Source organism: Callithrix jacchus, chromosome 7 (assembly GCF_049354715.1).
Source record: "Callithrix jacchus isolate 240 chromosome 7, calJac240_pri, whole genome shotgun sequence".
NCBI classification, from domain to species: Eukaryota; Metazoa; Chordata; class Mammalia; order Primates; family Cebidae; genus Callithrix; species Callithrix jacchus.
In genome coordinates, this window is record NC_133508.1 from 46,931,677 (window position 1) to 47,003,101 (window position 71,425).

General features: G+C 48.4%; 1 protein-coding gene and 1 pseudogene across 2 annotated transcripts; one reads left to right on the plus strand and one right to left on the minus strand.

Moving 5' to 3' along the window:
- The first annotated feature begins 23,615 nt into the window (after positions 1–23,615).
- LOC100385828 (large ribosomal subunit protein eL32 pseudogene) lies at positions 23,616–24,072 on the plus strand (annotated as a pseudogene).
- A 6,487-nt stretch (positions 24,073–30,559) lies between these two features.
- GPR157 (G protein-coupled receptor 157) lies at positions 30,560–58,207 on the minus strand. 2 transcript variants are annotated; one of them, XM_009000381.5, is made up of 4 exons: positions 57,750–58,207; positions 41,446–41,659; positions 35,698–35,892; positions 30,560–34,902 (listed from the first exon to the last, which is right to left on the minus strand). In XM_009000381.5, the coding sequence occupies exons 1-4, from the start codon at positions 58,130–58,132 to the stop codon at positions 34,687–34,689; spliced, it is 1,008 nt and encodes a 335-aa protein (XP_008998629.3). In that variant the 5' UTR covers positions 58,133–58,207; the 3' UTR covers positions 30,560–34,686. The 2 variants fall into 2 exon arrangements, with proteins under 2 accessions (XP_008998629.3, XP_035163519.1); XM_035307628.3 differs by lacking the exon at positions 35,698–35,892.
- Between the last annotated feature and the right edge of the window lie 13,218 nt (positions 58,208–71,425).

The following is a 71,425-nucleotide window of genomic DNA, read 5'->3' on the forward strand; positions in this document are numbered from 1 at the left end:
GAAAGAAAGATCCCAAGAAAGACAGGATTACATTTTTTTTTAACAGAAAAAAAAAGAAAGGAAGGAAGGAAGGAGGAATGTTACCAGAAAAGGGTCCTCATCCATACCCCAAGAGAGGGTTTGAAAGTAAAGAAAAAGATGGCTACTCCACAGCGGAGCAGTGGGATGGGCTGCTCAACTGATGATCCTTATAATCACTTCTTGTTATCTGCTAAACAAAGGGAGGATTATTCACTAGTTTTCTGTGAAAGGGGTGGGCGATTCCCTGAAACTGAGAGCTCCTCTCCCTTTCAGTCCATATAGGGTAACTTCCTGAGGTTGCTGTGGCGTTTGTAAACTGTCATGGCACTGGTGCGAGTGTCTTTTAGCATGCTAATGTATTAAAATTAGCATATAATGAGCAGTGAAGACAACCAGAGGTCACTTTCATCACCATCTTGGTTTTGGTGGTTTTTCGTGGCTTCTTTACAACATCCTTTCATCAGCAAGGTTTTTGTAATCTTCTGCTGACTTCCTATTTCAAGCTGGGACTAAGAATGCCTTAACCTCCTGGGAATGTAGCCCAGTAGGTCTTGTTTGGAAAACTCTGCCCCTACCGCAAAAGCTCTCTCTCTCTTTCCCTCCCCCACAAAGAGGCTCCCTTATCTCTCACTTTACATACCGGCCATAGCCCTCCCGCCGCCCAGCTTCCCGCCGCCCAGCTTCCCGCCCAGCAGTTCAAACTGACCAACAGTTGCCCACCACCTCGGCTTTTGGCTTCCCCACCCCCAGCCCTTCAGCCCCCTATAAAACAACCCTGCCCCTTTGAGCGGCGCGGCCATTTTTCCTTTTCGTCCCGGCTGGCCTGCCCGGAGGCTCTTTCCTCTCAATAAAGCCTGAACTTAAGGAATTTCCTCTAGCCTGCGGTCCGGTTTTTTCCGAACGAGCTCAGTCTTCCCGCAGAGGGTAGGTCGGACAGGTCTCAGCCTCATTTTACCCAGTCCCTATTCAAGATGGTGTTGCTCTGGTTCCACTGTCTCTGACAGGAGGTGGGTAAGGGATAAGAGAGTACACCCTGGCTAGGCAAGGTGGCTCACGCCTGTAATCCCAACACTTTGGGAGGCCAAGGCGGGCACATCACGAGGTCAGAAGATTGGGACCATCCTGGCTAACATAGTGAAACCCCATCTCTACTAAAAATACAAAAAATTAGCCGGGAGTAGTGGCATGCACCTGTAGTCCCAGTTACTCAGGAGGCTGAGGCAGGAGAATCACTTGAACACAGGAAGTGGAGGTTGCAGTGAGCCGAGATTGCACCACTGCACTCCAGCCTGGGCAAGAAAGCAAGACTCCATCTCAAAAAACAAACAAACAAAAACCTACACATTGAGTACAGTGCAGAGTGCTTAGGTGACAGGTGCACCAAAATCCCAGAAACTAACGAATTTATCCATGTAACCAAAAACCACTTGTAGCCCCAAAACTTTTTTTTTTTAAGAAGATACCATTTCTAAATTGTTTACCAAGAATTTACATCAAAATCATGTAAACTGTATGTAGAGATTGGCTCTACATTGTTCTTTGTACCAGGAATTCCAAAGCCCTGAAGAAAATGGGCGAGGCAGCTATCAGGAACAAAGTGTCTTCAAATAACTGCCCTGGACATGGGTGGGGAAGTGACTCCCATTCACATCTCTCTAAGCCTAATACATTTTGCAAACCTCACAGAGCTCACACTGCTGGGGGCTGTTTTTCCATTCCCACATTCCAGGTTTAGATAAGGAAGGAATCATTAACAGGTTCAGAGTGGACCTGACCATCCCACGGTGCCCTTGCTTTTGGCATTGGCAGCGTTTCTTGTCCGGGGAAGCAGAGAGGGATGCATCCAGCCAGTTGACGTAGGGCGTCGCAAGCCCAGTGCCCACATATGCTGTCTCCCTCTTCCTCCTCTGTGAAAAGCCACACCCCACCATGGGCATGCCACTTGGCTTCCGGACCCCAAGTCTGCAAGGAGGGGCCTTCCAAGTTTATCTTTCTTCAGGAGCCAGTTCTGTGTTCTGTCCATACCTGATCTCAGCTGCAAGCTCCTATTAGATGTCCCCAAGGCAGAGAGGTTACTGATCATGCTCTGATATGCCTGGGGTGTAAACTTCAGAGAAATGACAAGGTGCCTACATTTTTTCTTACCAAGAACAGAATTTGACCTCGCCTATCAGAGAGTGCACGTGCACAGGAAAGGCGTGCTCCTGGAGAAGCACAGGCAGAAAGCGTGAAAGCCAGGCAGCAGAGGCTCACCAGGATGCAAGGGGCTTTGTAGATTACACATTAGCCTGGATAGACACTCCTCTTTTTATTTTTGATTGATTTATTTATTTTGTTGAGAAGGAGTCTTGCTCTGTCACCAGGCACGATCTTGGCTCCCTGCAACCTTTGCCTCCCGGGTTCAAGCAACTCTCCTGCCTCAGCCTCCCGAGTAGCTGGGATTACAGGGCAAGTGCCACCACGCTCAGCTAAGTTTTTGAATTTTTAGTAGAAACAGGGTTTCACCATGTTGGCCAGGCTGGTTCCAAACTCCCAACCTCAGGTGATCTGCCCACGTTGTTGTCCCAAAGTGCTGAGATTACAAGTGTGAGCCACTGTGCCTGACCCATACCCCTCTTTTTAAAAACCACGTAATGGCCAAGTGCAGTGGCTCAGGCCTATAATCCCAGAACTTTGGGAGGCCAAGGCGGCCTTGGCCTCATCCGCCCGCCTTGGCCTCATCACGAGGTCGGGAGATCAAGACAATCTTGGCCAACATGGTGAAACCCTGCCTCTACTAAAATACAAAAAATTAGCTGGGCGTGGTGGTGCACACCTGTAGTCCCAGCTACTCAGGAGGCTGAGGCAGGGGAATTGCTTGAACATGGGAGGCAGAGGTTGCAGTGAGCCGAGACCGCACCACTGCATTCCAGCCTGATGACAGAGCAAGACTCTGTCTAAAATAAATAAATAATAAAGAAAGAAAAACCACATAACATAAAACTTACCATTTTAACCATTTTAAAATGTACCGTTGAGTTGTGGTAAGTACATTCACCGCGTTGTGAAACAGATCTCCAGAACTTTTTCATCTTGCAAAAATGAAACTCTGTCCCCATTAAACAGCGACTCTCCATTTTCCCTCCCTGAAGCCCCTGGCAACCATCATTCTACTTTTCTGTTTCTACAAGTTTGGGCACTCAGGATAAAAGCAGAATCATGCCGGATTTGTCTTTTTGTAACTGATTTCCGAAGACTTCGAGCATGTCTTTGTGAGCCATTCATGCTGTAACATGTAAGAAGACTGCCTGCCTTTCCGAGGCTTGTGTACACACACCACATTTGGTTTACCCATTTATCTATCAGCAGTCACTTGGGTTGCTTCTATTAATGCCTTTGGCAATTGTGAGAAATGCAGCTTTGCTCATGGGTGTGCAAGTATCTGGTTGAGCTCCCGCTTTCCATTATTTTGGATATATACCCAGAAGTGGGATTGCTGGATCACATGGTGATTCTAATTTTTTTTTTTTTTGAGATGGAGTCTCGCTCTGTCGCCCAGGCTGGAATGCAGTAGTGCAATCTCAGCTCACTACAACCTCCATCTCCTGGGTTCAAGCGATTCTCCTGCCTCAGCCTTCTGAGTAGCTGGGACTACAGGCACATACCACTACACCCGGCTAATTTTTCTTGTATTTTTAGTAGAGACGGGGTTTCACTGTGTTAGCCAGGATGATCTCGATCTCCTGACCTCCTGACCTCTTGATCTGCCTGCCTTGGCCTCCCAAAGTGCTGGATTACAGGCGTGAACCACCCTGCCTGGCTGGCAATTCTACTTTTAATTTTTTTAGGAATCACCATTCTGTTTTCCACAGCAGCTTCACCATCTTACGTTCTCACCAACAGTATAGAAGAGTTCCAATTTCTCCACATCCTCAGCAACACTCGTTATTTTCTGAGTTGTTGCTGTTGTCGGTAGTAGCCATCCTAACAGGTGTGAGGTGATCTCTCATTGTGGTTTTGATTTGCATTTCCTTAATGATCAGTGACGAGCATCTTTTCACAGTCTGTACATTGTTGGCAGTCTGTACATCTTTGGAGAAATGTCTATTCAAGTTCTTTCCTAATGAGACCATGCTCTTTGATCACAGAAAATGAGACCAGGCAGGTCATAAATAATATCCAGTAGTGCGCAGGAGCTGGCTTATGTATAATGTGAAAATCAATAATTCAAAATCAAAACTGTTGGTACTTGTGGGGTCTTTAATCCCTCTCACCTGGGATTCTAGGTGAGTCACTGCACCTGGCCTTGAATAAATTCCTCTAACCTGGATTCTGATCCTTCCAATTATTTCAGGTTGACAATAACCTCATCAAAATGAAAAATTGGCAGGTGAGGTTGCTCACACCTGCAAACTCAGCACCTCAGAGACCGAGGTGGGCAGATCACTTCAGCCTGGGAGTTAAGGCCAGCCTAGGCAATGTGGTGAAACCCCATCTCTGCAAAAAATACAACAACAACAAATTAGCCTAGTGTTAGCACATGCCCTTGATCCCAACTACTCAGGAGGCTGAGGTGGGAGGATCACTTGAGCTGAGTGGTCAGGGCTGCAGTGAGCCATGATCATACCACTGCAGTCCAGGCTGGGCAAGAGCATGAGACCTTATTTCAGGGGAAAAAACCCACCGAAACAAAACCCACGCTCTTGTGCATCAAAACACATTATCAATAAAGCAGGCCAGATACGGTGGCTCATGCCTGTAATCCCAGCACTTTGGGAGGCTGAGGCAGATGGATCACAAGATCAGGAATTTGAGACCAGCCTGACTAAAATGGTGAAACCCTGTCTCTACTAAAAATATAAAAATTAGCAGGGTGTGGTGGTGGGTGCCTATAATTCCAGCTACTCAGGAGGCTGAGGCAGGAGAATCACTGAAACTTGGGAGGCAGAGTTGCAGGTAGCCAAGATTGCATCATCGCACTCCAGCCTGGGCGACAGAGCAAGACTCTGTTTTCAAAAAAAAAAGAAAAAGAAAAAAGAAAGTAAAAAGATGAGCTGAGTACAGTGGCATGTCCCTATATTCCCAGTGACCTGGGAGGCTGAGACAGGAGAGATCACTTGAGGCCAGGAGTTCAAGTCCAGCCTGGGCAATGGAGGTAGATTCCTTCTTTTAAGAAAGAAAAAAAAGTAAAAAGACAAGAGACCAGAAGAAAAAAGAAAAATTTTTGCAAATCATGTATCTTATAAGCGTCTGGTATCCAGAATATATAAAGAACTCTTACAATTCAACAACAAAAGATAAACAACCAAATTCAAAATGGACAAAGCTCTTGAATAGATTATTTGCTCCAAAGAGGATATGCAAATGACCAAGAAGCACATGAAAAGATGCTCAAATCATTACTCACGAGAGAAATGCAAATCAGAAACAAAATGAGGTATCACTTCACACATTAGGATGGCTATCATTTTCTTTTTCTTTTTCTTTTCTTTTTTTTTTTTAGAGATGGGGTCTCGCTATGTTGCCCAGGCCGGAGTACAGTGGCGATTCACAGGTGCGATCCCACTACTGATCAACACGGGAGTTTTGACCTGCTCCGTTTCCGACCTGGGCCGGTTAACCCCTACTTAGGCAACCTGGTGGTCCCTCGCTCCCGGGAGGTCACCATATTGATGCCGAACTTAGTGCGGACACCCGATCGGCATAGCGCACTACAGCCCAGAACTCCTGGGCTCAAGCGATCCTCCCCATTCAGCCTCTTGAGTAGCTGGGACTACAGGCACGCACCACGGCGCCCAGCAGCTATCATTCTTAAAAAAAAAAAAAAAGGAAATTAACTAGTGTTGGTGGTCAAGGAAGGTGGCTCACATCTATAATCCCAGCACTTAGGGAGGCTAAGGGAGGTGGATCGATTTAGCCCAGGAGTTCGAGACCAGTCTGGGCAACATGGCAAAACCCTGTCTTTACTAAAAATACAAAAATTAGCCAGGTGTGGTGGTGCACATCTGTAACCCCAGCTACTCGGGAGGCTGAAGCACGAGAATTGTTTGAACCCAGGAAGTGGAGGTTGCAGTGAGCCAAGATTGTGCCACTGCACTCCAGCCTGGAAGACAGAGCAAGACTCTGTCTCAAACAAACAAAACAAAAAACAAGCGGTCAGAATGTGGAGAAATTAGAACTCTTGTACCTTGCTGATGGGAATGTAAAATGGTTCAGCTGCTGGGGAAAACAGTTTGGTGGTTCCTCAAAAGGTTAAACATAGAATTACCATATGACCCAGCAATTCTCCTCTTAGATATATAACCAAAAAGAATGAAAAACATGTACTCAAGAAAATACATGCATGCATATGTTCATAGCAGCACTATTTACAATAGCCAAAAGGTAGAAATAGCCCAAACATCCATCAGTGGATAAACAGATGGACAAATTGTGGCACACACACAATGGAATACTATACAGCTATAAGAAGAAATGAGCCAGGCACAGCGGTGCATGCCTGTAGTCCCAGCTCCAAGGAAGCTGAGGTGGGAGGCTCGCTTGAGCCACGGAGTTCAAGTCTAGCCTTGGCAACATAGAGAGACCTTGTCTCTAAAAAGAAAAAGAAAAACAAAAACAGAAGTACTGCTATATGCTACGTGAGCTTTAAAAAAATGCTGAGTGGGTCGGGCGTGGTCTGTAATCCCAGCACTCTGGGAGGCCAAGGTGGGCAGATCACAGGTCAGGAGTTCAAGACCAGCCTGACCAATATGGTGAAACCCCATCTCTACTAAAAATAAAAAAATTAGCTGGGTGTAGTGGTACGTGCTTATAGTCCCAGCTACTCAGGAGGCTGAGGCAGGAGAATTGCTTGAACTTGGGAGGCAGAGGTTGCAATAAGCCGAGATCACGCCACTGCATGCCAGCCTGGGCCACAAGCATGAAACCCCATCTCAAAAAAAAAAAAAAAAAAAAAAGAAAAAAAGAAAAAAAATTACTTTGCTGGGACATCATGTATCTACAACTTACACAACTGTTAGCTCAAAGGCAATGTAACAGCAGGGCCTGCTGAATCGGGAAGAGTGTGGTTTAAGCAATGCAATTTTCCATGAAAGCGCACATTTTTCTCCTCAGTGGTTTGAAATCAGCCATGGTGCAAATGAGGCAGGAATAACACAGGGGTGGTCACAGGAGAATAAAACATTCCAGGCAGCAGTTCTGCATGACTAGCAAAAGGAAACCATTGAAACAGCTGCAGAAGTAGGGGCCCCGAGAAACAGGATGTGGCTAAGCTGGCTAAGGTGACTGGAACCAATATCGTGCTGGATTTGACCCAGGTTTCATGCAGGATCTCATTATACGTCATTAACATACTAAACCCTGCTGGGCATGGTGATGCACGCCTGTAATCCCAGCTACTCAGGAGGCTGAGGCAGGAGAATCGTTTGAACTCAGGAGGCGGGGGTTGCAGTGAGCTAGGATTGCACTCCAGCCTGAGCAACAAAAGCAAAATTCCATCTCAAAAACAAACAAAAAAAACCTATACTAAACCCACATCCACCAGGCCATTACAGTTCCAGAACATCCATATTTGGCATAAAAACGGGAAACACCACAATTTTGAGAAACCCTCACCTTTTTTCAGGCATCTTCATAAATATCCCACCCCTTGGTAAAAGAAACCCATAAAGGGGGCAGCCCCACAGGCCATTAGGTGCAACTCTCTCTCGAGTCAGCCGGAACTCTCCTTTCTTGAGTGTGTACTTTTTGCTTTACAACAAATCTCTGTACTTTCACTATTTTCTGACTTGTTTTTGAATTCCTTCTGGCAAAGGTGTCAAAAGCCTGGACACCACCTGGGGTTAAGTTCCCACTGGTGTTTGGGGACCTCCCCTAGCCCACAGGCATCAGAAACATTACACAAATTAGCTCAGGCTGTGAATCAGCACCTGGCCCTCCATCCCAGCCCGTTCATCATTTTCCAGCACGTCACGGACTCAGGCACTACATCGGGCACAAGGTCCAGATAACACATCTTGCACCTCACCTGGGATCTTGAGAAACATGTAATAGAAGCCAGAAGCCCCATAGGGGCAGCCACACCACGTGAGCATCCGCCACAGGCTTGGCAGCCCTGGAACCAGCCCATCCTCCAGTCCCCGTTGGTCTGGACACCTGCAACGGCCCCATCACCTGGGAGCTGGTTAGAAATACAAAATCCAGCCGGGTTCAGTGGCTCACGCCTGTAATCCCAGCACTTTGGGAGGCTGAGGTGGGCGGATCATGAGATCAGGAGATCAAGACCATCCTGGCTAACACGGTAAAACCCAGTCTCTACTAAAAATACAAAAACTTAGCTGGGCATGGTGGCGCTTGAGCCCGGGAAGCACAGGTTGCAGTGAGCTGAGATGGCACCATTGCACTCTATCCCAGGCGACAGAGTGAGACTCCGTCTCAAATAAAAAAAAAAAAAAAAAAGAGAAATACAAAGTTCACGCCACTCCAGACCTACTGAATCAGAAGCTGCATTTTAGCCAGATTCCTGCTGGTTCAAGCTCACGTTTAAGTTTGAGAAGCTCTGTTCTAGGCTTTTCCTGAATGCAGCACACCAGTGAGTCCTCCCAGCCCCAAGGCCTCTGTGCCCAACCAGAGCTGACTTACCCCTGGCCTTGCACAGCACCCCCAGGGCTCTCCTTGCTGTTTATCTGGGCACCAACCGATTGCCGACAGCACTCACACGTCTGCTTTTCCTCTTGAGATAATGTGGTGCTGGTGTTGATGAAAACAGTCAAACTGTATGCCAGGCGTGGTAGCTTATGCCTGTAATCCCAGCACTTTGGGAGGCCAAGGTGGGCAGATCACTGGCGGTCAGGAGTTCAAGACCAGCCTGGCCAAAATGGTGAAACCCCGCCTCTACTAAAAATACAAAAAGTAGCCAGGCGTGGTGGCAGGCACCTGTAATCCCAGCTACTCGGGAGCCTGAGGCAGGAGAATGACTTGAACCCAGGAGGCGGAGATTGCAGTGAGTTGAGACCATGCAGTTGCACTCAAGCCTGGGCAACAGAGCGAGACTCCACCTCAAAAAAAAAAAAAGAAGAAGAGTCAAACTGTAAAATATATGAAGAGATTTATTCTGAGCCAAATATGAATGACCATGGCCTGTAACACAGCCCTCTGGAAGTCCTGAGAACATGTGCCCAAGGTGGCCAGGGTACAGCTTGGTTCTCTGCATTTTAGGGAGGCATGAGACATCAATCAAATACATTTAAGAAATACATTAGTTTGGTCCAGAAAGGCGGGACAATTGGAAGGTGGGGGAGCGTTCTTCCAGGCTACAGGTAAATTTAAACACTTTCTGGTTGACAATTGGTAGAATTTGTCTAAAGACCTGGGATTAAACAGAAAGGAATGTCTGGGTTAAGATCAGAGGTTGTGAAGATCAAAATTTTCTCATGCAGGTGAAGCTTTTAGCTAGCAGTCTTCAGAGAAATGAAGTTGCACAATGTTTCTTATCAGCCTTGAAGCCTGTGTTGCTGTTCCTGCTGGAGAGCTTTGGTGAGGCATGTTCCAACCCCACTTCCATGACGTCCTGAAACAGTCTCTCAGGTTCAGTTTTGAGAGCCCTGGCTGAGAAGGAGGTTCATTCGATGGTTGAGCGGTATGGTGGGGCAGCGGGGCTTAGAATTTTATTTTTGATTTACACTGGGGTGACAGGGGTACAGGACAGGGCAGGTTTGCTCCCCTCCAGGCCAAGACAAGTGCTGGCTGCAGAGACGTTTTATCTGCTGGTATTTGAGAAGCTTTCCCTGATGCAACCGGCCCAGGCAAGTCTGGGGTTCTACTGTCTGCCAGGGAGAAAAGCTAAAGGGAGAGAAGGTCTGATCCCATCTCTGGCATCATGGTCCTAAGAAATTGCTGGAAATGCTTTCCTCATTAACAGTACTGCCCAACAAGAATAAGTCTTCCCTCCCTGGTCCTCTGTTGACTGCTGAGGCTGGGCATGGGACCCTGGAAACAAAGGAGGGGAACTAGCTAATGTGAGGCGGAACCGGGAGTTCAATCTTCATGATCACCTGGATAATGCAAGAAAGGCTAACGTGCAGGGATAATGACAGCTGGGCTTTCTAGAGCTCTTTCTACAGCTTAGTCATTGCCTAAAGTGTAATTGCCCGATGGGCTCTTCCTGCCCGCTACATGGACAAAGTGAATTGACCGAAACCATGGCATTGCAGTAAAGAAAGAGTTTAATTGCTGAGAGGCTGGCCACGCCCCAAGGGAGAGGGAGTTACCACTCAAATTAATCGTCCTGAAAGCTCAGAGGTTAGGAATTTTCTTTTTCTATTATTTTTTTTGAGATGAAGTCTCACTTTGTTGCCTAGGCTGAAGTGCAGTGGCACAATCTCAGGTCACTACAACCTCCACCTACCAGGTTCAAGCGATTCTCCTGCCTCAGCCGAGTAGCTGAGATTACAGGCATGCTGAGATAACAGGCATGTGCCACCATGCCTGTATTTTTTTTAAGTTGAGATGGGGTTACACCATGTTGGTCAGGTTGGTCTTGAACTCCTGACCTCAAGCAATCCACCCATCTCAGCCTCCCAAAGTGCTGGGATTACAGGTGTGAGCCACTGCGCCTGGCCAAGTTTAGGGATTTTCAAAGATAGTTTGGTGGGCAGCAGACTAGGGAATGGGTGTTATTGATTGGTTGGGGAATCCCATCATAGGGGTATGGAAAATGGTACTGGTGCTTGACAGAGCAAAAGCATGGCCATCTTGAACAAATGCCACCATCCTAAGTTCCCCTTAATTAAAAACTGCCTAAATCCAGCCCCAAAACATCAGCCTAATGACTAATGTCAGCATAACCAGAAATATTCCAACCCTAAGATAAACCCCTCTCTGACCAGAAACATGCCAACTCCAATATAGCCTCCCCTCTGACCACAGACATTCCAATCCTGCAATAAACTTTCACTCACATAGAAACATTCTGAACCTATGATAAGCCCCCACTTTCAAAACCCTTAAATATCCTTAGTCCATAAGAGAGAAGGGCTCTCTGACCTAACTTAGCCAGAAGCCCCTCTCATGTTTGTTTTTGCTAAAATAAACCTGTCTTAACTGTCAAGCCATATTTTGTGTTTCTTTCTTCTTTAAGTCAACATTTGGTGCCAAAACCCAGGATGAGTGTTGGGGGCAGAGGCTTACTTGCAACCCAGGAAGCAGTGGGCAGCAGCAGCTCTTGCCCTGAGTTAACTCCTGGATCTTGAGAGTCTCTGGCCACCTGCCCTGTCTTTTAACTTACTTCACTTTTCAAGCAATTTGTGTGAGGAGGACAATTAATCTGAAGGGGACTGCGAGGCTCAGGCTGGGGCTACTCTCTGGTGGGCTCTCAAAACCCTCAGGTCTCAGGAATCCAACACCAACTGGCAGTAACAGGTATTTTGCTCTCTAGCCCTCCCTCTTCCACCCTCTTTCTCCCTTTTCCTCCCTCTTCTCTCTGTCTTTCTTCCTTGCATGGCTCCAGTCCAGGAGGTCCTTCGCCAATTCCAACTGGAACATCCAACATCAGACACTAATCCAGCCAACTGGTAAAATCTGCCTTCCCCTGGCTTTCTTACAGTACCTGGGACAGTCAGGTCTGCCATCCCAGTCCTCAGTGGGCCAATGGGACTAAGCTAGTGGAAATCTTGGTGACACCCAGTTTCTTCTCAGCTTAACAGTCCTCGTTAGAAAGAGGATTCCAAGTCTCTGACTTCTGTCTGGGGATGCCTAGAACAAAAACAGACAGGCTTCCTCTTACCAGCCCACGTGGATGCCAAACAATTCCATATTCCTATGTCCTCCCCACTAGGCTGTCTCATTTGGAACCTTGCCAAACTCAGCTTATGGGGAACCTGGAGCCAAAGTGTTTCGCTTTTTATTGCAACACAGCCTGGTCCCAATACAAATTAGATAATGACTGTTGACGGCCTGAAAACAGCACCTTTGATTTTTAAATTCTCAGGGACCTTAACAACTTTATAACTAGGAATGGCAAATGGCAAGAAATTTCCTATATTCAGGCTTTCTTCTCCCTTAGATCCTGCCCCTCCCTATGTCAAGCTTGCACCCCTCATGAAATCCTTCTTCTTAATGAAAATCTTCCCTGGGTTTTTCCTTCCTCCAGAATCTGTTCCTCAAAACCACTTTTGACCTTGCAGACAAACCCTCTCCATATTCTCAACCCCCTGCATCTGCTCCTCATCTACCCAAACTCCACTCAGTTGGCCCCTCCTGCTCCCAAGCCTTTACCACCAAAGCTCCTCCCTCCTCCTTCTCCACCATTACTTGTTTAAAAACGACTCCAGCCCCTCAGGTCACTGCAGTTCACCACCCAACCCTGGGGGTGGGTGGTGGCTCAGCATCCAGCTGACTGCTGCTGCCCCCTCCCCAACCCCCTGCCCCCAGCATTCTTTGCCTGTTACCCATTCAAAAACGACTGCAGCCTCAAGCCACCTCTGCCATTCTTCCTCTCTGGGAAATGGCTGGGATTAAAGGCATTGCTTACATTCATGTCTCTTTCCTCCATGTCTGATTTGTCACAAATTGAACAACATCTGGGAACTTTCTCTGAAAATCCCTGTCATTAACGCAAGGAATTTTTGCACATAACTCAGTCCTTTAATTAAACTTGGCATGACATTTATATAAGTCTAACCTCCACCCTCACTCCTGATGAAAAAGAGTGCATCTGTTCAGCTGAAACACATGCAGATAAACTCCATAATCAAGCCCCTATACAAAATCCAGTGGCTAATGATGCAGTTCCCCGTAGAAACCCAAACTGAACTTCTCCTTGCTGCTTTGGCATTGTGAAGGATCTGTTTGCTTCCTCTTCTGCCATGATTTTAAGTTTCCGGAAGCATCTCCAGTCCTGTGAAACTATTCATGGAGACAGATCAGATCCAAGATGGCCATCTAGCAACAGCTCAGCGTTGCAGCTCCCAGTGAAGGTGCAGGGAGAGAGTGGATGCCAGACTTCCAGACAAATTTTTGTTGCTTACAGACCAGGAGATTCCCAGTGGAGGAATCCCACGGGTCGCCAGCATGACTATTTTGGCCAGAGCGGCTGTTTTGCCGGCATCCCGGCATGGCGGTTCTCAGTGCGGGAGTATGTGGGACTGGGTGCCCTTTTAGTTGGTGTTTGGAGCTCCGAGAAGGCAGAGTCACCCATTCAGCTGATTGGGAGGGGGACTGAAGCTGGGAGCCAGACCAGGAGATTCCCAGGTAGAAAAGCACCACAAATCTCAGCGCTGCTGTTTCAGCCAGTGCAGTCACTGCATGGGAAATTGCATAGATCCCTGCGCCTTTTTGGCAGGCGACTGGGGCACCTGGGAGAGAATTGATCGTTCAATTAGGAAAAGAAAAAAAGGGGGCTCTGAGGCGGGGAGCCAGGAGACCAGGCTTGGCTGGTCCCACCCCCACAAAAAAACAGCAATTGGAAATGCTGATGGTTGAGAGTTTCACAGCAAGCACAGCTGAACCTGGGAAGGTCCAGCTCTGTGTGGGAGGGGCATCCGCCAAAGGAAAACAAAGAAACAGAAATAACATCATCACCAACAAACTGGACGTCCACTCAGAGACCAAATCTGAAAGTCAGCAATTACAAAGATGACAGGTGGATAAATCCACAAAGATGGGAAGAAACCAGCACAAAAAGGCTAAAAACATCCAAAATCAGAATACCTCTCCTCCTTCAGGGGATCGTAGCTCCTCATCAGCAAGGGAACAAGACCTGATGGAGAATGAGTGTGATGAATTGTCAGAATCACGCTTCAGATGGTGGATAAGAAAATCCTGTGAGCTAAAAGAACATGTTCTAACCCAATGCAAAGAAATGAAGAACCTTGAAAAAAGGTTTGACGAAATGCTAATGAGAATAGACAATTTAGAGAGGAATATAAGTGAATTAATGGAGCTGAAAAACACAACATGAGAACTTTGCAAAGTATGCACAAGTTTTAACAGTCGAATTGATCAAGCAGAAGAAAGGATACCAGAGGTCGAAGACCAACTCAATGAAATAAAACGAGAAGACAAGATTAGAGAAAAAAGGATACAAAGGAATGAGCTAAGTCTCCAAGAAATATGGGACTACGTGAAAAGACCTAATCTACGTTTGATAGGTGTACCTGAATGTGATAAAGAGAATGAATCCAACCTGGAAAATTCTCTTCAGGATATTATTCAGGAAAACTTTTCCAACCTAGCAAGGCAGGACTGTAAGGCTGGTTGCCTTGTGGGGAGCTCGGCCACGCCCATCCCTCTCCCCACCTGAAAATTGGATCACCAGAATATGCCCATCATCTAGCTCCGCCTTGGAAATCTTCTCTGCACTTGGCACTCAACCCCTCCCTTGGAAATCCCCTCTGTACTTGGCACCTAGCCCGCCCTTGGAAAACCCCACCAAAATCTGCCCAATAGCACATTGCCCCATCCGGAAATCCTGCCTACCTACCTATAGCAGCTTGCCATGTCCACATCCTGTTTCTCCACAGCCAATCAAATGCCTTCACTCCCTATAAAACCCCATGCCCAGAGGAGTCGGGTGTGACTTCCCTGGTCTCTTTCTCTGGGACCATAAAACCTCGCCCAAGAGCTGAGTAAATTGGCATTTAATCTTTTTGTGCTGGCCTCAGTTTCCTCATTTCTAACTCAGCAATGAACCTTGCAAGACAATAACACTTACAAGGACAATATTCAACTAATACAGAGAACACCACAAAGATATTTCTCAACAAGAGCAACCCCAAGGCACATAGTCATTAGATTCACCAGGGTTGAAATGAAGGAGAAAATGCTAAGGGCAGCCAGAGAGAAAGGTCAGGTTACCCACAAAGGGAAGCCTATCAGACTCACAGCAGATCTCTCAGCAGAAACCCTACAAGGCAGAAGAGAGTGGGGGCCAATACTCAATATCCATAAAGAAAAGAACTTTCAACCCAGAATTTCATATCCAGCCAAACTAAGATTCACAAGCAAAGGAAAAATAAAATATTTTGTGAACAAGCAAGTACTTAGAGAGTTCATCACTACCAAGCCTGCTTTACAAGAGCTTCTGAAAGAAGCACTACACACAGAAAGGAACAACCAGTATCAGCCTTTCCAAAAATATACCAAAAAGTAAAGAGCATCAACATAATGAAGAATTTACATCAACTAATGGGCAAAACAGCCAGCTAGCGTCAAATGGCAGTATTAAACTCACATATATTATTATTAATCCTAAATTTAAATTGACTAAATTCCCCAATCAAAAGACACAGACAGGCAAATTGGATAAAAAGCCAAAACCCATCATTATGCTGCATCCAGACCCATCTCAAATGCAAGGATACACAAAGACTCAAAACAAAGAGATGGAGGAAGATTTACCAACCAAATGGAGAGCAAAAATAAATAAATAAATAAATAAAAAGCAGGAGTTGCAATTCTTGCCTCTGATGAAACCGACTTTAAAGCAACAAAGATCAAAAGAGGCAAAGAAAGACATTACATAATGGTAAAAGGATCAATGCAACAAGAAGAGCTAATGATCCTAAATATATACACACCCAATACAGGAGCACCCAGATACATAAGACAAGTTCTTAATGACTTATAAAGAGACTTAGACTCCTACACAATAATAGTGGGAGACTTTCACATCACATTGTCAATATTAGACAGATCAACGAGACAGAAAATTAACAAGGATATCCAGGACTTGAACTCAGACCCGGAACAAGTAAACTTAATAAATATTTATAGAACTCTCCGCCCCAAATACACAAAACATACATTCTTATCAGTATCACATCACACTTACTCTAAAAGTGACTACATAACTGGAAGTAAATCACTCCTCAGTAATTGCATAGCATTTCACAGGTTTAAATGAAATACTGATTGGCTGCTTGTTTGTTATTTTCCTCCCTTATTCCTTCCTGTCTCCATTGTTAAGCACAATTATTGGTATAAAAGAGGTTTTCAATACCCATTTTTAGACTGCATTCTAGCCTGGGCAATAAAGCAACACTCCCGTTCTCTCTCCCTCTTTCTCTTCCTCTCTTTCTTTATTTCTTTTCTTTCTCTTTCTCTTTTTCTCTCTCTCTCAAAAAATTACCATCCCACTGCCTTTTTTGTTCTTATCCAATTAAAATCATCCAGCTCCAAAAAAAAAAAAAAAAAAAAACTAAAGAAACCCAAACTGAACTTACAACAGGGAGACACTGGCATCAGATGAAGAGATCACATGATTACCTGTCTCCTTGCAGGCATGGACAAAAATGCCCATAGGCAGCTAACTATGAAAACTTAGACAAATTACACAAGAGCCCCAGGAGGATCCTGCCCTTTTCTTATCACGCCTCACTGAAGTTATGCTAAAATATACCAATTTGGACCCAGAATCTAGAGAAGGTCAAACTTTTCTTGACCTCCAGTTTATTTCCCAATCTTGCCCAGACATCTGGAAAAAAAATTACAAAAATTAGAGGAGGATCTGCAGACATCTCGGTGGGAACTCTTAATTGCAGCCTTCCATGTCTTTAACAACAGAGATGAGGAACACAAAATTCAAAAAGATAAACATGTCTGTTTAAAATGCCAGATGCTCGCCTCTGCTGTCCAAAAGTCAATGTCACAAAAGCCTCCTGATAACCTGAAAGGAAACTCTGCCACCTCTCAGGAAGTCTGTTTCTGATGTGGCAAACCTGGACACTGGGCAAGGCTTGTCCTAACCCCTGCCACCCACCAAACCAGTGCCCAACTTGTGATCTTTGGAAAATGGACTGCCCCCAACAAGAAACCTTCCCCATTTGGGTGCAGCTCATAATGAAGCCCCCCTGCCATCACAGGAGGAAATCTCTTCACTGCTGGCGCTGACCACAGCGGACTGAGGGTGTCCAGGATTCTTCACCTCCACATAGAGTGAGTCCATGGAATCCAGGGTAATTCAGACAGTATCCAATGAGATTATTTCCTTTCTTTTGGATACTGGGGTAAGCCTATTGGTATTGACTGAATATCAAGGCCCATTAGAACGTTCAACCATTTCTGTTGTTGGCATGAGGGTGTGGGAAGTAGAAAAGTTACTTTTTAAAGTTTCCTTTCTTGTTAAAGAATAAGTGTGTTAACAACTTTGTTAGGCCCTATCCTATGTAGCTGTTTAGACATGTCACACTTATAGGCACGTAGTACAGTCTATGTCCTTGTACTTTAACCAAGATATATGTGCTGGACGTGCTCACAGGCATGTCCCAGCTTTCCATTGGTTTTACCTGTTTAGAAAAGTTTTAAGTTGTTAGCTAGTCAGACTTTAGTCTAGATTGTGAGGTCTGGCTCCAGCCAATGGAGATCAGACACAGCAGTAAGGACAAATCCAAATGCTTAAGGGATAAATATGTCTGTTTTCCTTTGTTCATTGTACTCTTATGGCAAGATAGCTAGCAAGAGTACCTTCCTGCAGTCTCGGAAGTAAAAATTGCATTGCTGAAAGGTCCTTTGTCTCAGTGCTGATTTTTCTTTGCAGCACCGAGCATCTATTTCTAACATCTATTTCCAACAAAGGGCACACAAGAAACCCCATACAAAACACCACCACTATACTGCTCGTTTCAGGGAGCCATCCTCACTCACTCTTTCTTGGTCATTCCTCATTGTCCCACTCCTTTATTAAGAGGGACATTCTATACACACTAGGAGGAATCATTTATTTATCAGCCCTACAGCAAAGCCACCCTTATGTATTATTATGTCAAGGACAGAACCCCTCCTCAGACACTCACCATCAAAGAGACTTAAATCCCAAATTCCTCAGCCACGTAAACTCCATAGTATGGAACACTATCTTCCCCATCATAGCTACCCACTATTCTCCAATCCAAATTTCACTGAAGAATCTAAGCAGTATATAGTGTTCCCACAATATTCTATCAATTCTGATTATGGGACTCAAGCCCGTCATCTCCCAACTTTGGCTGCCAATATTTTAATGCCCATCCAATCTCCCAACAATACTCCTATTCTCTCAATTAAAAAACTGAATGGCTCCTATAGATGGGTTCAGGATTTGTGACAAATCAACTCCACTATGGTTCCTGTTTGTCCTGTTGTCCCAAACCCCTCCACCCTCCTATCATAGATTCCTCCCAACACCAGCCATTTCTCTGTCTTAAGCCTTAAAGATGCCTTTAGCACTATCCCTTTACATCCCTCCTCTCAAAACCTTTTTGCTTTCACTTGGACTGATCCTGACACAGGCTGCTCCCAACAACTCACCTGGACTGTCCTCCCAGGGGTTTGGAGAGAGCCCGCACTATTTCGGTCAGGCTCTTCGATGAGACCTCTCCAAACCACCTCTACAACCTAGCATTTTGCTTCAATATGTGGATAATTTACTCCTTTGCAGCCCCTCCCTAAAATATTGTATTCAACACACCACCAAGACTTTAAATTTTTTTGGCTGAATGTGGGTACTGGGTATTCAAAAGAAAGGCCCAATTAACATCTCCAAAAGTTTCATACCTAGGACTAATTATAACTCCAAATACCCAGGAAATTCTGTCAGCATGAAAGCAAAGTGTTCAACAAATCCCATTTCCTAAAACAAAAAGGGACTTAACTCTCCTTCCTCCGATTAGTAGGATATTTCTGAATATGGATAGCAAATGTTGCCATTTATCACTAAACCCCTTCAGGAAAGCACAAAAGGAAATCTTGACCAACTACTCACTCCCACCCCAGACCTTTATCATGCTTTCTTACACCTAAAACATGTCTTGCTGGCCAGCCACAGTGGCTCAGGCCTGTAATCTCAGCACTTTGGGAGGCTAAGGTGGGTGGATCACCTGAGGTCAGCAGTTCAAGACCAGTCTGGCCAACATGGTGAAACCCCATCTCTACTAAAAATTCAAAAAAAACTAGCTGTATGTATGGTGGGCATCTATAATCCCAGCTACTCGGGAGGCTGAAGCATGAGAATCGCTTGAACCCGGGAGGCAGAGGTTGCAGTGAGCTGAGATCATGACACTGCACTCCAGCCTGGGCGACAGAGTGAGACTCCATCTCAAAAAAACAAAAAAAGAACAACAAAACAGTACCTTGTGACAGGCCCTGGCAATACACCTTCCAAACCCCCTAAGACCTTTTCATCCATATTTATAGTTCTCATAGTCAGGCCCTTGGATGACTAGCCAACGCATGGGAAACTCCCTCCAAGCAGTGGCATATTTTTTAAAACAACTAGACCCCATTTATAAAAGCTGGCCCCTTTGCTTAAAAAGTTTGGCCACAGCTTCAACAATGAGGCACAAAAGCTCACATTGTCCGAACTTCTTCAGGTATTTTCTTCTCACAGTCTGCAAGATATGCTCAGCCCTAAGGCGCTCACCTCCATCTCATCCTCTCGCATGCAAGCCCTACATTCAACCCTCTATCTCTCCTCATAGATGTCCCTGGCCAATCCCGCCACTCTTTTTATATTCCACACTGATTTAAAGCCCCGGCCAACACTCATGCTCTAATCTAATCTAATCTCACCATGTTTTACCACCTTACTTCCACTCCCATAAAAGGATCCCCAGATTGGTTTGTAGATGGAAGTGTATCAAAAAACCCTCCCCATGGCCAGGTGCAGTGGCTCACGCCTGTAGTCCCAGCACTTTGGGAGGCCGAGGCGGGTGGATCACGAGGTCAGGAGATCGAGACCATCCTGGCCAAAATGGTGAAACCCTGTCTCTATTTAAAAAAAAACCCTCCCCTCCAAGCAGGGTATGCCACCGTTGAAGGGTATCATGATAATATCCACTTTCTCCCATCTAGAGAAGTCGTAAAGGCTGCCCCCTTGCCTTTGGGCACATCCTCCCATCAAGCAGAATTAGTGTCCCTAATAAGAGCACTAGGTCAAAGCTAAAATAAATAAATAAATAAAAATAAAGTAAATTAAAACAAAAACAAAAAAAGAGCACTAACTCTAGCAAAAAACACACACAAATTAATATATACACCAATTCAAACTATGCCTATAACATTATTCATTCCAATGCCCAGATTTGGAGTGAGTAGGGCTGCCTCATGGCTGAAGGAACCCCTATCATTAATGGAAAAGTCATTTATCACCTTTCAAAGGCAGCTGTACTTCCGGAAAAGACATCAGTCAGACAAAAGCCATATTTCTTTAGGGAAACGTGAGGCTGACTATTGGGGAAAACATGCCTCCACCAATCACCCAGCTCCCAATATCTACTTCCTCTCATACAGCGTATCCCCTTTTTGTCCAGAACACCAAAGACAACACCTAATCCTGGCAGGGGCCCAGTTCAAACCCCCGACTGGTTTATACAAAACAAATTAGTCCTACCTGACCCTGAATGAACAACTCTCCTATGGGACATACACCAGCCACTCCCGCCTACAGCACTTCTTAAGTTCCCATATACACTTAACTCCAGATATTAGGGAACAGTTAAAAGCCATTTCCTATCGATGCTCTATTTGCCAAAAAGCTTCACCCACTCCAATACTAAACCACCTTCTTTCCCAACCCACCAAGCCAGGAGACACCTTCCAGGACAGGATTGGCAAACTGATTTTACCCATATGCCCCAGTAAAAAGGTTTGATTTCAGGCCGGGCATAGTGCTTATGCCTGTAAAATACCAGCACTTTGGGAGGCCAAGGTGGGTGGATCACCTGAGGTTGGGAGTTCGAGACCAACCTGATCAACATAGAGAAACCCTGTCTCTACTAAAAAAATACAAAATTAGCCAGGTGTGGTGGTGCATGCCTGTAATCCCAGCTACTCGGGAGGTTGAGGCAGGAGAATCTCTTGAATCTGGGAGGTGGAGGTTGTGTTGAGCCAAGATCGAAGCATTGCACTCCAGCCTGGGCAACAAGAGCAAGACTTCAACTCAAAAAAAAAAAAAAAGTTTGATTTCCTTTAGTTCTGGTTGATACCTTTTCAGGATGGGTTGAGGCCTTCCCCACAACCAACAAACGAGCTTCACCTCCAAATTAATAATTGAAATCATCCCCAGGTTCGGTGTGCCTCTTTCTTTTCAATTTGATGATGGTCCTGAATTGATTTCTCAAATTACTCAAACACTTGCAGAGGCCCTACAAATCAGCTGGCAGCTACACATCCTTGATTGACCTCAATCTTCAGGAAAGGTTGAGAAAATGAATGGCATTTAAAAAAAACACTCTCTTAGGCCGGGCGCAGTGGCTCATGCCTGTAATGCTAGGACTTTGGGAGGCCAAGGTGGGTGGATCACCTCAGGTCAGGAGTTCTAGACCAGCCTGGCTAACATGCGGAAACCCCAACTTCAAAAACAAAAATTAAAAAAAAAAAACCACTCTCACCAGGTACTCACTTCAAACACAGACAGACTGGGTTACACTTTTGCCCTTAGATCTTTTTTTTTCTCGAGATGGAGTCTCACTCTGTCACCCAGGCTGGAGTGCAGTGATGTGATTTCGGCTCACTGCAACCTCTGCCTCCTGGTTCAAAGCAATTTTCCTGCCTCAGCCTCCCGAGTAGCTGGGACTACAGACACGTGCCACCATGCCCAGCTAATTTTTGTATTTTTAGTAGAGACGGGGTTTCACCATGTTGGCCAGGATGGTGTTGATCTCCTGACCTTGTGATCTGCCCACCTCAGTCTCCCAAAGTGCTGGGATTACAGGCCTGTGCCACCACAACCGGCCAGCCTTTAGCCCTTCTAAAAATTCGGGTGCTCCTGTGTAAACCTCTAATGCTCAGCCCCTTTGAACTCATGTATAGGAGACCACTCGCCCCTTTTGCTCCACCTCAGGGACAAGCCCCACCTCTCCCAACCCCTCTGGTTTACCATCGTCTGCATGTGATCTGCCATTTCATTTGACAATATGCTAGCAAATACCTGCTACAACCCATCACCAACTCCTCTGATCCCTTCCTACAGCCAGGAGACCAGGTTCTGAAGATCCCAGTACTACCCCCAACCCCCCTCACATCTGGATGGAAGGGACCTTACCAGAGCGTCCTTACTACACCCATGGCAGCCAAGCTCCAGGGACTCCCCAACTGGATTCGTTACACTTCTCACAAGAAAACAGACTTCCCTTCACTACATACCCAAACAACCAGATCTAAAACCCTTCAGCCTTCTCTTGTGTTGCCTCAGGACCCACTTCCCTTCGCCTCACCTGAATCTGGGAGGAAAAGGAGGAGAAACCCACATAAGCCACTTGTGTCTCTTCCTCTTCCAAACTTTCATCACTTCCCAACCAACCTTACTGCAGACCTTCAGTGCCGCCCTTCCGAAACTCCCGTTGTAAGTCCTGATCAGCTCCTCACTATTCTATGGGACCTATGGCTTCAAGGAGCTTTCCAGGACTTTACTCCTACCCAAAGAACTTTTTTCTCTTTTTGTGTGTGTACCCTTTCTGCAGAAAGGAAAATTGCCTTGCTAAAATATCCTTCGTCTCTGCTGATTTTTCTTTACAGGGCCAAGCATCTGTTTCCAACACTTGTGTCTTTTAGTATAAATTCCCTAATGATATCAACCTTGCCAAGACAACCACTCCTCACTGCTCTCAAACTAGGATACTCCATAAACCTTACACAATCTCTCCTGCGGCAAGCTGACACTTCCTTTCGCTTTGGAATGCTGGATGTATTATGTCTTCCTCAGCTTATACAGCCCTTCCCACACTCCTTCATGACTTTTTTTTTTTTTTTTTTTGAGATGGAGTCTCACTCTGTCACCCCGGCTGGAGGGCAGTGGCATGATCTCAGCTCACTGCAATCTCCACCTCCCATGTTCAAGTGATTCTCCTGCCTCAGCCTCCTGAGTAGCTGGGATTACAGGTGTGTGCCACCATGCCCAGCTAATTTTTGTATTTTTAGTAGAGATGGGATTTCACCATGTTGGTTAGGCTGGTCTCGAACTCCTGACCACATGATCAGCCTGCCTTGGCCTCCCAAAGTGCTGGGATTACAGGCATGAGCTGCTGCGCCTGGCTTTCATGACCTTTTCACAGGAAACATAACCCTAATCTATAAACTCCAAAAAGGAACTTACTTTTTGGAAAAAGCTGACACCCTGGTTGGCAATTACCCAACTCCAGGGCCAATCAGGCCAACAAATTATTTCAAACCTATTACAACTCCCTACAATGCCTTAAACCCCAAGGCTCTCCCACTGAACGGCCCATAACTAAACACACCCCACCTTTTACAACAAGCTTTACTTCGCTTCTCAAACTCTGGGGGAAAATTTCCCTGTAGGGTCCTTAACATCTAACCAGTGCAGCCAATTGTCATTGTCAAACACCCCTCTGACCATCAGACTAACCAGGTTGACTACCAAGTATCACCTGAAGCCAAGAGAGCATTCCTGCAACCCGCTCATTTTACAGCCTCTCCCTTAACCAGTGCCTCCCACCTCCCTGCGCTGCCCCTAGTGCCCACCTTTTTCCATGACCCATTATCAATGGTGCAACATCTGACCGCATTAAATGGGTGAAAAATAACTCTTCCTATGCTTCTACTATAGTAGGTGTGTCCCTGGCCTCCTCCTTGTCCACCTGGAGTAATGAACCACAGGAAAGAAAACACACCCCATCTTGCTTCTCTCTTCCTCGGCGCTGCCTACGGAGGTGGCACCCATCTCCTCCCCAGCATCATGGCCGCTCTCAGACCTCCTGTGAAGCCCAAGATCATAAAAAAGAGAATCGAGAAGTTCATCAGGCACCAGTCTGACCGATATGTCAAAATTAATCGTAACTGGCAGAAACCCAGAGATACAACAGGGTTCGTAGAAGGTTCCAGGGCCAGATCTTGATGCCCAACATTGGTTATGGGAGCAACAAAAAAACAAAGCATGTGCTGCCCAGTGGCTTCCGGAAGTTCCTGGTCCGCAACGTGAAGGAGCTGGAAGTGCTGCTGATGTGTAACAAACCTTGGTGTGCTGAGATTGCTCACGATGTTTCCTCCGAGAACCACAAAGCCATCGTGGAAAGAGCTGCCCAGCTGGCCGTCATCGTCACCAATGCCAGTGCCAGGCTGTGCAGTGAAGAAAATCAGTAGACAGTTCATGTGCATGTTCTGTGTTTAGATAACACTATAGGCTGGGCACAGTGGCTCACACCTGTAATCCTAGCACTTTGGGGGTTGAGGTGGGAGGATCACGAGGACAGATGTTTGAGACCACCCTGGCCAACATGGTAAAATGCCATCTCTACTAAAAATACAAAAAAAAAAAAAAAAAAAAAGCTGGACGTGGTGGCAGGTGCCTGTAATCCCAGCTACTCAGGAGGCTGAGGCAGGAGAATCACTTGAACCCAGGAGGCAGAGGTTGCAATGAGCTGAGATTGTGCTGCTGCCCTCCAGCCTGGGCAATAGGGCAAGAGGAAAGAAAAGAAAGAAAGAAAAAGAGAGAGAGAGAGGAAGGAAGGAAGGAAGGAAGGAAGGAAGCCCATCTTTAACTCACTTATTTTCTTTCCACGTCTCTGCCTGTATTTATGACAAAGGCTTATTCTTTCTGTGTGGCACCAACACACATCTTTGTCTCCCCATGAACTGGACTGGAACCTGGATCCTAGTTTATCTTTCTCCCTCCATTGGCCTAGTTCCTCCTAGTCAGCCTTTACCCATCCCATCCATCCAGTATGTTAGAAAAACGAGGGCCATCCAAGTCATTTCTCTAATGGCCGCCTTAGGTATAACCTCTGGGATTGGGTTGGGAGCAGGAGGGTTAGCCACGTCCTTAATATACTTTAAAGCTCTTTCAACAAAACTGCAGGATCCATTAGAAGACATGGCCCAAAGCCCTGTAAGAGTCCAAGACCAATTAGACACCTTGGCTAAGTAGTCCTCCAATATAGATGGGGATTAAATCTTCTAACAGCTGAAAAAGGGGGCCTCTGCCTCTCATTGGGTGAAGAATGTTGCTTCTGTCTCAACCAATGGACCTTAGTAAGAGATGCTGCTAAAAAACTTAAGAGCTAAAAAATTAAGAGAATACCAAGACAACCAAATACATTCTTGGTTTAAAAACAAAATCCTAACATGGGCCATCCCATTCCTGGGCCCTTTCCTAATAATATGCCTAGGACTAACGTTCTTACCAGGCTTAATGAACATTTTTCACAGATTTTTAACCAACAGGATTATGGTCAGCTTACAGACAATTACCCAAAAACATCTACAAACAGCATTACTCCTACAATCAATCCAAAACCAAAGAACTCTCTGTACCCCGCCTCCCCTACCCGCACAACCCCCCACCAGGCCTCACCAGGAAGTAGCCAGAAAGAACACGATGCCCCTTGTCCTTCTTATAATTATAGGGACTGGATTGACAGAGCAGGAGCATCGCCATCTTGAACAAACACCACCATTCCAAGTTCCCCTTGATTAAAAACTGCCTAGATCCAGCCCCAAAACATCAGCCTAATGGCTAATGTCAGCATAACCAGAAATATTCCAAACCTAAGATAAACCCGTCTCCGACCAGAAACATGCCAACCCCGAGATAGCCTCCCCTCTGACCAGAGATGTTCCAACCCGGCAATAAACATAGAAACATTCCAAAACTATGATAAGCTCCCCCACTTTCCAAAACCCTGAAACATCCTTAGTCTGTAAGAGAGAAGGGCTCTCTGACCTAAGTCAGCCAGAATCCCCTCTCGGTTTTGTTTTCTCTAAGATAAACCTGTCCTTAACTGTCAAGCCACACTTAGTATTTCTTTCTTCTTTTTTTAATTCTTACAGTGTTGAGTCTTCCTCTGGGTGGGGACACAGGATGGGTTGAGTCATGAGTCCAGGTGGAGTTAGCCAGGAGGTGGAGGTTGCAGGGAGCCGAGATCGCATCATTGCACTCCAGCCTGGACAACAGAGTAAGACTCCGTCTCAAATAAATAAATAAACAAAGGATAAATGATGGAGTCCACTTCTCAGCCTTGTGGCTAAGATCAAGTATAATAAACAATGGAGCCATAGTTGGAAGCCAGTCTCTCTCCTTCCAGAGCCTCATCAGAAATATAAGTCTGAAATGACATCTCAAAAAGCCAATCTTAGGTTCTGTGATAGTGATGTTACTTACAGGAGTAACTGGGGAAGTTGTAGATCTTCTGACCTCTGGAACAATGGCTGGTCATCATTTACCTATGCCCACATCTTAGAAGAATTCAGGCCCCTCTCATAATCCTAACTTTGTGGGCCTTCATTAGTTTTATAAAGGTGGTTTCGTTTTGAGAAGTGCTATGATAATTCTGAAGATTAAACTCTAAACTAAATTTATCCCAAAGTTAGCTTGGCCCAGTTCAGGAATGACCAAGGACAGCCTGGAGTTTAGAAGCCAGACAGAATCAACGATGTCAGAATCTCTCACTGTCATAATTTTTGCAAAGGCAGTTTTGAAAGCATTGGATCTCATTTAAGCCTCAATATCACCCCATTTTAGACGAACCTGTGGCTGAATGAGGTCAACATTTTCTCAGAGTAATACAAGGATAAATGATGTACTGGGTGCGGTGGCTCATGCCCGTAATCCTAGCACTTTGGGAGGCCGAGGCAGGTGGATCACCTGAGGTCAGGAGTTTAAGACCAACCTGGCCAACATAGCAAAACCCCATCTTTACTAAAAATACAAAAAGTAACTGAATGAGGTGGCACGTGCCTGTAGTCTCAGCTACATGGAAGGCTAGGGCAGGAGAATAGCTTGAACTCAGGAGGTGGAGGTTGCAGTGAGCCAAGATCGCACCATTGCACTCCAGCCTGGGCAACAGAGTAAGACTCTGTCTCAAAAATAAATAAATAAATAAAGGATAAACGATGGAGTCCACTTCTCAGCCTTGTGGCTAAGATCAAGTATAATAAACAATGGAGCCATAGTTGGAAGCCAGTGTCTCTCCTTCCAGAGCCTCATCATCCAGAAACCTGGTCTTCAGGACCCACCTGCTTCTCCTTTCCTTGGAAAATCAAAGCCATCCCCTCAGCTTGTCTACTGTAAGATGACTTGATAAAGACAGAGTGCCTTCATCAATATCACTTCACTATACCCAGGAGATTCTTGCCCTGCAATACAAATGCTGCAAATAACTTTATGGTTCACTTCAGGAACTTCCTGGAAAGATTAATCAGCTCTTCAGTAGAAAGCATCCGATGACAGGTTAGACTCAAAACTTATTCAACTCGCCATCAGCAAATCCTCATCTTGCTGTGCTCATATATCTGAAAGGATTATATTATGACTTGCTAATCCCAAAGATGCCGAAAGACTCATCTGAAACTGTGTTTTCATTTCAAAAATATGGGTGTGGCGTGGTGGCTCACTCCTGTAATTCCAGCACTTTGGGAGGGCAAGGCAGGCAGATCACAAGGTCAGGAGTTCGAGACTAGCCTGGCCAACATGGTGAAACCCTGCTTCTACTAAAAATACAAAAATTAACCAGGTGTCGTGGCATGTGCTTGTAATCCCAGCTACTAGGGAGGCTGAGGCAGGAGAATTGCTTGAACACGGAAGGTGGAGGTTGCAGTGAGCTGAGATGGTGCCACTGCACTCCATAAGACTCTGTCTTGAAAAAAAAAAATAGAATAAATACCCAGTGTTTCTCTCTCCTACTCTGAGACTCTGCTAGTGAAACTGCCACTGCAAAATTATGACTGAGGCAGTGAAAGAGATCTGACCTAACCAACTCCATCTTCCTTCTGACCTCCAAGCTGTTCTTGTTTATTCCTGGGCATGGGCTGAACTAACCTGGGGAAGAACTTACAGTTTATAGTTTAGAGAAAGACGGTAACAGCCCTTTTCTCAAGGTAGACCTCCTTGTTAGTCAAAAGATTAGAAATTAAGATTTAGCAGTCATGCAGCTGGAGGCTGCTCCCCAGTTTGCTCCTAGGCATGGCATAACATCACTATTATAAAGCCTAAAGTCAGTGCCTGAGATTTTTGCAGATCCTGCACTTGATGAATCAGCTGGCACAACTCAGATCCATAAACTGGCTCATCTGATCTTGAGGTCCTCATCCAGGAACTGACTCAGCACAGGAGGACAGCTTCAGCTCCATGTGATTTCATCTGTGACCCAGCCAATCAGCACTCCTGACTCACTGGCCTCTCCCAACACACCAAGTTATCCTCAAAAACTCTGATCCCCTGGCTGGGCATGGTGGCTCATGGCTGTAATCCCAGCACTTTGGGAGGCTGAGGCAGGCAGATCACAAGGTCAAGACATTGAGACCATCCTGGCCAACATGGTGAAACTCGGTCTCTACTAAAAAAAAAATTACAAAAATTAGCTGGGAGTGGTGGCACATGCCTGTAGTCCTAGCTACTTGAGAGGCTGAGGTAGAAGAATCGCTTGAATCTGGGAGGCAGAGGTTGCAGTGAGTGGAGATCGCACCACTGCACTCCAGCCTGGTGATGGAGTGAGACTCTGTCTCAACAAACAAAACAAAAACAAAACTCTGACCCCTGAATGCTCGGGGAGACTGATTTTAGTATTAATAAAACTTTGGTCTCCTGCACAGCTGGCTCTGTGTGAATTACTCTCTCTCTATTGCAATTCCCCTGTCTTGGTAAGTCAGCTCTGTCTAGGCGGCCAGCAGGGTGAATGCACTGGGCAGTTACACTAGGGCCCTGCTGTAGGAGTGCCTTTCATTCCCCTAGGAAGCACCAGCTTTGCCTTGTCAACAGGCAGGGTGACTCCATGGACCTGTGACCCCTGCAGTTTCCAGGGTCCTGCCCACAGAAGGGCAACTTCATATCTGGCCTGGCACAGGGTAAGAGCTCAGGAAATGCCAGCTATTAGCTGGTGACAATGTCCTGACCCCACCACATCTGGCAAATCCTTTTCCTCGTGGAACCTGGATTCTGGACTCTCCTCCAGCAGCTGAGTAATTGTTTCTAGACCCATGTGCTTCCTTCAGAAAGTGGTCCACCTTTCCCCCAAAGCCTCCCCTGCTATAGCTTTTCCTATGAACAAGGCCGAAGCATCAGCTGCATGCTGGGCTAACCCTCGGATACAGCCTGGCTCTGTGCCAGGGGCTGGGCAGGCTCTGGGGGAAATGCCTGGTAGAGTGGTCCCTGGAACTTATGGTCTCTGCAGAGACGGTGACATCCCAAAGACCTGCCTAGAAGGCTATGGGAGCAGAAGGAGGTGATCCTGCAGGGTGTGGGCTGCATATGGGTAGAGGCAGGCCAGGTAAGAGGGAACAGTGTGGAACGGTATGGAACGTGGAGACTGGATTCTGAACGCATGCCACATTTGCTGGGGTTGGGAAGGTGAAGAGAACTCCAAGAAGAGGTGGGGGAAGAGGTGACAAAGGTCACTGAGGGGAGATGGATGGAAAGGGAAAGGTGCATGGCAGTTAATGAGTGCAGGGTCACAAGAGGCGGCCGAGAGGGGAATCTTTTTTTTTTTTTTTGAGATGGAGTCTCACTTTGTCACCCAGGCTGGAGTGCAGTAGTGGGATCTCGGCTCACTGCAACCTCTGCCCCCCAGGTTCAAGTGATTCTCCTGCCTCAGCCTCCTGAGTAGCTAGGATTATAGGCACCTGCCATTGCACCTGGCTAATTTTTGTAGTTTTAGTAGAGACAGGATTTCACCATCTTGGCTGAGCTGGTCTTGAACTCCTGACATCCTGATCTACCTGCCCCGGCCTCCCAAAGTGCTGGGCTTACAGGCGTGAGCCACCGCACCCGGCTGGGAGGGGATTCTTCCATTTTCTCCCATATAAGCAGGTAGCATCAAGTTTAGAGATATAAAGACAAAAGCAAGAGAGGATAGTGAACAAACCTCAGGGTTGTCGCCTGGAAGAAGCAGGACCAGGCACTGTAGTTTAGTATCACTAAAGTTCGTGTTTGTTTTACCTTAATAACCAAATTCAAGGTGCCACTTCTAGGAGCTATTCAATGCAGTTTTAACTGCACAAAGTCCAGAACGTGGAAGAAAGTTTAGGAGCTTCTGGCAGCAAAATTCCCAAGATGGAGTAGTTTAAAGAAATATATGACTGGAAGGTGGGGTTGCATGGCCCGTGCAGACCTGCAGGTCACAAAGCAAGGCAGTGGCTCCAATCATGGGTTTGGAAGGCTGTTCCCTTCCAAGAAGAGGCCCTGATGTCCCAGCAGTCCCGACCACCCAGAAGCCTGCAGACGCAGTTGCAGCGGGTCACCATGTGCCGTGATAGAATCACACATGAAGGGTGAGGGGTTGGCGGCTCTGCCCTGGAGCCTCTTATTCAAGTTCAGCACCAAGTCTTGGGTGCTTGGAACTTGGACCTGTTGACCCTCATTGTGGACCGAGCCCAGGAATCTGTATTCTAACACCCTCTCCCTATCTCTCCACCCCCATGATCTTTATTAGGCAAATCCAGGGGAAGCTGGCTATGCCAATGAGGTGGCTGCCTCTTTCACTACATTTGCCAAGAGAGAAGGGCAGAGCTGTCTTCTCCAGGTCTCGGCTTCACGGTAGGCGCTGGAGCTGCAGCAACACAGGCCAACGTGAGCCACCTGCCCAGCAACCCCTACCCGACCCCAACACATCAGCAGGCCGTCAGTTTACGGAGCACATAGGAGAAAAATAATTTATTTAATTTAAAACAGCAGGACTTCAGCTTCTGCCCGGTCAGGGCTTGCATTACAATTCTGCAGGTGCAAAAACTCACACTTTTGACTCGAAGTTTGTAAAAACAGCTTTTCTTGTTGTGGACACGTGAAGAATTCTGTTTATACCCTCGGCCTGGGCCAAATAATAATCTTTATTAAAAAACAAAACAGAACAAACAAACAAACAAAACCGTCAAAAAGCATAAAAAGGCAGAAAGCAGCTGGTAAACCTGGTTAAAAGACCAAAGTTCAGAAAGTGCATGGGAGAGGGACGCCGAGCCGAGGACACTGTTCCGGCTGCAGTACCTGTTGTGGCTGAGGTTACACTTGGGTGACTCGGGGATGAGGCAGATGAACATTAACCACACTAACAGAGGAGAAAGGAGCCCGCTGGGCTGGGCGAAGCGTGCAGGAGCACGGCCCGCTTTGCTCCGATCAGAAGTAACAGCCCCTTGCCTGAGCCCAGGAGTTCGAGACCAGACTGGGCAACATAGCAAAATCTTTTCCCTACAAAAAATCAACATTTAGCTGTAGTCCCAGCTACTCAGGGGGCTGAGGTGGGAGGATCGCCTGAGCCGGGGAGGTTGAGGCTGCAATGAGCCATGATGGAGCCACCGCACTCCAGCCTGGGGGTAGCGCTCTAGAGAGCAAAACCCTGCCTCAAAAAAAAATCAATAAAAAAGTAGTAACAGAAGTAACAGCCCCTCCTGCACTTGTTTTGTTTTATGAGATGGAGTCTCCCTCTGTCACCCAGGGTGGAGTACAGTGGTGCAATCTCGGCTCATTTCAACTTCTGCATCCTAGGTTCAAATGATTCCCCTGCCTCAGCCTCCTGAGTAGCTGGGACTACAGGCACACGCCACCAAGTCTGGCCATGTTTTTGGTATTTTTAGTAGAAACAGGATTTCACCATGTTGGGCAGACTGGTCTCGAACTCCTGACCTCAGGTGATCCGCCCATCTTGGCCTCCCAAAGTGCTGGGATTACAGGTGTAAGCCACTGTACCTAGCCCCCTCCTGGACTTTTAGGATGTGACTTCCTTCCCATCCAGTCTTTCTGACTGAGTGCTATCCATCCAGCTAGGCTGACTTGGTAACTGGTTCAGCCCCAAGTCATGGGTGCTTGGAAGAAAGTTTATCTGGATCTGAGCAGGAGGGATCTAAGGAAGGTTCTTAAGAAGGAGGATCTTAAGGAGGAGGCTGTTTTCGAGTCAGTGGGCCAGAGGCCTAGGCTAAGGCACGCAGACAAGCCCCTGCCCTACCCACCTGGTCACCACCACTGATGGTGATCATTCGTCTGCGGCAAGAGGTGGGGAGCAGAGGAAGCTGAAATGGAGACACCCGATGTGTAACCTTTTGGAGGTTTTTACAAAAGCAGACAGAGTGGCCAGTGGCATCAAAGAAATGGAATGAGAACCTGAGCTCGGGCACTCAGAGCAGGTGTTTTCTGAGCCCTCAGCTCCCTCTACAGGCCCTTCCTGACCACGGCCAGCTGATCCGGAAGTCCACATCTCAGCCTGGACACATGGTCTTGGGTAGAGCAGGGAGGGCTCCGGGGAGGCCTCTGCTGAGCAGGGCTGATTCTGATATTAATCCTCTTGATCTAGTATTGTCTTTTCTCTTTTGTCTGTAAATCAGGTTCTCTTTTGCAGCAAGCAAATCCCTGAATTTCTGTTCCCTTCTAGAAGCTCAAGTGAGGGTCTTTACAGAGACACACAAAGAGATTTGCTGTCATGTCTTTAGGGAAATCCATGGATTCACTTACAGAGGCTATTTCTGCCAAGCAGCTTTCCCTGGAGCAGCCCAGAGCTCACTTTCAAGCCTAAGGGGGTGTTTGCATCTCATTGATTTCCATTAAGAAATCTGTTTTCTTGGATGGGCACAGTGGCTCATTCCTGCAATCCCAGCATTTAGGGAGGCTGAGGTGGGTGGATCGCCTAAGGTCAGGAGTTCGAGACCAGCCTGGCCAACATAGTGAAAACCAGTCTCTACTAAAAATACAAAAAAAATTAGCTGGGTGTGGTGGCGGGTGCCTGTAATCCCAGCTGCTTGGGATTGGGAGGCAGAAGAATCGCTTGAACCTGGGAAGTGGTGGTTGCAGTGAGTCGAGATCACACCATTACTCCAGCTTGGGCAACAGATTGAGACTCCATCTAAAAATAAATAAATAAATAAAAGAAATCCGTTTTGAAAAGGACACAAAAAATGAGCATTTTGGAGTCTGTTAAATGACTATTCCTTTCCTGATACAGATTTGGGTTTTGAGAGTAAAACGGATCGGCAGCACGGCGTGCCTTTGGTTTTGATCCAGAACCACTTTACGAGGCTCAGAAAATCACGCTTCGTGGAGTTCTGATGGATTCCAAGGGAAAGCACCTCTCAGGTAAAGCCCTGCTTCCTCTCGCCAAGTCCCTGAGGGAGGATTTCCACTTCCCACTCTTTGCTGATGGCTCCTGTGATTGAACAGAGAAACTGTTTTCTGAAACAAGAGAAAAATGTTTGTGGAAGAGCCACAGAATAAAAATAGAGATGCCGGGTGCTCACTTTAAATCCTTTTCTTTTAAATGTAAAATAATCACGCCATGATCCTGCTGCCACAAATACCAGAACAGCTGAATCCTTTTTTTTTTTTGAGACAGGGTCCCGCTGCTGCCCAGGCTGGAATGCCAATGGTGCCATCACAGCTCACTGCAGCCTCAAGCTCCTGGGCTCAAGGGATTGTCCCACCTCAGCCTTCTGAGTACTGGGGACGACGGGCACACACCACCACACCAGCTCTGGGTGACAGAGTGAGGCTCCCTCTCAGAAAAAAAAAAAAAAAAAAAGCTGAATCTTAAAACTTTCACCCTTAGGGAGGAATTGTATTTGTTTGTTTGAGAGAGTTTCACTCTTGTTGTCCAGGCTGGAGTGCAACGGTGTGGTCTCGGGCCACTGCAACCTTCGCCTCCCAGGTTCAAGCAATTCTCCTGCCTCAGCCTCCCAAGTAGCTGGACAGGTGCTCACCACCACACTTGGCTAATTTTTCTATTTTCAGTAGAGACAGGGTTTCACCAGGTTGCCCAAGCTGGTCTCAAACTCCCAACCTCAGGTGATCCTCCCACCGTGGCCTCCCAAAGTGCTGGGTTACAGGCGTGGCCACTGCGCCCAGCCAAGGAATCATACTTGGATTACTCATCTCTCCAGCCACTTTACCTACAAAAAACTAAACTAAGAAATAAATAAGCCAGGCCCCCTCACCCTCTTTGGTCTCCGCAAGAGCAGGAGGACTGTAAGAAAGGAGCTGGAGAGACAGTGGGATCTTTGGGGGTTCCCTGAGATGCCTCTACCTGTCCTTGTTCCATCCCTGGAATTGGAAGGAGAAATCTGTGTCTGAAGTGATTGAGAGGTGGGGGCAGGTGTGTGGATTCTGGTCTGTGCTTGAAACTCAAACCCAAGTGATAGCAAGGGTTAGCAGTCCAGAGGGAGGGGCCAGAAGCGGGGTGGGGGAGAACACTGCTGTCCCTGAGCAGCTGTGCTGGGCTGTGCTCACCATGTAACCTCAGGGGAACCTTCCACCTGGTGAAAGGCAACTGGTTCCTCTGGTAAGCAAACTCTCCAAGGACAGCCGGGCTCTCCAAAGAAGCCCAACACCCTGACAAGCCAGGAATCTGCTCCGTGATGTCTGGGTTGGGACACATCTCTGGGGGCCCCCTGACAGCTTATATAATCACACAAAGGATAGCTGCACAGGTGTGGGTCCCTCAAACTGTAAACAGTGCTGTGTGGTCCTCAGGACACGAGGTCCACCGGGTGGAGGCACCGTGGCCGCAATCGTGGACCACTGGTTTCCCTGAATCTCATCGTTGCTACCCTTATGCAGATGAACGGCCGCTCCAGTGCACCAGGACACTGGTACGCGTGGAACTTGCTGCCCGAGGATCTAAGAGGTAGAAGAAGCTGAGTTGGCGGCTGTGCTTCCAATGGAGCCAAGAGCATCAACAGAGGGTCTTCCAGTGCAGCGGACATGCCCTCCTGCCCCTGCCGCAGGGACTCACAGAAGCGCCTGTCCCCAGGAAGACAGCACCTATGCAGGGAACTAGGCAGGACAAAAGCTTAGGTGCTTGGAAGTTCCCCTAGGGTCCCTTGGGATTTCTGAGATTCTCGTGGCTTGGAGGGTGCAGGAGCCTTGGGAGTGCCGGCTGGGCTCTCAGCGGGAGGCTGAGAAGAGCAGCAGCAACAACAGACAGAGAAGAGCCGGGTTCGGACGGCGCGGGTGCAGAGGACGAACATGATGCAGTTGGCACCTCCCTGAAACGTGTTCCCGATACCCTGTTGGGAAGAAAAGGGAGCTGTGAGCATGGGTCTCAGAAACGCATGTGCTGTTCCAACTAAGAGAAACGGCTAGGCTGAGGGTGGTGGCTCATGCCTATAATCCCAGCACTTTGGGAGGCTGACGCGGATGGATCACTTAAGGTCAGGAGTTGAAGACCAGCCTGGCCAAAATGGTGACACCCTGTCTCTACTGAAAATACAAAAATTAGTGGGGTGTGGTGGTGGGTGCCTATAGTCCTGGCTACACGGTAGGCTGAGGCAGGAGAATTGCTTGAACCTGGGAGGCAGAAGTTGCAGTGAGCACCACCACACTTCAACCTGGTTGACAGAGCCAGACTCTGTCTCAAAAAAAAAGAGAGAGAGAGAGAAATGGCTGAGAAACGCGCACACACACACATGCATACACACATGCATACATGCACACACATGGGGTAGCCGGGAAGTGCTGTGTACCCTGGAACCTTCCCCCATACTCCCCACCCCCATTGCTGATCTGGGATGAGCTTGGCATGGGCCTTCAGCAGGGCGCCAGGTCTTCTGGGCTGGGAAGGACCCAGGATCAGTCAACTCTCCAGGGGCTACTCCTAGGCCACTGACGAGCACCTCACCACCCTGAACCACACTGATCCCTGTCTCGGGTAGAGAAGAAGGCACAGCCAGTGGGGCCGACCTCCTTCCCTGCAGCTGTGCCTTGGCCAGCACTGGGGTGAGCCACTGTGCTGCAGGAAGGAATCAGGCTGTGCCTCCCCTGGGGGCAGGGATGACAACAAGGGCCAGGGAGGGCAGACCTACATGCAGGACGACCAGCACCGGCGTCTGCACCGCGGGGGAGCCACAGAGGGTCAGCACGAACCGCACGGTGCTCCAGACCCGGAGGCAGATGAAGATGAGTGGGATGAGCACCAGCTTCTTATCGGCCACGGAGGAGTGGCGTGGCAGTCGGTCCTCCCCGGAGAGGATGGGCCGGTACTCAGAGAGTGCCGTGTGCTGTGTGGGGACAGCGAGAGCAGACTTGAGTGTATGGGGACTTTCCCGCCACATCCACCCAGGCTTCCCAAGTCTTCCCAGGGACATGAATTAGCTCAGGGAGGTAAGGGAGATGTGCAGGGGAGCTCGGATCCTTCTCCTGAGCGCTGACTGCCAGGTCCCCTGCCCAGTCCCCATCCCACATGGAGGTCTCAAAGTCGTCTCAAACAGCTCATGTCCAAGAGAGGAGGCAGATCTTGACCCCTGAGGCCAGTGCTCCCTTCCGGGTCTCAGCTCATGGAAACAACAGCTTTCTGGTTGCCCAGGCCAAAGCCTTGGGCCTCTGCTTTGACCCCCTTCTTTGTCCCATAGCCCACATCTGATCTCCAGCAAGTCCCACGGCCTTCTTGTTTTGTTTAAAATAGATATGGGGTCTCACTATGTCGCCCAGGCTGATCTCAAACTCCTGAACTCAAGTAATCTTCCTGCCTCAGCCTCTCGAAGTGCTGGGATTACAGGCATGAGCCGCCACCGTGCCAACCTCCAACTTCAAAACAGGTACTTCTGCCACCTCCTGCCACCCCGCTTCTCTGGATGGGCTCCCTCCTCCGCCCCTGCCACCCCGTCCTACCCCGGACTGTAGTGCATCCTCAACACAGAAGAGGCAGGGATGCTTGAAGGCCCAAGCCTGCTCCAGCGAGTCCTCCTCCCGGAGCTCTTCAGCACTCCCCGTCCACACGCTCCATATGGGCACAGCGGGGCCAACTGTGCAGCCCCAGATACCAGCACCCTCGCCCCAGGGCTCTGCACTGGCTGCTCCTTGCTCTGGAATGCCCATCTCCATCCCTCCCTGGGCTCCCCCTTACCCTCTTCACAACTTTGCTCAAGCGGCACCTTCCAGATGAGCCCGCTGGCCCTATTTAAACTGCACAGAAGCCGGGTGCCAGGCTCATGCCTGGAATCCCAGCACTCTGGGAGGTCAAAGCAGGCAAATTGCTTCAAGCCAGGAGTTTAAGACCAGCCTGGCCAACATGGTGAAACCCCATCTGCACTAAAAATACAAAAATTAGCTGCGCATGGTGGTGCATGCCTGTCATCCCAGCTACTTGGGAGGCTGAAGCAGAAGAATCGCTTGAACCTGGGAGATGGAGATTTTAGTGAGCTGAGATCATGCCAGTGCACTCCAGCCTGGGCAATAGCAAAACTCCAGCTCAAAAATAAATAATATTGAATAAATAAATAAGTAAATGATTGCACAGGCATTTCATAGAGAGTCCCATCCTCACGTTCTACTCTCTTTATTTTAGTTTGATTCCCATAGCTTGTCTCATCCTCAATCCCAGGACGTCATTCACCCCTATTCCTCAGGCTTATTGCTAACCATCACCCTCCCCTCCAGAATGCAAGCCCCTCCCAGCACAGGGAGGGCCTGCTGTGTCCCCAGCCCAGCTGCCCCAGGAAGAGAACGAAAACGAAAACGTGAGGTTGAGCGGGCCTCGGCTTTTCTCCTCCTGGGGAATGTCTTTCATGACAGGAAGGAGGGGATTCCTTCCAGATCAAAGCTGAATTTGTAGAAACAGATGAAACAGCTCATAATAAAGATGTGCTTTTTTGGCCACGAGTGGTGGCTCATGCCTGAAACTGTAGCATTTTGGGAGGTCAAAGCGGGAGGATTGCTTGAGCCCAGGAATTTGAGAGTAACCTGGGTAACAGAGTGAGACACTGTCTCTACAAAAAATTTAAAAATTAGCTGGGCATTGGCTGGGAGCAGTGGCTCATGCCTGTAATCCCAGCACTTTGGGAGGCTGAGGCAGGCAGATCACTTGAGGGCAAGTGTTCAAGACCGGCCTGGGAAACATGGTGAAACCCCATTTCTACTAAAAATACAAAATTAGGCTGAGCGTGATGGCTCATACCTATAATCCCAGCACTTCGGGAAGCCAAGGCAAGTGGATCACTTGAGGCCAGGAATTCAAGACCAGGCTGGCCAAAATGGTGAAACCCATCTGTACTAAAAATACAAAACAATTAGCCAGACGTGGTGGCACACACCTGTGATTCCAGTTACTTGGGAGGCTGAGGCATGAGAATTGCTTGAACCCTAGAGGCAGAGGTTACAGTGAACTGAGGTTTGCCACTACAGTCCAACCTGGGCAACAAAGCAAAACTCTGCCTTAACCAAAACAGAAACAGAATTAGCCAGGTGTGGTGGCACACACCTGTAGTCCCAGCTACTCCAGAGGCTGAGGTGGAAAAACAGCTTGAACCCAGAGGAGGAGGTTGCAGTGAGCCAAAATGGCGCCACTGCACTCTTGAGGCAGGGCAAGAGTGAGACCCTACCTCAAAAACAATAAGACCTTTTTGAGCCACTTGCCTGGGACACTGAAGGCCCAGGTGAGGGGAGGAACCCAGGGTATTGTGCCAGCACCTGGTGTCCTGTGGAGTCACCAGTACACCTCGGCATCTCTGAGCCCCCAAGCTTCTGTAATGCACCTGTCAGAGCCTGCCTCCTCCTCCTCCTCCTCCTATGGCTTTTAGCAGCAGCCCCGGGAGCTGGGCATCCCACTCTGCCCCTCAGAAACCAGTAGGGGAGCGACAGGGTGGGGCAGCTGCAGGAACTGACCACCAGCCTGGCTGCTGTCTGCTCCTGGTGGTGCCTGGCTCTTTCCTAGCTAGAGGTAACTAGCACATTCTCACCTCCCTGCCCACTGCTATCCCATTTTTCTGAAACACTGAGTTGTAAAAAGGGACGCATTATCACCCGTAGGGGTCAGCCTCAGCCCCGCATGCTTCCTGCCCTGTCAAAGGAAGGGCAGAAAGACAGACACAAAGGGCATCTGTAGAGAAGAGTCCTGGGCAGGGCCTGGCGGAGCGCCTGGGAGCCTTCATCAGGGGTCCTGGAAACTTCCCAGGGCGGTGGAAAGGAAGAGGAGGTGAGAAGTGCATACATCACCCGGGCAGGAGGCCAGCGATTAATAAAAGGCCAGAACAAGGCAAAGAGGATTTCATTCGTTCTTTTCTTTGAGACACGGTGTCAACCAGTCTGGAATGCAGTGAACTCCCAGGCTCAAGTGATCCTCCTGCCTCACTACCTCAGCCTCTCAAGCAGCCGGGACTATAGGCATGCACCAGCACACCGGCTAATTTTTTTTTTTTTTTTTTTGAGATGGAGCCTCACTCTATTGCCCAGGCTGGAGTGCAGTGGCACGATCTCAGCTCACTGCAACCTCCGCCTCCTGGGTTCAAGTGATTCTCCTGCCTCAGCCTCCTGAGTAGCTGGGATTACAGGCACCCACCACTGCACCTACTAATTTTTGTATTTTTGTTAGAGATGGGGTTTCACCATATTGGCCAGGCTGGTCTCGAACTCCTCACCTCATGGTCTGTCCGCCTTGGCCTCCCAAAGTGCTGGGATTACAGGTGTCAGCCACCGCATCCAGCCTTAATTTTTATTTTTATTTCTTTTTTTGAGATATAGTCTTTCTCTGTTACCCAGGCTGCAGTGCAGTGGCATGATGTCCACTCACTGCAACCTCCACCAAATTGAGGCGATTCTCCTGCCTCGGCCTTCTGAGTAGCTGGGACTACACATCCGGCTCATTTTTGTATTTGGGGTAGAGATAGGGTTTCACCATGTTGGCCACGCTGGCCTGGAACTCCTGACCTTAAGTGATCCACCTGCCTCTGCCTCCCAAAGTGCTGGGATTACAGGTGTGAGCCACTGCACCCAGCCAATAAGAGGATTTCAGATCAACTGGGAAGTCCCAAAGCCATCTCCAGCAAGGACTCTAGTTGAGGCAGAAGAGGGTGTAGGGCGGGTGAGAACCGGGTAAATTTCCAAGTAAAAAGAAAAGAGAAAACTTGACACGAGAAGACACAATGGGAGTAGAGGGCAGGGATCAGGTGTCCAGATGGCCATCCTGACTCAGAAATGGCTGCTGGGTCGACAGAATGGCCTTATGGGTACACACCCTCCTACAATTTTGGCCCTGAAAACTCAGAGGGCAAAAAGAAACATGGGGACTCACACCAGCGAGCCTGCAGGATGAGGCTGGAAGTCTGAATTTAGAGCATTTCCTCTGGACTGCCCCAGCCACTCCTCACATTGCGTCTTTGCTCATAGTTACTTGCACTTCTGCCTCTCTCTCCAGGAGGGTGGGATCCATGTCTGAGTCTTCAAACCCCCATGCTATACAGCGCTTAGGTGCTAGTAGATGCTCAGTAAAAACATACTAAATGAGGCTGGCCACGGTGGCACACACCTGTAATCCCAGCACTTTGGGAGGCTGAGGAAGGTGGATCACTTGAGGCCAGGAGTTTGAGACCAGCCTGGCCAACATGGTGAAACCCTGCCTCTACTAAAAATAAAAAAATTAGCTGGGCATGGTGGTGTGCACCTATAATCCCAGATACTTGGGAGGCTGAGGCAGGAGCATCATTTGAACCTGGGAGGCAGAGGTTGCAGTGAGCTGAGATCATGCCACTGCACTCCAACCTGGGCAACAGAGTAAGACTATGTCTCAAAAAAATAAAATAGGTTGCTCACACCTGTAATCCCAGCACTTTGGGAGGTGAGGTGGGCGGATCACCTGAGGACAGGAGTTAGAAACGAGCCTGGCCAACATGGTGAAACCCCATCCCTACTAAAAATACAAAAATTAGCTGGGTGTGGTGGCGGGCGTCTGTAATCCCAGCTACTCAGGAGGCTGAGGCAGGAGAATTGCTTGAACCCGGGAGGTGGAGGTTGTAGTGAGCCGAGATGGCGCCACTGCACTCCAGCCTGGGGGACAGAGGGAGGCTTCCTCTCAAATAAATAAATAACAATTTAAAAAAATATTATAAAATAAAAACACATGAAATAAGTGATCGAGTGGATAAACAAATGGGTTAATCTGTGGGTAATCTTTTGAAGATGTTTGCCCGTGGCCAGGAGGAAGCCCCTGGTTCCCAGGCGCAGACTAGGAGGCAAGAGCAAGGAAGAAGTGGGCCAAGGTGTCAGGGGAAAACCATTCTTCCCTAGACTCTCAGGCCCGCCCAGGCTACCGATTTCTGAATTCCGAAAAAGCCTACCATTTAGGAAATGATAAATCACCAGGAAAAGGTAGATGAGTTATTTGCATCATTGATCGTAAAATTTCAGTCCTCCCTTCCCTGGGTAGTCTGGTCTCAGGTCCTTCCTCGATTGCCTTTTAGCTAAATTCAAGTTTAAGCAGCCACCACAGGCTGTCCACCAGGGGGCAGGAGAGGGCCGCTACTGAGGGCACAGCAGCCTGTCTGCAGGAGCCCTGTGCCCCCACAGGCCCTTACTGGGCTAAGCCTCCGTTTCCTTATTTACAAAGGGGTAACAGGACCCGACTCCTCATGGGGCAGTGGAAACCGATGCACCATCCGTGTAATACAGCGTGTTGCATGATGCCTGGTACATATAGTAAGTGCCTGGTCCCCTCTGGCCCGTCACTGGTTCTGTCCCCAGAGAGGCAGCCTGTCCCCTGGGGTGGCCCAACTCAACAACAGGCCCTGCACCTGGGCACAGCAGCCATGCAGAGGGCCCTGAGCTCTTCGGGCAGCACCTACCGCTCTGTTGATGTGCTTCCGGACCAGGACATAAAGCAGGGGCAGCAGGACATATGCCAGCATCTCCCACAGCTTCCCCGTCAGCAGCATCCACAGGAGGTGGTCCTCGGCCTCCAGGTCGATCCAGCACCAGCCCACAGACACATCCGAGGCATCATAGCCGATCTTCTTCAGGGCAACAGCTGCCACGGTGATGACCAGCGGGACTCCCCAGCTGAGGAAGGATGAGAGAAAGAGGCACCGGGGTCAGACCACGGCTCCCGGCAATGTCAGCCCTCACAAAAGACAAATGACACCCTTCAGAAAGGGGACACACTTCAGAAAGTGCTCTTCGGAGCCTGGATGGCAGTGTCCCTGGAAAATAAGAAGCAGTAGGTGTCGCCCCAAGAGCCTGGCTCTAATTTAGAATTCCATGGTTCTTCGGGAACTGGCACTAGAATGGAGTGAGCTCTACAATGGAGCCAGCTCCCAGTGTGTGCCCAGCTCCTTCTGCACCAGCCTTGGGCACCGGCATGTGAACATCTGTCCATGATCATGCAAATGTGCCACAAACGATCAGTGCCCCCCCGCCAGCCCTTGGGTCTAGGGGTGCACACATTGGGGGCTTAGGGTTGCCTGGGAGGAGAGTTCCAGGGTCCTGCTTAACTTCTATGGGCTCCAGAAGGGCGAACGTAGGCTTTGCACAGCGTGTCCCCTCAGCCCTGAGGACTTCTTGTGCAAAGGGTGGGGAATGGAACCTGGCAAGCATCAAAGGGGACCTTTGAAAGCATAAAGCTCAGGTAGCGGCCGCTCCGAGGGCAATGTTGGGCTGTTTTTCCTTTTTTTGAGATGGAGTCTCACTTTGCCACCCAGGCTGGAGTGCAATAGCGCAATCTCAGCTCACTGCAACCTCCACCTCCTAGAGGTTCAAGTGATTCTCCTGCCTCAGCCTCCCAGGGTGCTGGGATTACAGGCCTGAGCCACTGTGCCTGGCCTAATTTTTGTATTTTTAGTAGAGACGGGGTTTCATCATGTTGGCCAGGCTGGTCTCGAACTCCTGACCTCAAGTGATCCACCCACCTCAACCTCCCAAAGTGCTGGGATTACAGGCATGAGCCACCACACCCAGCCGGGGCTGTTTTCTAGAACACTCTCCCAGCCACACAGCCAGGAGTAGGCCCCTTCCCTGTGGTCCCGGAACCAGTCTGTTCCTTCCACAGCAGTGGGGCACACAAAGGCTACGGTGGCTCCTGAGAGAGGCCGCCAGTGGGGAGGTAAGAGCTTGGATTATAGTGTGTGGACTGGACTGGAGTCCCAGCTCTGCCCCTGCAAGTTATTTAGCTTCAATACGCCAGGTTCTCTGCAAAGCATGGATGATGACAGTGACTGCAGGGTGTCATTGTAGGGTCATTATGAGAATAAACAAATACATGTGTGTACCGGGTGCAAGGCCAGGCAGGCGTGTGAGTGTTCGCTGCCGTCAGGACTGTTGAGTCGCGTCCTGCTGTCCCAGGGTTCAGGCCTGTGGTGCAGACACTGGGGCTGCGTGGGGCCCATGTGGTTTCTGTCCCCAGGAAGAAGACACAAGTATCCCTGTCCTAGGTCACTTGCCTGGAGGGCAAAGCCTTAGGTAAACAGGAATGATATCAGCGGAGCTATCAGGAAACTGGTTCGGAAATTGATTATCTGCTGCGAGCTCTGTATCAGGGGTCCTGGCTCTTTCCAAAGGGAAGTCAGAGACCAACCATGAGATCAAAGTTCAATGTGAATCTGAGGCCAGGAGAACTGTGCTTCAAGGGGTTCTCCCAAATGCTGCAGGGCTGGCAGAGGAGGCCGGGCAGGGATGAGGCTGGGAGGGGAAACTCAGCTCCCCAGGACCGGGAAGGCCTCATGCTGGATGCTTCCAGAACAGAGGGCCCTGGCCGACCATCCCCTTTGCAGCGTTCTCCAGTCCCCACTGGCCTCTTTAGGGAGGGGCAGGAGTGCTGACGGCAGGGTCACGTCACGCTCAGTGGCCTCAATGGCAGGAGGTGGTGTGTCCTGTTTGAAGTCACAAAGACACAAAAAGACCATAAAAGCCCGGCCGAGGTGGCCCACACCTGTAATCTCAGCACTTTGGGAGGCCAAGGCAGGCAGATCACTTGAGGTCAGGAGTTTGAGACCAGCCTGGCCAACATGGTGAAACTCCATCTCTACTGAAAATATAAAAATTAGCCAGGTGTGGTGGCGCGTGCCTATAATTCCAGCTACTCAGCAGCCTGAGGCAAGAGAATTGCCTGAACCTCGGAGGCAGAGGTTGCATGAGTCGAGATCATGTCATTGCACTCCAGCCTGGGTGACAGAGCGAGACACTGTCTCAAAACACCCACAAAAGTTAAGAAAGGGTTGTTTTAAAACTCATGACGGCCTGGGTGAGGTGGCTCATGCCTGAATCCCAGCACTTTGGGAAGCCGAGATGGGTGGATCACCTGAGGTCAGAAGTTTGAGACCAACCTGACCAACATGGTAAAACTCCATCTCTACTAAAAATACAAAAATTAGCTGTGCATGGTGGCACATCCCTGTAATCCCAGCTACTCAGGAGGCTGAGGCAGGACAATCCCTTGAACATGAGAGGCAGAGGTTGCAGTGAGCCGAGATTACACCACTGCACTCCAGCCTGGATGACAAAGTGAGACTCTGTCTCAAAAAAAGGAGGTAAGCGGCTTTTAAAGTGCCATGATGCCAAAGATGCAGTCATAATGTGCTGTTTCTTGTTACTTTACAGTTGCAGGATTCTGCTAAGGAATTCTGGGAAAGGGGAGAGCACTGTCTGTAGGAACAGTCTCCCCGGAGGACGGTGGTCTGGAGCTGGGGCGCACTCACATTGGGGATTCCCCTCTGAGTTGGGCCTGGGAGGTCACGGTCTGCACAGCACTCCATTAGGCTCCCTCTGCATCCCAACAGCCTTACAGGAAACCGGGGGACCACACAGACCAGCAGTCTGTAACTGGAGGCTTGCAGTACTAAAGCTACACAGCAGATTTCCTCTGTGACACTGAATCTGTGCTGGGAAATAACCAAAGGAAAGGTCAAACAGATTTTGAAAGGGTTAAGAATGTGGGTTTAAATTAGCCAGGTGTGGGAGTGCACACCTTTAATCCCAGCTACTCAGGAGGCGGAGGGAGGAGAATCATTTGAACCTGGGAGGTGGAGGTTGCAGTGAGCCCAGATTGTGCCAGTGCACTCCAGCCTGAGTGACAGAGTGAGGCCTGTCTCAAAGCAAAGGGCTGGGGCGCAGTGGCTCAAGCCTGTAATCCCAGCACTTTGGGAGGCTGAGGCGGGTGGATCACAAGGTCAAGAGATCGAGACCATCCTGGTCAACATGGTGAAACCCCGTCTCTACTAAAAATACAAAAATTAGCTGGGTGTGGTGGTGCGTGCCTGTAATCCCAGCTACTCAGGAGGCTGAGGCAGTAGAATTGCCTGAACCCAGGAGGTGGAGGTTGCGGTGAGCCGAGATCCAGCCTGGGTAACAAGAGCGAAACTCCGTCTCAAAAAAAAAAAAAGTGGGCCTGATCAACAGGGAGAGGTTGTTTGAACACACAGAAGGAGCAGCTGTGTGAGGGCCAGAAGCTGCCAGGGAGATATTTAAGTGAGAGGAAGTAAGAGGTAGAATCAGGGAGCCGGTGGGAGTGGAGAGGGTCTGATGATCCTGCAAAGCAGGCTGGGACAGTTTCACTCACTTACAGGCACGGACATACACATGCATACACACACACATATAAATGTATAAATTTCACCCGCAGGATGTGAAGTGCACGTTATAAATAATAATAAAGTACACAATAATAATACTCCCTCTTTATTGTCCATTCCGTACTGCCAATTGATTGTCACAGAATGCTTTTGTTGATTTCAGCCCAACCCTGGATTTTGGCAACCTGTGGATGCAATCAGTGAATGACAGCCTCTCTATGGCATGAAGTTAATTGATGCTTTCATTTCCCTTAACAAGATGGAAATGAAATAAGGAAGAAATAGAAAACAAGACATATGTTGGTTGGTCGTGTCACAAGTTGCTGGTGACATGAGCAACTTCTTTGCTGAATCAGGTACGAGTTTTTCCCCCCAACACTGGGAGGGTGTTTCCTCAATTTTTTTCTGTTCCATGACACTGTCTCTTCTCCTTACCTCTTCTTTACATACTGGGTTTTTCTGGCTGCCCCAACACAGCTGCCATCTCTGCTGAAGCTCAGAGGTAAGTAACACTTAAGTTTAATCTATACCTTTAGTGTCTTCTCCATTACTTTCTTTTTTTTTTTTTTTGAGAGGGAGTTTCACTCTTGTTACCCAGGCTGGAGTGCAATGGTACAATCTCAGCTCACCGCAACCTCCGCCTCCTGGGTACAGGCAATTCTCCTGCCTCAGCCTCCTGAGTAGCTGAGATTACAGGCGCGCGCCACCATGCCCAGATAATTTTTTGTATTTTTAGTAGAGACGGGGTTTCACCATGTTGACCAGGATGGTCTCGATTTCTTGACCTCTTGATCCACCTGCCTCGGCGTCCCAAAGTGCTGGGATTACAGTCCATTACTTTCTTAAGTCTATATCAGGGTCCAGCAAACTATGGCTCTCAGACCAAATCTGGCTCACAGTTTCTTATAGATAAAGTTTTATTGCAACACAGCCAGACCCAGTCATTTACAGATTGTCTACTGCTGCTTTCAGGCAGAGTTGAGCAGTTACATACAACTGAGACTGCGTGGCCCACAAAACTGAAAACACTTACTTTAACAGGAAAACTTTGCTGACCTCGGCTCTACACAATCAATGAAGCAATAGAGTATTTTGCTTTATTTGTAGTCTTTGCCAACTTCCATCTACAAATTCTTCCACCACGGCCCATTCCAGCCACCAACACATGTAGCTGGGAACAGATGCACAGTAGCACACCATTATATAGTATTTCCACCACACAGATGCAACAACCTCACATGTGCAAAACAGCTACTCCACAACGAGCTTTGAGTATTTATGGTTTTTTTTTAAGTTTTTAAATTTTATTATTTTAGAGACAAGGTCTTGCTCTGTTGCCCAGACTGGAGTGCAGTGGTACACTCATGGCTCACTGAAGCCTCCAAATCATGGACTCAAGCAATCCTCTCACCTCAACCTCCAGAGTAGGGGGTACTACAGACACATGCTACCATGTCCGGCTTATTTTTTACTTTTTGTAGAGACAAGATCTTGCTTTATTGCCCAGGCTGGTCTTGGAACTCCTGGCTTCAAGTGATCTTCTCACTCTGGCCTCTCAAAGTGCTGGGATTATAGACATGAACCACCATGCCAGGTCTATTATTTTTTAAGATGGGATCTCACTGTATGTTCTCAAGTAATCCTCCTGTCTCAGTCTCCCAAGGAGCTGGGACTACAGGCATGTATCCCATGCCCAGCTCTGTTTTTTTTTTTTGAGACGGAGTTTTTCTCTTGTTACCCAGGCTGGAGTGCAATGGAGCTAACGCAGCTCACTGCAACCTCCGCCTCCTGGGTTCAGGCAATTCTCCTGCCTCAGCCTCCTGAGTAGCTGGGATTACAGGCACACGCCACCGTGCCCAGCTAATTTTTTGTATTTTTAGTAGAGACGGGGTTTCACCATGTTGACCAGGATGGTCTCGATCTCTTGACCTCGTGATCCGCCCGCCTCGGCCTCCCAAAGTGCTGGGACTACAGGCGTGAGCCACCACGCCCGGCCCCAGCTCTGTTTTTAATGTAATTTGTTTTTTAATAGAGGTCATATCTAACAATCAGCTCACGGAATTCCCTAAAATATAACAATCAGGTCTTTCAATCTGGCTCCAGGACACCACCGGACATAGGATAAAAACAATAGGAGCAGACGGTGCCCCAGGTTCCTGACTACAGGGTGAGGAGAAAGCTGGTGTGTCTGAAACTCTCAGAGGATAAACAGAGCAGTTCTCCAGCCGGGGGGCCACCCTGAGCTGCAGGTAGTCTAAATCTGATAGGTGCTCCACAGACACGTGTGGCGTAATTCCTGCCTTCTAGAAATGCATATTACCATTCTGACCTGTGGCAGGGTGCAATGGCTCATGCCTGTAAACCAGCACTTTGGGAGGCCAAGGTGGGCAGATCACCTGAGGTCAGAAGTTCGAGACAAGCTGGTCAACACAGTGAAACCCCGTCTCTACTAAAACTACAAAAAAAATTAGCCAGGTGTGGTGGCATGTCCTTGTAATCTCAGCTACTCAGGAGGCTGAAGCAGGAAAATTGCTTGAACCCGGAAGGTGGCGGTTGCAATAAGCTGAGATTGTGCCACTGCACTCCAGCCCAGGTGAGAGAGCGAGACTCCATCTCAAAAAAAAAAAAAAAAACATAGTTCTGACATGCAACACCTAACATTTTTCCCTGCGTCACAAGGGAAGCCACCACCCCCAAAAAATAAAAATAAAGCCAGAACAAGTAACACACAGCTTAATAACTGCACACATGAAAAAGACCAACGGATTTAGTTGATTACAACCTAGAAATTCATGTGGTTGGAGGGGTCATCTGATGCTCAGATGTGGATGGCACAGAACAGCCAATGGCTGGTGTTGTCTGCCTGTGAGTGGACATCTGCAGCCCACATTCTAAACCTGAGACTTGCAAGCTGGCCCCAGTGCCAGGTCAACTTGGGAGCATGTGAAGAGATCATGGGCCCTGAGCTATCCTCACATGGTTAAAAAGTCTTGAAGATAACCTGGTGGTGAAGTGGTTAGATGCTGGAGGAATGGGCGGGGCCCTGCCCAATCCTGAAACCAGGGGCTGAATGGGCAGCTTCCACCGAGAGAAGGTGAGTGACCATGTTCAGGGGATGCCATGACAGGTGCTGGGTGGGGGTGAAGGTGGGGACATGGGTTAGAGCAGGTGACTGATAAGGCCCCTCTTCTCTAACCCTGTGACTCTGAGGCTGGGAGGAGGCCCAGCTGGGCCTGCCTGGATGGAGGAAGCCCAAGGCAGGTACTCTGAGTGTAGCTCCTATTTGGGGGGGGCACCACAAGCTTCTCCCAGAGATGCCCAGGCCCCAGTTCCAACTTACATTTGCCTAGAAATCAAAGCCAGACTCCAAGTCAGCTTCCTCCCAACTTGGAGGCTGTTAAGGGCTCAATTGTGCCCCCCACAAATTTCATCTGTTGAAGTTCTAATCCCCAGAACCTCAGAATGTGACTGTATTTGTGACACAGGGTCTTTTCAAGGTGAATAAGTTAAAATGGGGTCATTAGAGTGGAACCTAACCCAATACAACTGCTGTCTTTACCGAAATGGAAAGGCCAGGCATGGTGGCTCACGCCTGTAATCCCAGCACTCTCTGAGGCCCAAGGGTCACTTGAGTCCGGGAGTATGAAACCAGCCTGGGCAACAAAGTGAGATCCTGTCTCTACAAAAAAATACAGAAATTAACCAGGCATGGTAGCACACCTGAAGTCCCAGCTACTCAGGAGGCTGAGGTGGATCACTTGAATCCAGGAGGCTGGGGCTGCAGTGAGCTGTGACTGTGCCACTGCACTCTATGCTGGGCAAGAGTGAGTCTTTTTTTTTTTTTTTTGAGATGGAGTCTCACTCTGTTGCCCAGGCTGGAGTGCACTGGCGTGATCTCAGCTCATTGCAACCTCCGCCTCCCAGGTTCAAGTGATTCTCCTGCCCTAGCCTCCTGCAGGCGACTACAGGCATGTGCCACCACATCCAGCTAATTTTTGTATTTTTAATAGAGATGGGGTTTCACCATGTTGGCCAGACTGGTCTCAAACTCCTGACTTCAGGTTACCTGCCCGCCTTGGCCTCCCAAAGTGCTGGGATTACAGGTGTGAGCCACCATGTCCAGCCAAGACCCTGTCTTAAAACAAAAAAACAACAGCAACAAAAAGAAGCAATGGGCACACAGACCTTTACAGAGGACAAGACCAAGTGAAGACACAGGGAGAAGATGGCCACATACATGCCAAGGAGAGAGGCCTCAGGAGGAACCAAACCTGCCCTCACCTTGACCTTGGACTTCAGCCTCCAAAACTGTGAGAGAGTAAATTTCTGTTGTCTAAGCCCCCAGGCTGTGGTAGTTTGTTAGGGCAGCCTGAATAAACAAGACAGGCTTTCTACAGCCTATGAGGGAGAGACACACGTCCCAGCAGGGACTACTATCCCAGCTCCTAGGGCCCCCAGTCTCAGAGGTGAGGGATGACTTGGAAACTCCCACCCCCACAATGCCCAGATTAGCAGAGCTGGGCCAGGACCCTCCACCAGCTCATGGAAGGAGAAACTGACAAAAAGCCATTCATACTTGCCAGGGGCTTAGCCCTTTTTGGAACTCGACACCTGTTTATAAATCCCCTCCAGAGAAAGGAACTGGAAGTACTGCACAGGATCAGCTAACAGTCAGTAAACCCTCTGTGAGCCCTGAATTCCCCGGCTTTGGTCAGACCACCACAGGCAGGCGACTTGTCCCCAGGAGAGCAATGCTCTGGGCTGCCCTGACCTTCAGAGCAGGTCCTTGGGAGTTCCCAGCCCTGCCCAACTGGAGATCTTCTGCTGTGTGGTTCCTGGAACCTGGCCCCCTCAGAGTCCAGGTGGGGGGCACCAGTGGACACACCTCCACTTCACAGACAAATGGCAAGTTACACCGAAAAGTGGCCCACTGGTTTCAAAGACCCTTAGAATGCCATCCCGCTGCCAGGAAGGGGTCAGAGGTTAGGCTGAGGGGCTCAAGGCAGGGTCTGCAGTCACCTGCTCCCACCCGGGGATTCCTATACCTTTTCCCACCCCAAACCTCAGCCTTCCTACAGATCTCTGGGGGTTGGCACCTGCCAGGAGGAAAACAAGCAGGTCTTCTCCCCCTTTTCTGAACCAAACACAATGCTTGGTGTGGGCACCATGAGGCCTCGGGATGTCAACACAACTCAGAAAATGCTTTGAGAACCAAACTCTTGTACAACAATGCGCCAATTTACAAACCTCAGGATGGAGCAGGGCTGGGGGAGTGAGGCCTGGTGAGAGGCTGCCTGGAGGTTTTTTCCCCAGAACAATGGACACTCATTGTCCAGCTCCAGGGGCAGAGGGCCAGGACCTGGGAGTTCAGGGAGTCAGCCCCTGGGCAGGCCACCATGAGGCCACTCTGCAGCTTTGACTGCAGAAGGGGAGAGGAATATCTAAAGGAACTCTCAGACGCACACTCATGCCCTAGTGTCACCCCGACTGTAGCCCTTAGCTCAGGGATGGGCAGCTCGGCTAGAGGTCAAGGAGCAGCCTCGGCTCTCACACCTCCTGCCAAGCTGCTGGTGCTCAGCCCCCTGCTGCAGGCTTCCTGCTGCACACAGGTGAACCTTCCCCGGTCACCTCAGAAAACTTTTATGGGGAAATAAACAAAACCAGTTCGATGCTTGTTATTTTGGGGAATAGTGGCCGACATGGGGTACTATTCATGAGGCCACTGACTCCATCCCTCATTCAGATGCCATTTGCTTGGGGAAACGGGCCAGCTCTGCCACTGGCTCATCCCTGCAGCCCTTCGGTGAACTCATTTCAAATCAGAGAACTCAGGCCAGGCAAGGTGGCGCATGCCTGTAATCCCAGCACTTTGGGAGGCTGAGACAGGCAGATCATATGAGGTCAAGAGTTCGAGACCAGCCTGACCAACATGGCGAAATCCTGTCTCTACTGAAAATACAAAAATTAGCCAGGCATGGCTAATTACAGGAGGTGCACTCCTGTAATCCCAGCTACTTGGGAGGCTGAGGCAGGAGAATCACTTGACCCTAGGAGGTAGAGGCTGTAGTGAGTTGAGATCACACCACTGCACTCCATCCTAGGCGACAGAGCGAGACTCTGTCTCAAAAAAACAAATGAGCAGGGCGTGGTGGCTCATACCTGTAATCTCAGCACTTTGGGAGGCTGAGGTGGGCAAATCATTTGAGGTCAGGAGTTTGGGACCAGTCTAACCAACATGATGAAACCTCGTCTCTACTAAAAATACAAAAAAATTAGCCAGGCATGGTGAAGTACACCTGTGATCCCAGCTACTTGGGAGGCTGAGGCAGGAGAATGGCTTGAACCTGGGAAGTGGAGGTTGTAGTGAGCCGAGATCCCGCCACTGCACTCCAGCCTGGGTGATAGAGAGACATTCCGTCTCAAAACAAACAAACAAAAAACAAATTATTTTTTGTTTTTCGAACTTCTAGCTCCAGGCCCAGGTTTCTCCTTTTTGCTACGCTGGGAATTGCCGCTCCCCGAGAGTGGGGTTTTATGGTAGACCTGGGGTGTCACAGACTCTTGCTTCCTCTGTAACCCCAAGCAAACTCCAGAGGTGGGGGTGAGCGTGTGGGTGAGGGGCATGGGGGCTGGACCCTGCTGGGTCATACCCACATCTGGCCCCAGCTCAGCAGAGCCAGAAGAAACTCAGATGTCCAAGGCAAACTGGCTCAGCCAGGACCCTTCCTTCTGACCCCCTAATGAGCTGCCCCCACCCTTTAGCTGCTCCCCATGCTCACAGGCCACACAGCTGACGTCTGGCCCCATGGGGGTCCTGGTGGAGGGGGTCATCACTTTGCCCCTGCTGACCCTGGTCTGGCATCTCAGGACCCCATGCGGGGAGGAAGGGCTGCACCACTCTAGGAAAGGCAGGTCCCCATCTGTGGGAGGTGGGGAAATGACCTCCTCCCCAGCAGCTCTGGCCTCCCTCAGGTGGGTGTGGTAAACACACAACCACTCATGCACACCACATGAAAGTCAAAGACAGGACGTCTGCGGCAGCCACCTCATCAGCTAAGACACAGTCAAAAGGGACTCCTTAAACACAGGACTTCCCCTGAACACTGAGTATCTCACACACCCTTACAAAAGCAATTGCCACCAAAAATTCAGAATGCTGTCAGAATCAATGGATGCTAAACCCTTGGGTGAAAGCTTGACATGTGATAGGCTGTTACGAGGCACCAATGTCTCTCAGCAAGACATTTAGCTACAAAAGGAATTTTGCAGTGCAGGAAATTGGCAGACATCACCTTAGCCCAGTGATCAGAGTTAACATCACCAGGAAGGGAATACATCCAAGTCGCCAGCCACCCCGTAGAAAGCAACGAGAGAAACACGTTTCTGGGACATCCTGCCAAAAATGCAGAACCTGAAACCTCTCATGAGGAAGCACCAGACAAACCTGAATTGAGAGGCATTCTATAAAATAACGGGCCTGTACTCTTCAAAAACCTTAGTATCGTGAAACACCAACAAAGGTGGAAGAACTGTTTCAGATGGAAGGAGAATAAAGATACATGGAAACTAAGTCAACATATAAGCCACAATTTTCCTTTACCATCAGGGACACTGTCAGTCCAGGGACAAAAATCTCAATAAAGGCCAAGCGCAGTGGCTCACACTTCTACTCCCAGCACTTTGGGAGGCCAAGGTGGGTGAATCACTTGAGGTCAGGAGTTTGAGACCAGCCTAGGCAACACAGTGAAACCCCATCGCTACAAAAAACACAAAATTAGCCAGGCACGGTGATGCACGCCTGTTAGTCCCAACGACTTGGGAGGCTGAGGCAGGAGAATCACTTGAACGTGGGAGGTAGAGGTTGCAGTGAGCTAAGATCGCACCATTGCACTCCAGCCTGGGAGTGTAAGACTGAAACTCCATCTGAAGAAAAAAAAAAAAACTCAATAAAGTCCACCAATCAGGGGACAGTATTGTTCAATGTTAATTTTCTGCTTGGGTAGGTATATGCAGTTCGGTAAGAGATTGTGCCCGTCTTCTGGAAATACAAACTGAAGTATTTATTGACTGTGTCACTTACTCTTACTTTATCTTTAAATTTTTTCTCTCTCTCTCTTTTTTTTTAGTAGAGGCAGGGTCTCAGTATGCTGGCCAGGCTGGTCTCCTGGCCTCAAGTGATCCTCCCACCTTGGGCTCCCAAAATACTGGGATTAAACCACTGTTCCCAGGTCCTGTCACTTACTCTTAAATTGTTCCAGAAAAAATAATTGGAGAGAATAAAACTGATATTGTAAAATGTTAACATTTAGGAAATCTGGAAAGCTAAAAATAATTTTTTTATTTTTTTGAGACAGGTTCTTGTTCTGTCGCCCAGGCTGGAGTACAGTGGCGTGATCCCGGTTCACTGCAACCTCCACCTCCTGGGCTCAAGCGATCCTCTCATCTCAGCCTCCTGACTAGTTGGGACTATAGCTGCACACCACCACACTTGGCTAATTTTTAAAATTTGTTGTAGAGGTAGGGTTTTGCCATGTTGCCCAGGCTGGTCTCAAACTCCTGGGCTCTAGCAATTGCCTGCCTTGGCCTCCCAAAATGCTGGCGCTAGTGGTGTGAGCCACCGTGCCTGGCCTAAAAATATTGTTGAAATTATATCTCAGTTTTTAAAAATTGTCATAGCCAAAAGACAACATAGATTCACAAAAGGAGCCTTGGATTGGGTCAGAAGTAGATTCTAACCCTGAGCCTCTCCGTTACTAGCTATGTAGCCCTGCACCATCACATCTGCTATGAGGGTAATCACCCTACCCTCTCCATTTTGTTGGGTTACTTTTTTTTTTTTCTTCTTCTTTTTTTTTTTTTTAAGATAGGGTCTCACTCTGTCACCTGGCTAGAGTGCAGTGGTGTGATCTTGGCTCACTGCAGCCTAAACCTCCTGGGCTCAAGCGATCCTCCTGCCTCAGCCTCCCAAAGTCCTGGGATTACAGGTGTGAGCCACCATGCCCTGCCCTGTTGAGTTATTGGTGATCAATGAGCTAATGAATGGAACAGCACTCTACAAACATCGGGGCACTCTACAAACATCGGGGCCAGGCACAGCTCATGCTGAAATATGATTTCCCTGAGGATGAGGTCTAAACTGTTCCCCTCTCTCTGCAAAGGGGGCCACGGTAGGTACAGTGATGGGGTCCCAGGCAGCCACGCAGGCACTTTCCTGGGAACTTGTGCGTGTGCAGGATTCTCTCTAACCTCCCGCCTTTACGCGGCTGTAATCAGTCTCAGAGATGGTTTCTGTCACTTCACATTGTACCATATCATTTAAAAAAATTACTTATAGAGTTCAAAACCAGTGTCTAAGAGTTGCAGATCATTTCAGAAGGGGAGGGTAGTCTCTTAACTTCCTGCTCCCCCATTGTTGGACACTGAGGTTGCTTCCAAATTCTCACCATAAGAAGTGCCTCACAAACACCTTTGTACACACAGCTTTGTACGTATTTTAGATGATCTCCTTAGACTAGTTTCTGGTAAATAGGATTACTGTATCAAAGAGTATGAACCAAATACTTTCTACAAAGATTATTTCAATTCACACCATTAATAATACTGTAGAAAAATGCCAGTGAAACTGGCATTTATCATGTTTGTAGCCTGCCTTTTCTTTTTTTTTTTCAATATGGAGCCTCGCTCTATCACCCAGACTGGAGTGCAGTGGTACAATCTTGGCTCACTGCAACCTCCGCCTCCTGGTTTCAAATGACTCTCCTGCCTCAGCTTCTCGAGTAGCTGGGATTATAGGCACCCACCACCATGCCAAGCTAATTTTTGTATTTTTAGTAGAGACTGGGTTTCTCCATGTTGGCCAGGCTGGTCTTGACTCCTGACCTCAAGTGATCTGCCCACCTTGGCCTCCCAAATTTTATTAAATGAGGAAATGGTACCTTATTGTTATAACTTGTATTGCTTTGAGTAGAATAGTATATGATATGTATTTATCAATTGCTGTTCCTATTTTGCTTGAGTATGGCCTTTGTCCATTTTTCAGAATATCTGTAGGTTAAAAAAAAATCAATCACACTTTAGAATAGGGATATCAACCTTTTGTGTTGTCACATTTTTAAATACTTTCCAAAACTGAGAGCTTTGAAGAGGACTGAATTCCAGTAGCATGAAATGGTTAAGGGCAAGGCACAGTGACTCATACCTGTAATCCCAGAACTTTGGGAGGCCGAAGCAGCTGGATCACCTGAGGTCGGGAGTTCAAGACCAGCCTGACCGATATAGAGAAACCCCGTCTCTACTAAAAACACAAAATTAGCTGGGCATGGTAGCACATGCCTGTAATCCCAGCTATTCAGGAGGTTGAGGCAGGAGAATCACTTGAACCCAGGAGGTGGAGGTTGCAATGAGCCGAGATTGCACCACTGCACTCCAGCCTGGGCAACAAGAGCAAAACTCCATCTCAAAAAAAAAAAAAAAAGAAAGAAAGAAAGAAAGAAATGGTTAAAAAGTAGATAATCATGTAGTCTATGCCTGAAGGTGATACTCCTCACATCAACAGATCCTGCAACAATAAACTAATATTCCAAAGAAATACATTGGAGAGTCCTTAGCAAGGTCATTGGCAATACAGTCTGGGAAGATCTAGGTCAGCAGATGAACCTGTTAGACAGGTTTAACCAATTCCCTTAGACTAGTGAAGTCTGAGTGCTCAGAGAACGCCATAGAATAAACTGTCAGACTCCCTCTCTAGCTTGGATACAGATAATTTTATTTTCTTTTAAGATGTAGGCAGGTCACATTCAACAGACATAATGAATAAGTTGCTTGTTTTTTCTTTTTTCTTTTGAGACAGGGTCTTACCCTGTCACCCAGGCTGGATGTAGTGGTGCAGTCATAGCTCACTGCAGCTTCCACCTCCCAGGCTCAAGCAATCTTCCCACCTCAGCCTCACAATTAGCTGGAACTACAGGCATGCACTACCACGCCCAGCTAATTTTTAAATTTTTAGTAGAGATAAAGTCTCACTATGTTGGCCAGGTGGGTCGCAAACTCCTGGGCTCCAGCAATCCTCCTGCTTCGGCCTCCCAAAGTGTTGGGATTACAGGTGCAAGCCACCACACTGGGCCTACTTCCTAATCAAAGAAGCTCTTCCTAAACAACACAGAAAACCCCCTAGGGGGTTCCTGATGAGAACTGACCAGAAAAACCCCCAAATCAGGTTTGTTGGGCAATCGTTTTCCACAGACACTGGATGAGGTTCTGTTATCATTTTAAAAATATTCTGTATTCAATACTTTTAAAGACAAGGAGGGAAAGAGAAACGTTCTTGCAAAGAAAGGTACAGCCTTGAGTTCTTTCAAGTATCCACAATCTCCCGTGTACATGCTGCCCACACCCAGCCAGCCATCACGGGATCCAGACAGGGTCAGATGGGATGCTGCTGGGAAGGAAAGGCAGGGGGGCCCTGCAGGATCTGAGCCACAGTTTGGATGATGTGTTGCAAAGATTTTTTACTTGCCCAGCTGCCAAGCCCGTCACTTGGTTTCTCAAGGACCAGCCGGCCTCAGTGCAGAGCTGAAGGTCGAATGGTTCTCGCTGCCCTGGAGCCTCGCCGTGTGACACCCAGGTGACCTGTCTCTGCCAAAATGCTGAATGTGCTCGCAGTCCTTGGAAAGCACTTAAGTTTTTAATAGAAAGGACCTATAATTAGGGCAGTATCTGATGCTCTGATCTGGGAGAGAGAGAAAAGGAAAACAGCAACCCTAGGATTCCTGCCCACAGTTCAGCACAGGACGCTATGAGATTTTCAAAACCTGACATTCCCCAGGGAAGGGCCCACCCTCTTCAGCGAGGCTTACTTGAAAAATGCTTGACCCGCAGGGTAAGATCTTGGTTTTTTCCCCACTCTCAGAGAGACTCCAGGCAGACTCCCAGACTCCCAGACCAGCCCCTCTGCCCCTGACCTCAATCTCAGAACAGCTGAACTCTGGAAACTCAAGATCACCTAGAACAGAAATACAAGAGGCTGGGGCCTGAGGCTAGAGACGATCAAAGACAGAATAAAAAGGGCAGTCCTTTGTAAATTGAACAGCAGAGACACTGCAGCTTGGGAGTGGAGGAATGCACCAAGCCCACTGTGGCTTGGGGTAGGGTGGTGGTGTGGGACTGGGAGTTGCCGCCTCTCCAGTGCGGGACAGTTACCTAACTCGTCATGCAGCCTATTTCCCCATGGGCAGCAGAGATGGCCAGGACACAGTGAAGCAGGTCACAAGGGGCCCAGCGTGTCCTCCCAGCCCCGTCCAAGGAACCAGCGCCCAGCTTTGGGGATGAACTCTGCCCCTACTATCCCAAGGGGCTGCACCCTGGGGCAGGCACAGAGGGGCGCCCTCGGGAGCAAAGGTCCGGCCAGGCCTCCTCTTGGGCAAGTCTGGTCTCCTCCTGCTGACCCAGGGCTGCCCCGGGGGCGCCAGCAGGCACTGCTAGCTGCGGGTAAGGGGTTCCAACCTAGACGCGGCCTCTGGGAGGAAAGGACCGGGTGGGGTCGGCCTAGGTCGGAGGGCTCCAGGAAAAGCAGCGCCACCGCCACCCACCTGACGACGTGGAAGATCCAGAGCAGGCGGTCGGTGCGGGGCCCGCGCGAGGCGCGGACGATGCTGAGGTACAGGTAGAGAGCGACGGCCACTGTCCAGAAGAAGGAGCTGGTGTTGGCGAAGGTGGACAGCGCGCCCTGCAGCACGCAGTCCCACGACGGGCCCGCGAAGTCCTGCAGCACCCCATAGAAGTAGGAGGCGGCCGAGAGCAGGTCGGCCAGGGACAGGAAGAGCAGCAGGCGCCGTGCCCGGCTGCGCAGGTCGGGCCACAGGGCGTGCGTGGCCACCAGCAGGCCCGAGCCGAACGCGGAGAGCGCGCACGACAGCAGCACCACCGCGCGCTCCGACGGCACCAGCACGGTGGGCGGCGCAGGCGGCGGCATGGTGCTAGGGGTTGGGACTGGAGCGCCGCAAGGACAGAGGCCGGGCCGCGCGTGCGGCCACCACCGCCGCCGTCTGGGCAGCTAGGCGCCCGAGGCTCGCGTCCAGGCGCTCGCCCCGCCCGCGTCCCCCGCTCCCCGCCCGGCCCCGCCCGCATGCCCCGCCCGCATGCCCCGCTCCCCGCCCATCTGGGTCTCTGGCCCTGAGCCCCGCCCACGCCCCGCGCACCGCCCACGCCCCGGACTGTGGCATTTAAGCCCCGACCACACGCCCCGCCGTAAGGGGCCCTGAGCCCCGCCCACACGCCTCTCCCAGACCCTGTGTCCCCGGCCTTTGAACCCCACTCACACGCCCCACTTCGCCCCTGTGCTCCCGCCTTGAGACCGGGACTTAAAGCTCCGCCCACGCGCCCCGATGCCCCGTCCACCGGGACCTGAGACCTGGGCCTAGAGCCCCACCCACGCGCCCCGCCCCGCCCACGCACTCCTCCCTGCCCCTGTTACGGGCCCTGAGCCCCGCCCCCGCCACGCCCCACCCCTGTGCCCGAAGCTCCTGGGCGCCGCCCAGGCCCTCACGCCACACCCCTAAGCCCCTAAGCCCTACCCCCGGCCCCCCAGGTCCCAGCACCTGTCCCTGCAAGCTCCGCCAGGCCCACCCCTGCTCTTGCCAGGTGTCTGGGACATCCCGTCCCGTGAGAGGAAGGACTGGTATTTTTGGGGCTAATATTACTTTCCCTCCTTTTCAGCCAGGTTCTGTGTGTGATCTGAGTGGGAGGGAGTGGAGCAGAGGCATTCTTTCCACTAGCAACAGAAACAACTCTCGGGTGTGATCTTCATTCCTTAAGCCGTGATCCCGACGTGTTCACAAGTTGGTGGTGGTGAACTGGGGAAGCCAGTTTTTCCAACTTGTCTTAAAATGAGCATGCTATTTTTAAGAAAACATAGCTAACTAGGTATGATTTTTAAAAAATGAAATTCTAAATCCCAATTTACAGGGGATTTTTCTTAAGAATTTCATACTTTTTAATTAAGATGTAATTCACATACCATAAAACTGTCCCTTTTAACGAAACAATTCAGTCATATGTTTACAAATTTGTGCAACCATCATTATTATCTAATTCTACAACATGTCTTCACCACAAAAAGAAATCCTCATCCCTTAGCTGTTAGCTCCCAGTTCTTCTCTCCAGCCCTGCCAACCACTCTTCTACCGTTAATTTGCTTATTCCTATCAATGGAATCACACGCTCTGTAGTCGTTTTTTTCATTTCGCATGTTTCCAAGGCTCATCGTAGTATGTAGCAGTGCTTCATTCCGTTTACTGCCCAGTACTATTCCATCATATGAATATACCACATTTTCCTTATTCACCAGCTGATGGACCTTTGGGTTGTTAGCACTTTTTAACTATTATGAATAATGCCACTATGAAAATTTGCATACAAATATTTTTGTGGATGTATGTTTTCAATTCTCCTATGCGTATACCTAGAAATGGAATTGCTGGGCCATACCCAACTTTATATTTCACCTTGTGAAGAACTGCCAGGGTGTTTTCCAAAGTGACACTACCGTTTCATTTCACATTTCCACCAGCAATGTATGAGGGTCGCAATTTCTCTGCATTCTTCTAACCTTTTTTTTTTTTTTTTTTTTTAAGAGACTCTGTTGCGGAGGGAGGCTGGAGTGCAGGCACAACCATGGCTCACTGCAGCCTCAAATTCCTGGGCTCAAGCAATCCTCCCACCTTGGCCTCCCCAGTAGTTAGGACTTCAGGTGCATGCCACCATACCCCACTAATTTTTTTTTTTTTTTTTTTTTTTGAGACTGAGTCTCACTCTTGTTGCCCAGGTTGGAGTGCAGTGGCTTGATCTTGTCTCACTGCAACCTCTGCCTCCTGGTTCAAGTGATTCTCCTGCCTCAGTCTCCCAAGTAGCTGGGATTACAGTCATGTGCCACCATGCCTTGGCTAATTTTTGTATTTTTAGTGGAGACGAGGTTTCATCATTTTGGCCAGGCTGGTCTTGAACTCCTGACCTCAGGTGATCTGCCTGCCTTGGCCTCCCAAAGTGCTGGGATTACAGGTGTGAGCCACCTTCCCTGGCCCCAGTGAATGTTTTATTTTTATTTATTTATTTAGAGATGGGGTCTCCCTAAATTGCCCAGGCTGGTCTCAAACTCCTGCCTTGGCCTCCCAAAGTGCTGGAACTACGAGCGTGAGCCCCCTTGCCCAGTCTTCCAACATTTTTTGTTATCTCTGTGATAATAGCCATCCTAGTGGGTGTGAAGTTGTTCCTCATTGTGGTTTTGATTTTCACTTCTCTAATGAATAATGACCTGGAATATCTTTTCACCTACGTATTGGAAATTTGAATATCCTCTTTGGAGAAATGTCAATTCAATTTTCTTTCTTTCTTTTTTTGAGATGGAGTCTCACACTGTCACTCAGGCTGAAGTTCAGTGGCTCAATCTTGGCTTACTGCAACCTCTGCCTCTCGGTTCAAGCAATTCTCCTGTCTCAGACTCCCAAGTAGCTGGGATTACATGTGCCCACCACCACACCCAGCTAATTTTTGTATTTTTAGTAGAGATGGGCTTTCACTATGTTGGTCAGGCTGGTCTCGAACTCATGACCTCAAGTGATCTGCCTGCCTTGGCCTCCCAAAGTGCTGGGCCTACAGGTGTGAGCCACCACCCCCCAACCCTTCAACATTGTTTTTTTTCCTCCCCTATATTGTTTTGGCTATCTGACGCCCCTTGCAATTCCCTATCAATTTGAGGATCAGTTTTTCCCTTTCTGCTAAAGGAATGGAAAAGATTGATAGAGATTGCTTTGACTCTTTAGACAAAAGTGGAGAATAATGCTATATTAATAATATGAGATCTCCTTATCCATGGGCCAAGGATGCCTTTCCATTTATTTAGCTCTTCTGTAACTTATTTCAGTGATCTTTTGTAGTGTTTTGTGTACATTAGGTTTGATCTTGCACTGGATTCATAGAAAGCAAAGATTATCTTTGTATATTCAATTTTTTAAAAATTGTTTTGGCCAGGCACAGTGGCCTGTAATCCCAGCTTTTTGGGAGGCCAAGATGGGGGGATCACTTGAGAGGCCAGGAGTTTAAGACCAGCCTAGACAACTTAGTGAGACTCCATGTCATATAAAAATAAAATAAAGGTTAGGCATGGTGGCTCACACCTGTAGTCCCAGCACTTTGGGAAGGTGAGGCAGGTGGATCACCTGAGGTCAGAAGTTCAAGACCAGAATGACCAACATGCTAAAACCCCATCTCTACTAAAAATACAAAATTAGCTGGACATGGTGACAGGATGCCTATAATCTCAGCTACTTGGGAGGCTGAGGCAGGAAAATGGTTTGAGCTCGGGAGGCAGAGGTTACAGTGAGCCAAAATCACACCATTGCACTCCAGCCTGCACATCAAGAGCAAAACTCAGTCTCAAAAAATTAAATAAATAAAAATTAAAAATAAACTTGTTTTATGAAATATGCATATTGAAAAGTGCCTAAAATATAATTGTACTATTTCTTAAATAAGTATAAAGTAAACAGCCATCCAGAGCAAGAAATATAACATTACCAGCATGCTACAAGCTTCCCCAAATCCTTTCCCCTAAGTCATTTCCTTGCTTTTCTTTTACTTTCTTCTCTTTTTCCTGTTTTTTTTTTTTTTTTGCCCAGGCTGGTCTTTAACTTCTGGGCTCCAACGATCATCTGGCCTCAGCCTCCCAAGTAGCTGGGACTACAGGCAGGGGTCACCACTGGAGGCTGTTGCTTTTTTTTTTTTTTTAACCCTTGCATGTATGTGTCCCTGAACAAAACAGTGTAGTTTGCCTGCCATTGAGCTTTATGTAGTAAGTGGAATCATACTCTGTGTTCCCTTCTGTGTTTTCTGTTTTTTTGTTCAACATTATTTTTGTGAGATTCATCCACCTTCATCCACCTACATGTAATTCATTCATTTTCGCTACGGTATAGTATTCCACTGTGTAAATAATTCCATTGTATATTTAGCCATTCTGTTATTTTTGGACATTTGAGTTGTTTCTGGGTTTGGCTATTATAAGCAATGCTGGAATAAGTGTAGATTCTTTTTTAATCAGAAAACAAAGTGACGACACACAGTTCTCAGCAGTGTGAGCAAACATATGTGTGGAACTTGATCTCAGAGAGCTTAGAGCAGCTGCTTTCCTTCAGAGTCACTTGTGGTCATTCAAAAGTCCCCTGACCTCCTCCTAAGAGGACCCCAGACCATAAACAGAACCTGGCTGACAGCTCTGTCAGCGAAGCTTCCCAGCTTTTCACTGATGAAAATAGCTTTAAATTTAGCTTTTGCAATCAGCCTGGGGCTTTGGACCACGGCAAGGCCAGAGGCTGGAATGGATTCTGCCTCCCTAGAGCGCAGACATTTAATCCTTAGGGTATGGGGTGGGGGAGTGGAGATGGACACAGAGAGGTCTTGTCGCAACCTGCTTTGTCGGCAGGTCAATCTTGACTATATCTTTCCTGCTTTATTGAGACTGAAGTGCCTTGTCTAACTCTCCAGGTGAGCGGCTGGCTATTTTACAAGCATTTGCCCCCCGCCATCCCCCTCGCTTACAGACAACTTTGATCAGGAAATTGCTTGGCTTTCTTTGTACTGGAAACAACATTAAAGAACTTTCATACTTCCTACACCTGGGGAAAAATGTGAAAGACATGGAATGCTATAGCTTCAAATTGCTGAGATTTAAACATGAAGCTAATTTTACACTGTCCAGGCATTCATCAGGAGGTGGGAACTGCGACTCCCACCCTGGCTGCTGGGTGATCTCAAGCAGCCCAGCATGGTCTCCACTAAAGGGAGCCTGGGGTTCCTGACCCTGGGACTCTCAGCAGTGCTCCTTCGACTCCGCTCCTCCTTGGGGGCTGCCTAATGGTCCTCCAGGGAGGTCTGACTGAGGAGAGTAAACTTAGAGAAACTCCAGGCTCTGAGCTGCCTCTGATGATCTCTACCCCATATGGGATGTGATGTCCCATTAGCCACATTATAAATTTCTAGTCTTTCAGTGCCCCCCTTTCCCGCCTCATCTTTGGGGGAATTGGTGAGGAACCCAGATGGCTCCTTCTTTGGACCCTGAGTCGTTTCTCTTGTAGCTGTGCCAAGCCAGCTGACAGTTGTCTGCCTCTGCATGTCCAGCGTCCAAAGGGGCTATGTCCTGTGTCCTCACACATCGTCACAACCTCGCTTCACCTCAGTTTTCTGGCTGCAGAGCTAGGGCCCAGACCCAGAGAGTCCCCATCGCTGTAACAAGCGGCCCCCGGAGGCTAGTTTTGGGGTTGCTTTCTCCTCCTCCTCCTCTCACCCCAGGAACTAGCACAGGCGTCTGCTCTGACAAATTCAAAAGAGGTGACAGTTTGGTGTCTCTCATTTGGAGGACCCCGAGATGATTTTTCTGAGGTCAACTCCAAAGTAAGTCACAAGCCACAAATGTGGTTTTTAAAACTGGAACAGAAGAGGGACTTTCAGCTTGAGCTGGCTACCTTTCTCATTTCCCTGTTTGATAGGTGAGAATGGCGCTGGCTCTGCCACTGACCACTGACCAAATCATGAAGAGAAGGGACTCATGGTACTCCTTCCTGCCTAGGGACCGTGGTGACTGTATTGGTCAGGGTTCTCTAGAGGGACAGAATAGGATAGATGATGAATCCTGATGAATGCCAGCAGTCTGGGAGGCCAAGGTGGGCAGATCACAAGGTCATGAGATCAAGATCATCCTGGCTAACACAATGAAACCCGTCTCTACTAAAAATACAAAAAATTAGCCTGGTGTGGTGGCATACGACTGTAGTTCCAGCTACTCAAGAGGCTGAGGCAGGAGAATCGCTTGAACCCGGGAGGCAGAGGTTGCAGTGAGCCAACATGGTGCCACTGCACTCCATCTCAAAAGAAAAGAAGATATTACCTCACACAATTACAAGGTCCCACGATAGGCTGTCTGCAAGCTGAGGAGCAAGGAAGCCAGTCCTAGTCCCAAAGCTGAAGAACTTGGAGTCCGATGTTCAAGAGCAGGAAGCATCCAGCATGGGAGAAAGATGTAGGCTGGCAGGGTCACCCTGTCTAATCTCTCCATGTTCTTCTTCTTCTTCTTTTTTTTTTTTTTTTTTAATTTTTTATTGGATTATAGGTTTTGGGGTACATGAGCAGAGCATGCAAGACAGTTGCGTAGGTACACACATGGCAGTGTGCTTTGCTTTTCTTCTCCCCTTCACCCACATTTGGCATTTCTCCCCAGGCTATCCCTCCCCACCTCCCCCTCCCACTGGCCCTCCCCTTTTCCCCCCAATAGACCCCAGTGTTTAGTACTCCCCTTTCTGTGTCCATGTGTTCTCATTTTTCATCACCCACCTATGAGTGAGAATATGCGGTGTTTCATTTTCTGTTCTTGTGTCAGTTTGCTGAGGATGATGTTTTCCAGATTCATCCATGTCCCTACAAACGACACAAACTCATCATTTCTGATTGCTGCATAATATTCCATGGTGTATATGTGCCACATTTTTCCAATCCAGTCTATTATCAATGGGCATTTGGGTTGATTCCAGGTCTTTGCTATTGTAAACAGTGCTGCAATGAACATTCGTGTACATGTGTCCTTATAGTAGAACGATTTATAGTCTTTTGGATATATACCCAGTAATGGGATTGCTGGGTCAAATGGAATTTCTATTTCTAAGGCCTTGAGGAATCGCCACACTGTCTTCCACATTGGTATGGATGGAACCAAAAGAGAGCCCGCATAGCCAAGTCAATTCTAAGCAAAAAGAACACAGCGTGGGGCATCACACTACCGGATTTCAAACTATACTACAAGGCTACAGTAATCAAAACAGCATGGTACTGGTACCAAAACAGAGATATAGACCAATGGAACAAAACAGAGGCACCGGAGGCAACACAACATACATACAACTATACAATCTTTGATAAACCTGACAAAAATAAGCAATGGGGCAAGGATTCCATGTTTAACAAATGGTGTTGGGAAAACTGGCTAGCCATGTGCAGAAAGCAGAAACTGGACCCCTTCCTGACACCTTACACTAAAATTAACTCCAGATGGATTAAAGACTTAAACATAAGACCTGGCACCATAAAAACCCTAGAAGGAAATCTAGGCAAAACTATCCAGGACATAGGAGTAGGCAAGGACTTCATGAACAAAACACCAAGAGCATTGGCAACAAAAGCCAAAATAGACAAATGGGACCTAATGAAACTCCACAGCTTCTGCACGGCAAAAGAAACAGTCACTAGAGTGGATCGGCAACCAACAGAATGGGAAAAAATTTTCGCAGTCTACCCATCTGACAAAGGGCTGATATCCAGAATTTACAAACAACTCAAGCAGATTTACAGGAAAAAAACAAACAAGCCCATTCAAAAGTGGGCAAAGGATATGAACAGATACTTTACGAAAGAAGACATATATGAGGCCAACAATCATATGAAAAAATGCTCATCGTCACTGGTCATCAGAGAGATGCAAATCAAAACCACATTGAGATACCATCTCACGCCAGTTAGAATGGCGATCATTAAAAAATCTGGAGACAACAGATGCTGGAGAGGATGTGGAGAAAAAGGAACACTTTTACACTGTTGGTGGGAGTGTAAATTAGTTTTTTTTTTTTTTGAGATGGAGTCTCGCTCTGTCACCCAGTTTGGAGTGCAGTGGTGCCACCATGCCTCGCTAACTTCTGTATTTTTAGTAGAGACAGGGTTTCACCATGCTGGCCAGGGTGGTCTCGAACTCCTGACCTCAGGTGATCCACCCACCTCAGCCTCCCAAAGTGCTGAGATTATAGGTGTGAGCTGCTTTGCCCTGCCTTCTCCATATTCTTCCGTTTGCTTTTATTTTGGCCAAGCTGACAGCTGATTAGATGGTGTCCCCCAGATTGAGGTGGGTCTGCCTCTCCCACTCCACTAACTCAAATGTTAATCTCCTCTGGCAACACCCTCACAGACACACCCAGGAACAATACTTTGCATCCTTCAATCCAATCAAGTTGACACTCAATATTAACCATCACAGTAAGCAACGATTTTGGAAGAGGAACCTGCCCACAGGGGCTCGTCTCCATACTTTCCCACCTCTAGCACCCCCGAGGAGGTCCTGCAACCCCTGCACATGTTCACGTGATCATTGGGCCACACAGATGAAGAGTAAGGCCAGCCTGGCCAGCACCTTTGCTGGAGTCAGGAGCGTGATCTTCAAGAAGCCCCACCTGGTGTGTTTTCCTCCAGGAGCCCTCAGGTCTCAGTGGGATGTGTCTAACCTCTCCCTGATCACCTGGAGCCTCACCCCTCCCCACCCCGAACACTGAAGGCTGCTGGCCCCCACTTGCCGTACACCTAGCCCTCTGGCCTGCACACACCTTAGAAAGATCCTGGGCCTGGCAGCTCCTCCACTGCAGCAGCTCCTCCACCGCAGCAGCTCCTCCACCGCAGCAGCTCCTCCACTGCAGCAGCTCCTCCACCGCAGCAGCTCTAGCCACTGCACCACAGTTCCTAGCTGCCTGGGTTCAGAGAAGCCGGGCAAATGAAAGAACAGCTACGCCACTAAAGGGGAAGGTTATTTTCCCTCTACCTCTACTCAGAGCCTTGCTTTGCAGGTAAGACTGGCTTATACTGCTGGTACCAGAAGAGAGGTGTTATGAGTTAGTGGAAGACCCAGGACCCACCCCTGGACTTCTATGCAGACCACATTTGATAGGTAGATTTTTTTTTTTTTTGAGATGAAGTTCTGCTCTTGTGCCCCAGGCTGAAGTGCAGTGACATGATCTCAGCTCACTGCAACCTCTGCTTCCCAGGTGCAAGCTATATCCTCCTGCCTCAGCCTCCTGAATAGCTGGAATTATAGGCATGTGCCACCATGCCCGGCTAATTTTACAAAATACAAAAGATGGGGTTTTACCATGTTGGCTAGGCTGGTCTTGAACCCCTGACCTCAAGCCATCCACTTGCCTCAGCCTCCCAAAGTTCTCAGATTGCAGGTGTGAGCCATTGCACCTGGCCTTGATGGGCAGAATTCTAAAGATCCCTCTTCCACAACCAAGATGCTTGCCTCCTGGTTTTTCAACTAAATGCCAAACTAGGGCTTTTTTTTTCTCTTGAGACAGCATTTATCTCTGTCGCCCAGGCTGGAGTGCAGTGGGGTGATCTTGGCTCACTGCAACTTCTGCATCTGGGTTCAAGCAATTCTACTGCCTCAGCCTCCTGAGTAGCTGGGATTACAGGCATGTGCCACCATGCCCTGCTAATTTTTTTTTTTTTTTTTTTTAGTAGAGGCAGGGTTTCACCATATTGGCCAGGCTGGTCTTGAATTCCTGACCTCCAGTGATCTGCCCACGTCGGCCTCCCAAAGTGCTGGGATTACAGGCATGAACCACTGCACCTGGCCAGCATTTGAAGATATAATTAAAGTCTCATGGCCAGGTGGGCAGATCACTTGAGGATCCTTGAGGTCAGGAGTTTGAGACCAGCCTGGCCAACATGGTGAAACCCTGTCTTTACTAAAAATACAAAAAAATTAGCCGAGCTTGGTGGTGTGTGCCTGTAGTCCCAGCTATTCTGGAGGCTGAGGTGGGTGAATCACTTGAACCCGGGAGGCGGAGGTTGTAGTGAGTGGAGATCATGCCATTGCACTCTAGTCTCAGCAACAGAGTAAGATTTCATTTAAAAAAAAAAAGTCTCATGTCAGTGAACCTTATGATAAGAAGATGAACAGAATGCGTGGTGGCTCATGCCTGTAATCCCAATAATTTATGAGGCTGAGGTAGGAGGATTGCTCGAGGCCAGGAGTTCAAGATCAGCCTGGACAACATAGGGACACCCCATCCCTAAAAAAAATTTTAAAATGAGCCAAGTGTGATGTCACACACCTGTATTTCCAGCTACTTGGGAGGCTGAGGCAGGAGAATCACTTGAGACCAGGAGGTCGAAGCTGTAGTGAGCTGTGATGAGGCCACTGCCCTCCAGCCTGGGCAATAGAGTTAGACTCTGTTTCAACAAAACAAAACAAAAAACCAAAGATTACTCAGGTTGGCCTGGCCCAATCAGGTGAAACCTATTATAGCAGTTTTTGGGCCAGGTGTGGTGGCTCACACGTTCATCCAAGCAACTCGAGAGGCTGAGATGGGAAGATGGCTTGAGGCCAGGAGTTCAAGACCAGCCTGGCAACATAGCAAGAGCCCATCCCCACCAAAATTCAAACATTAGCCAGGTGTGGTGGTTCACACCTGTAGTCCTAGCCACTCAGTCGCACCTGTAGTTCTAGCCACTTAGGAGGCTGAAGTGGGGGGTTGCTAACACCCAAGAGTTTGAGATTGCAGTGGACCATGATTGCGCCAGTGAACTCAAGCCTGGGCAACAGAGTGAGAACCTGTCTCAAAAAAAAATTAATTAATTAAAAGCAGGGTTTTTGCCGGGTGCAGTGGCTCATGCCTGTAATCCCAGCACTTTGGGAGGCCAAGGAGGACGGATCACAAGATCAGGAGTTGGAGACCAGCCTGACCAACATGGTGAAATCCTGTATCCTGTCTCTACTAAAAATACAAAACTCAGCCGGGCATGGTGGCATGTGCCTGTAATCCCAGCTACTGGGGAAGTTGAGACAAGAGAATCACTTGAACCTGGGAGACAGAGGTTGTGGTGAGCCGAGATCATGCCACTGCACTCCAGCTGGGCAACAAAAGCAAAACTCCATCTCAAAAAAAGAAAACAGTTAGCCAGGCATGGGAGTGGGCACCTGTAATTGCTGCCAAAGGTTGCAGTGAGCCCAGATCACACCACTACACTCCAGCCTGGGCAAAAACAACAAAAAAGAAAAAAGAAAACTGAAAGGCAAGCACACAGCCTGGCTTAGTGACCACGCATCATCTGGTGTGGGATGGTGAGGTGGAGGCGGTGGACATGTTCTAGAGGCCAAGTTGATAGGATTCACCAGGGCTCAGATGTGAGCAGAAGAGGAGTCAAGGAAGATTCTGTATGGCTAAGACTACAGGGCAGAGTTGTCTTTGCTGGACAGCGCAGGTTTCCGGGGAGGCATGGTCAGGACTCAGTTCCAGGCCTGTGAGATTCCTCGCGGGTGAGCCAAGAGGAGGGAGTCTGGAATTCCGGGAGGGGAAAGGATCTCCTGAGATAGCAGTTTGGAGCCTGTCAGCATAAAGATGGTGTTAAAGCCACGAGACTCACTGGGAGCTCCCAGGGACCCAGAATGGAGACAGGAGGAGGCTGGTCACTCTGGTGACAGGGAGGGTGATGAGTCAGTGTCACCAGAAAAATGTCTTTAGGCAGATTCTTTTAATATTATTATGGTAAAGTATATATAACATAAAAATGGCCTTATTTTTTGTTTTTTTTTTTTGAGACTGAGTCTTGCTCTGTTGCTCAGGCTGGAGTGCAGTGGCATCTTGGCTCATGGCAACCTCTGCCTCCCTGGTTCAAGCAATTCTCCTGCCTCAGCCTCCCAAGTAGCTGGGATTACAGGCACGCAACACCACGCCCAGCTAACTTTTGTATTTTTAGTAAAGAGGGGTTTCTCCATCTTGGTCAGGCTGGTCTTGACTCTTGACCTCAGGTGATCCTCCCACGTTGGCCTCCCAAAGTTCTAGGATTACAGGCATGAGCCACCACACCCAGCCAAAAATGGCCATTTTAATCTTTTTTTTTTTTTTTTCCTGAGACAGTGTCTTACTTTGTCACCCAGACTGGAGTGCAGTGGTATGAACATGGCTCACTGCAGCCTCAACCTCCTGGGTTTAAACCATCCTCCCACCTCAGCCTCCCCAGCAACTGGGACTACAGGCACGCACCCCAACACCTGGCTAACTTTTTAATTTTTTTGTAGAGTTGGGGCTTTGCCATGTTGCCTAGGCCTGTCTCAAATTCCTGGGCTCAAGCGATCCTCCCACCTCAGGCTCCCAAAGTGCTGGAATTATAGGCCCAAGCCATTGCACCCGGCCCATTTTAACCATTTTTAAGTATACAATTCAGTGGTGTTGATGACATTTGCAATATTGTGCAATCATCCCCAATGTCTATTTTCAAAACATTTTCATCACCTCCAACAGAAATCCCATACCCCTTAAGCAATAACTCCCCCTGGCCTCCTGCCTCCAGCCCTGGTAACCCTGATTCTACTTTCTGTCCCCATGAATTTACCTTTTCTGGGTATTTCATGTAAGAGGAGTCCCACAATGTTTGTTCTTATTTTGTGTCTGGCTTGTCTTTGGGGTTCATCCATGTTACAGCATGCGTCAGAATTTCATGCCTTCTCATGGCCACAGAACATTCCATTGTATGGATAGACCCCTGTTGTTTATTATTCATCGGTTCATGGACACCCGCTGGTTGCCACCTCTTGGCTATGCTGAATAGTGCTGCTATGAATAAGCAGTGACTCTTTTCTTTTTTCTCTCTTTTTTTTTGAGACAAAGTCTCGATATGTCGCCCAGGCTGGAGTGCACTGATGTAATCTCGGCTCACTGCGACCTCCATCTCCCGCGTTCAAGTGATTCTCCTGCCTCAGCCTCCCAAGTAGTTAGGACTACAGTCTTGTGCCACCACGCCCAGCTAATTTTTTGTATTTTTAGTAGAGATGAGGTTTCACCCTGTTAGCCAGGATGGTCTTGATATCCTGCCCTTGTGATCTGCCCACCCTGGCCTTCAAAGTGCTGAGATTACAGGTGTGAGCCACTGCCCCCAGCCAGCGGCGGCTCTTAATATTGATTGGGGGGAAGATAACAGGCATGAGCATCCCCCCCTCCCAGATGCCCCTCAGAATCTTCCAGAGGATGTGAGATTCCTTTTGCTTTGTAAAAAGGGACTGAACAAACGTCAGCTAAACTAGGCTGAAAACTCTGACTTTAAAGCAAAGCAAATGGGATTAAAAGAGACTTTCAATAACTACTATATATCAGTTACGCACAAAACATTGTTACATATTACATAATGCATTCAATAGGAATATTTTACCTAGACGTTGCCAGGCACAATGGCTCTTGCCTACACTGCAACCTCAGTATTTTGGGAAGCCAAGGTGGGAGGATCACTTGAGCCCAGGAGTTGGAGACCAGCTTGGGCAACATAGTGAGGCCCCCTTTCTACAGATAATTTGAAAATTAGCCAGGCAAGATGGTTCACACCTGTAATCCTAGCACTTTGGGAGGCTGAGGAAGGTAGATCACTTGAGGTCAGAAGTTCGAGACCAGCCTGGCCAACATGGTGAAAC

What these genes read in the sequence shown, in the direction of transcription:
- GPR157 (XM_009000381.5), bottom strand. Translation starts at nt 58,132, where the DNA reads ATGCCGCCGCCTGCGCCGCCCACCGTGCTGGTGCCGTCGGAGCGCGCG. An exon ending in GGAAGCACATCAACAGAGCG is followed by an intron (nt 35,893 to 41,445) that starts GTAGGTGCTGCC and finishes GTCCCCACACAG; the next exon opens with CACACGGCACTCTCTGAGTA. An exon ending in CGGTGCTGGTCGTCCTGCAT is followed by an intron (nt 34,903 to 35,697) that starts GTAGGTCTGCCC and finishes TCTTCCCAACAG; the next exon opens with GGTATCGGGAACACGTTTCA.